Source organism: Strongylocentrotus purpuratus, unplaced genomic scaffold, assembly GCF_000002235.5.
Source record: "Strongylocentrotus purpuratus isolate Spur 01 unplaced genomic scaffold, Spur_5.0 spur5_scaffold_15, whole genome shotgun sequence".
Lineage (NCBI taxonomy): Eukaryota > Metazoa > Echinodermata > Echinoidea > Camarodonta > Strongylocentrotidae > Strongylocentrotus > Strongylocentrotus purpuratus.
In genome coordinates, this window is record NW_022145600.1 from 5,504,214 (window position 1) to 5,576,302 (window position 72,089).

Below are 72,089 nucleotides of genomic sequence, written 5' to 3' on the forward strand. Positions count from 1 at the left end.
GGTAGTCGTCCAGGGGGTAGGTGTCCGGATACGCCTGGAATGAAATAGAGTGTGAAAGTCAGGGAATATTCTTACAAGGGGTTGGACACAGAGAGAACAGAGAGAAGAAGTGCAAGAGGAGAACGGTAGAGGAAAGGGCGAAGGATGGATGTGTATGTATGTATGCGTGTGGGTGAAGTGGAGAAGTGCCATTTTCATCACTTAGAATTTGTTGTAAAGCTGAAGGAAATCTTTAATTCTGTTTTGAGGATGTTGTTAGTAACGTTTTGTTTTGTTTGTGATCGTTGGAGGATTTTTTAGACCCGGGGGCTGAGGGTGGGATGTGTAAGTGTGTATGTGTGTGTGTATATGTGTGTGTGTGTGTGTGTGCGTGCGTGTATGTGCGTAGTGTGGATGTACGTGAGTTTGTGTGCGCGCGGGTGTGTGTCATTTGCTTTCTATAATAATGCCGTAGAATCAAACAATTTTGTAAGTAAATTGTGGAGATAACAACGAAATTGATTTATTAAACAATTGTATAATTGTTTTATTTTAATACGTCACAAACCTCTTTGACAGTCAACGTGCACATCCATTGCCCCGTCTAAATATGAAATGATTATGAAAACATCAGCAATCTGGTTTCAATTATCAATAGCACTGATCAGCTTTTTATTAGTGTATGTTGCGTTGTGATTTGCTCGGAAGGCATATAAGGAGTCACATAGAAAAATCTCCATGTTGGCAAACGTGAATTTTGTGAGTTTTTGAAAATACGTTAAAAGTCTTCAAAATTGTGATTAAGCTATGACAGTAAATCAATAGGTAGTTTCGATGTGTTAGCTTCGTCGAAAAAAACGGACCCCACCCCACCAAAAGGTAGAGTTGCTGATATGTACACTACAACCTTTAATTACTTAATGAGTGAAACACATACATTTCAGTAATTTACTTAAATCAATTGATGAATTTATCATGTTTAAGTACTTGACTGGAAATACAAAGGTCGTTGGTTCGAGCCCCGGCACAACTTAATATGTCCTTGATCAAGATATTTGTATCTACATTGCTCCTCTCCACCAATGTGTTAAACGGCTACCCGCTTGGATGTGAACGTCATTGTGTTTGGATTAATACGTGCGTGCCCGTAAAAGACGCTAGCTGAAATACTCACCAGGGAGTGGAGAATGAAGACTGGAGGGTAGTAATTGAAACCAGAGACCGGGGTAAGAATGATACTGTAGGTGCATTAGTCAGTTAATGGAAAAGTGCTTCATAAGAAACATGTACTATTGTTATCAATATTATTACAAGCTAAATTGTTGTTTCTAAACGTTTTGTGTACATTCATGCATATCTTAAAATAACAAAATACTAATACTAGACATGCATAATAACAAGGTTGATTTAAAATACAATTTCAATTGTACGAAAAAAATTAAGCTTAACTGAAATCAAATAGTTATTGGCTATTATAACTGTCCCTTAACACCGTCAAAGTTCAATGTTAATTTTAAGTGCTCGATAATTATTAGAACATTTATATATTTAAATCTCGGTCAGGGCATACATAAGCGCTATAAAAGAATCCACTATCAGTATTAACATCATAATTTTTACCACCAGCATGCTTGAAGAAATAACTACACTAAAGAAAGCAGAAAGTTACATGAAATCTGACAAAAAGTAAGAAAGCTGTGCATTTTGTTGTAAGAAAAACTACAAATACACGAAAATACACCCAAAAAATGAACATCAACAACGTGAAAGTAAATCTACTGGAAAGCTGCTTTGAACAAATGAGTTTTGAGGGCATTTTTAAAGCAATCTACATTTGAAATATAACGAATATCTTGTGGCAACTGTTTCCATAGATAAGGTCAATCGTGTGCAAATGACCTACCCCCATGATTTCCTAGTTTTCGGAAGAACGAGCAATTTAGAATCGGATGATATTAACTGTCTGGGAGGATTATAAGGCATCAATAAATTAATATTGTACTCTGGGGCAGATCCATGTATACAGTGAAAAACAAGTTATATTAATTTGAATACAATATGGGATTCCACAGATATGTAGTTGAGACAAAATAGGAGTAATTTGATAAGTGCGTCTGGTAAGATAAACAATACGGGCTGCTGAATTTTAATTTTGTAATTTTTGTAACCGTGAAAGTTGAGACTGTGGCATCTGAAACAAAAATGCATTACCAAAGTACATCATTATTCCCTAAAATCGTTGCTCTACCTGCTTCATTCAAAGCTTTAAAGGTAATGCAAAGTTTGGGGAGATTTTGAAAAATTAAAGCTATAGTAATATCAGCCTTTGGAGAGAGCTATACATCATAAAAAGTTTATTATTTACATTTTCATCACTTTAGACTCGATTTTAACCGCGACAACGATCATTGAATATTGTAAAATTAAATATGCTTTCAATATGATGATTTGAACCACGTTCATGACCCCATACCAAAACTTTGTATTACACACTTAATAACACAATTTCACACTACATTATTAACTCCCATAAATTATCACAGTTAAAAGAAAGAGGGAAAAAGGGGCGCGTTAAATTGTAACCATATTTGGTAAAAATGGAAACATGTATGTTTTTTTGATAAAACTCGTCAAATGTTGTGCAAAACTTTATTAACATCTGAACATGCATGTATTTTATATACCTAACATAGGTTATATATGATTCTTTAAAGTGTACCTATAATGTAAAGTACCCCCTCTCTGTTCAACAAAAACTGTCTGACCCCTATTCCCAACTCTTGCCACCATCATTAGACTTTGATTTTTGATGGTTTTCGAATGGTTTTCGAATGATCACAACTTTTCCTGTTCCACGTAATTTAGGCCCTATATTCTCGATAGTTTGTTACATTGTACTTTCAGTCAAGTGTACTCGATTGACCATTCTAAGAGCTTATCATGAACAATCAATCTCGCATGATACCTATCCTTACGGGACGACAGCATATAATTTTCATGAAGACCTCTTGAAAGTTGGGGTGCTTAAGCCCGTAGATGATCGGATTGACTACGCTGTTCGCTAGCGATATCATAGAACCGTAGAGAGTAAAGACGCTGGTACCAGGGATGATGAAATTCACAATGGTGGCTAGGAAACAGAGCATGAAAACACAAACGACCATGAAGAGATTCTTAGTGATCTCGATCTCTTTTCGGTCGATGGCCGTGATCATGGGTGGACGAGAACCTGAAGAAACGGACGAAGAAGCATTGTTATGATGTGCCTCTCGAAACTGTTTATTATGTCGGAAGACATGGCGTAAGATACGAATGTAAAATATGAGGGTAAGCAGAAGTGCAATGGCGATCAGACTCCCTTGAAGTAAGATAAAATAGCTATCTAGTTCGTTAGTATCTGTCACAGAACATAGACTGTAATATTCGGAATAACCGAGTGTTCCAATGCCAAGAACAGGAGGTACGACCATGAATGAGATTGAGATTATCCAGATGATCACAACCATGATGGCGATTTTCTTCGGGGTATGAAGACCTCGATGACCACGAATAGATCTAGTGATGACGTACCAGCGGATGAATGCGATAGCGACTAGGGTGTATACACTGCAGCACACGCTGATGTATCCTACTGCGGCAACGGTTGCGCACACCGCCTCGTGCAGAGGGTACCTTCCTGTTTGACTTAGGAGACCAGCGCTTTGGAACGGTAAGTAGGTACATGCTATGAAGTCGGCAAAAGCCAGATTGACCACCAGGACATTGGTGATCGTTCGAAGCTTTCTGCAAACGATGACTAAAATGATGACGAGGGCGTTACCAAATAGACCAACCAATGCTAACACGAGCAAAATGGCTGCAACGATTGCTCGATGTTTAAAAGCAACGACATTAACTGTTGATGTCACACTTGGAATTATCGTGATCATGTCCAAACTTGTTGAATCAACCTGTGTAACGACCTTTGATCCATAAAGAAAATAAATATCTGTTGCGTTTTCCATTATAAAAAAAACATAAAGGCTACCGTTCCGCTGTAAAGTATGGTCACTTTCTAATGCTGGAAAAAGTCAACTCCTAAGACCACACTTTAAAAGCGTCCTAGCACGCGAAGTTACGAATTGGAAGTTCTTGAAGCTAAATGGCAAAAACACGATTTGTTCTTATATCAGCATAAGCATGCAATGGCAATATTGCAGGCAATACAAGGAAGACCTCCATGAAATTAACAAGAGCCTGTTGGTTTGACCAATACGCAATATCCATTTGGATTGCCGTCTGTTAATATGACATCAGAATAATATGAGTTCAGAAATATTAGCCAGAGTTAATACGTGTGCAATTGCACAATAGCCTGTGTTAAGACCTCTTTATATCTTCATTGAATCTGTGACCGATTTATTGCCTTTGGGCAAAATGTGCCTTTGTTCAATGATTACTATATTCATGAAACCATTAGTGTCGCCTCTCTGTTAGGCGCACGTAATTTGATCCACGATTTGATGTCAATAACCGGTTCTGCGTTTTAAGCAATTTGGTTGAAGTTCATCTTTAGAAAGCAGCTTTGATTGTCATTAGGACAAGTAACACGAACCGCTACAAAGAATATCGGATTTAATGCACCATCAATAAAATAAAAAATACTCCTTATTATCATCATTTTTTTTAATTACCAGCACGCTTAAAGAAATATTCAATCTTAATAGTTACTGATACTAAAGATAGCAGAAATAATCAGAGAAGCGGACTAGTGAAAAGGGCATAAAATGGACAAACAATAAGAAAGCAGTGCATTTTTTTGGTAAAGTTGTAATCACTTTTCGTATGGGCACTTCAGCACTCAAAATTAGCTAATGTCGATGTGATAAAGTGCCGGACAACGTTACCATTTAATTGCTATTACAATTCAAGATGTATCACTCAGGTGCATGTTTTCTTTTAAGTGGACCTGCAATAACATGCTATTCGTGATATATTTTGAGTAGTGCCACAATGGAGGTAAACAAAAATTAATGATATTTTGTGTACACGACGAACAGAAGAGTTGTCCCTAAATTACGTCGATGTGGACTAAAATCTAATTCGAGATTCGCATAGATTTGGTGATCTCATTATATTTCCAACATTCACGACCCTATTATTATTGCTCCAATTTATTTCAAGCTTTCGCCATTCTGTTTCAATTTGTTCTGCTTTTACACAAATGAACCTGATTACAAACGTTAAATTACCCCTTTAAAGTACATGTCAAGTCGCGTTCACATTTATCGGCAAAATCTAGTGTTTTATTTTTAAAGATTTGTTTGTGTGTTTGTTTATTTTATTTTAGCACGGTGGCCTACTTCAGCATGGCTGTGCATATAAAAAGCAAACACAATGTTACAAAGAATCATACATTATAGATAAACATGGTTTACATACAAAGCTAAATAAAACATACACACATATATATTTACAAATAGGTTAGAAGGCTACAAATCCAAACAAGCCCTAATTTAGAAAAAGAAAACGTACAGAAAAAAATATAAGAAACAAAAATCTGTTGTTTTTCTTTGCTATAAAGAGTCAAACATGATAATACAAATATTATAAACTCTTTTTAAAAGTATAAGTTGGTTTATATTTAGTTTCTACCGGCAGTTCATTCCATAGTTTTGCATCATAATAACTTTAACTTTTCCTTTTGAAGCACGTTTGAATTCTTGGTAAAGTAAACATACGAGGAGCATTTCTTAAGCTTTCGGAAGTGTATTTAAAATTAGATTAACTTAAAAGATAATCGGGGGTTGATTGGTCTGCAATTGTATACATTATGAATAGAACATATTTCTTACGTCTCCCAACTAAGGTATCCAAACACAATTTTCATACAAAAGTCTAGTTGAGTATCTATTTCCACTCTTATAACTGTTTTAAGTAATCTATTTTGTAAAATTAGTAGTTTTTGAATATTTTGTTTCTTTGTATTGTTCCGAAAAACATCACAATAATCTAATTTACTTTGAGCAATTGACTTCTTAAGAAGTAATGCAGTTTTTTCGATAAAATACAAATTCTTCAAAGTACTTTTTCACAAATGTTTCACATGTTCATTCCAATCTAACGAGTTATGAATATATACCCCAATGTATTTACACACAATAACCTGATTCAGTTTTATGTTATCAAAAAAGATCTAGATTATTTCCACAAATTCTTTTTCTAGATCCGATTAGCATTGTTTCATATTTCTTTGTATTTAATGCGAGCCGATTACATGAAAGCCAATCAGATATTCCGTAAGTCTTGATTCAAATGTTTTTTCAATATCTTTTATAATATTGCTAGCATAAATAAATGCGGTAATCATCGGAATATAGTGAAACAGCACAATTTTTAAGACAGTTTGGTAAGTCGTTAATAAAGATCAAAAATAATAATGGTCCTAAATTCGACCCTTGTGGTACTCGGCATTTAATTGTCTGTGGTGATGAATGAACACCATTTGCGACAGTGAATTTCGCTCGATCGTTCAAGTTACTAAGAAACCATTTACATGCATGCTGGTCTAATCCATTTAAACGCAGTTTATTTAACAGTACCGAGTGGTCTACGGTATCGAAAGCTTTCTGTAAATTAATTGTTACCATTCCAATCACCTCCCCTTTATCCATACTATGTAACCAATCTTTCTTGACGTTCAAAAGTGCACTTAACGTAGAATGATGGGGTCTGAACCCTGATTGATTAACATTAAGGATATTATTGTCATTCAAAAATGTATACAACTGATTAAAAACTAGTTTTTCTACAATTTTTTCTACAAAAAGCTGACATGGATGCAAGATTTGTAAGATTTTCTTGACTCTATCGACCCTATTTTAATATGAGAGTACAAACATATTTACAACATAGTATCAATATAACAATAGATAACAATGATACACAAATGATAATATGAACAAAGACAAACATGTGATAATATGAACAATAATAAACATGTAATAATATGAACAATAATAAACACATGATAGTATGAATAAATAAACATATTTACAAATGAAGGCGAACTCGGCAATTCACCCTCCTACCGCTACGAGTGTGCCCAACAACATTGCTTACTTGTGAGCTACAATTTACAGCATTACCACCTACCCTTGGCCCTTTTGAAAAATGTGAACGAAATACACTTCTGCATTTCACTATTCAGTATTAAATATTAAATCTATAGTTAAGTGGGTAAAGCGGAGGACCTTTGTTGGGCGATGTTGTTGCCATTTATTTACACGTTTAAAAACCCGGCAGTGGTTTAAAGCGGTTTAATACCGCGTCATACAAATAAATACAATGGAAATCCTACAACCAGATACACACTTAATCGATGACAAGTTGTTCAATCGCAGTTTCTAATTTCAAACATTTATTTCCAACAATATTTGCCCCACCTGTTTCATTCAAAATTGTTCACAACACAATTTCACATTACTAGGACAAAAAAGAAACCCTTATGCACCATCGCAGTCCAAAAAAGAGAGACTCGTAAAATTTTAACCACGTTTGGTAAAAAAAGAAACAGGCATATATTTTGTCGGGTAAAATTTGTACCAATATCCGATAAATGCCAGGACTGTGCTGTAGTATCAAAATCATTTCTCATAGCCGGCGCAAGGAGTGTAATGTAATGTAAACCTTTATAAACATCTGGAAATGCATGTATCTTACACCTGTAATTTTGAGAGTAAGAGTGTAGCTTAAGTATCAATACTTGTGTATGTAGCTGTTCCATACGATTTAGGCCCTTTTTTGATAAATTTTGTTCCACTGTTCTTTCAGTCAATTGTTCTCAATTCGCCAGTCGAAGAGCCTGCTATAAACGTTCTCGCATGATGCCTATCATACGGGACGACAGCAAAGAATTTTGTTGAAGACCTCTTGAAAGTTGGGGTGCTTGAGCCCGTAGATGATCGGATTGACTATGCTGTTCACTAACAATATCATGGTACTGTAGATAGTTAAGACGCTGCTACCAGGGATGATGAAATTCACACTGGTGCCTAGGAAACAGAGCATGAAAACACAAACGACCATGAAGAGATTCTTAGTGATCTCAATCTCTTTCCGGTTGATGGCCTTGATCATAGGTGGACGAGAACCTGCAGCAATGGACGAAGAAGCCGTGTTCTGGTATGCCTCTGTTGAGCTTGAACCGGTTCCTTCATCAACCGCATACTTGTCTCGAAACTGCTTATTATGTCGCAAGACATGGCATAAGATACGAACGTAAAATACAAGGGTGAGCAGAAGTGCAATGGCGATCAGAGCCCCTAGAAGAAATACATAATACTCATCTAGTTCGTTTGTATCTGTCGATGAACATAGGCTTGAATATTTTGAATAACCGAGTGTTCCAATGCCAAGAACAGGAGGTACGACCATGAATGAGATTGAGAATATCCATATAATCACAACCATGATGGCGATTTTCTTCGTGGTGTGAAACCCTTGATGACCACGAATAGATCTGGTGATGACGTACCAACGGACAAATGCGATAGCGACTAGGGTGTACACACTGCAGCATACGCCGGTGTATTGTACTGCGACAACGGCTGCACACACCGCCTCGTGCAGAGGGTACCTTCCTGTTTGACTTAGGAGACCAGCAATTTGGAACAGTAAGACGGTACATGCCATGAAATCAGGGAAAGCCAGATTGACCACCAGAACATTGGTGATCGTCCGAAGCTTTCTGCCAACGATGAATGAAATGATGACGAGGGCGTTACCAAATAGACCGACCAAGGCAAATACGAGCAAAATGGCTGCCACGATTGCTCGATGTTTGACGACATTAATTTCTGATGTCGCACTCGGAATCACCGCCATCATGTCCAAACTTTTTAAGTCAACCTTTGCAATGACCACTGATACATAAATAAAATAAGTATCTGTTGCATTTTCCATTTTAAAAAAGCAAAAAGGCTACCGTTCCGCTGTAGAGTATGGTTGATTCTTAATGATGGAAAAAGTCAACGACTAAGACCACACTTTAAAAAGGTGGTAGCAAGCAATGATAATATTGCAGGCAACACAAGGTAGACCTTCATGTAACTTAAATTATCCTTCACTCTGATCAATACGCAATATCCATTACCCTTGGCCACGGTTAAAATGACAGTTTCTTTCCTGAAGATGTTTATTTTTAAAAATCCTGAATTATTAGCCAGAGTTTATACGAGTGCAACTGCACAAAAGCCTGTTTCAAGTCCTCTTGATATCGTAACTGAGTCTGTGATCGATTTATTGCCTCGGGTGAAATGTGCCGTTGTTCAAAGATTGCAATATCCGTACATTCGCCCATTAGTGTCGCCTCTCCGTCAAGCGCATGGGATTAGATTCACAATTTGCTATCAATAACCGTTGCTGCTTCTTAGGCAATTTGGTAAAAGTTTAACTTTAAAGCTCAGCTTTGACTGTCATATTAAGACAAGTCATCAGGCACCTATACATGGATTGTCGGCAATAATGCACCATCAATCAAAGAAAATTTAGGTAAAAAACACAAATCATATCATTTGGAAAGAAAACCGTTAAAGTGGCCTTTAAAGAAAATACATAAAATAGACAGGACAACATCAGAAGAGGTAGTTCAAGGTGTCGAGAAACAGAGCTTGGAGCAAGAAAGAGGACTATATCTTGATTTTGGTATCATTGCCAGATTTTATTTATTGATTTGTCCAGTCATCGTTCCGGTTTCAAACTACATTTAATAGATCTAAAAAGAGCATGATTTTGTTTTTCAAGAGTACAAGTGCATAATTTCGAAGATTGTATATTCTATACTAATACACACAATTTGCAAATCAATAAGGAATTATTCGCTAAAGTATTTAGGTTTAGAGTGCTGAAGAGACTTGTACTTAGTTTATGAAAAGTGGTCATAAAGTGATGCAATTAAATGATTAGATACAATTTATGCAATAAACGTACGCTCAGAAAGCGTAATAAGAAATACAGTCTCATTTCCTTGAAAGGATTCCTACCCCCAGGACATCCACCCCCGGATAACCACCCCCAGTCAACTACCCCCTAGGACAACTACCTCCTAGGACAATTACTCCCTAGGACACATATTGCTCCGGTTGTCTCAAACAAAGCTAGTTCGGCGTCACTACCAAACTACGTTGCAGGGTGTATATGCCATTGGGTATGATGTGTGAACCGGGTGTGCGAAAATGATGTGTTGGGGAGAGGAAGTGAGAGTGTTCATGTGTGGAGTAATTGTATGTGTGTCAACAATTAAAGACTAATACTAGGTTTAGCACACCAAAAATAAGTACAACAAACACATGTTTTTTGACGATTGCAAATGATCAAGCTTTATAAAAGCTTCGAAAAACGAAAAACAGAATTGAAATCTGTCAAACCGTTGTGATTTTGTACCATTTTTTTGATATCGCAAAATTACCGAAAAACCTGCCAGAAATGGTCAAATTGGCAAAAATGGCAAAATTCGACAAAGTTGACAGCTTATTTCATCACTATCTCGGACACAAAAAAAAAAAAAAAAATTATCAGACACTAAAATATCATCTTTGTGGTAAAAAATACAAAAAAGAAAATTCATATATCTATTACCGTTTTGAAAACAGAAGCAAACAAAATAAGTCATTTTTGCCATTTTTGCGAATCTGCAGATATGAAAAAGTTGTGAAAATAACTAAGTCCGCCTAATTAATATGCGCATATGTAATCAAATCAAAACTGAACACGATACATCAATGAAACCTTCGTATATCAGACAGGTATGGAAATATATACTTTTTGAAGAAAAGAAAAATTATGAATATTCATCAAATATGCAAATTAGGTAATTTCAGCTAATTATATATTTAGGAAAGTCAAACTGTTCATTTTGTTGGCATTTGTTGAATTATATATTTCTAGATCATTATTTACACCAAATATTAACATTAAATTCCAAATATTTTTGCAATGCCAATAAAAAATGTCGATGGAAATTACTTGGATCACCGTTACAGCTATTTCCTCATATGTTTCACAAATTATTCAGAAAAACCGACCAAATGATAAGAGTTTGCAGATTATCAGCTACGTCACAGTATAGTTTTATTTTTTTAAATGTCAGATTTGAGAATTTATGACGATTTTCCGAGAAACCATTCAACAGGCCAAAACATTCCACAAGGACTGAATTTCAGAAAAAATTTTGGTGACCCCAATACTGTTGTGGCTACCTTGAGTGTAAACAACAAATTGATTTAATGAGTGAAAGACATGAGAATATTGCATTTTTGTAGGGGAGTTTTATACATTGAGGTGCATTTTCATGTTCAGCGGGCCATGTCACACATGGCTGAAAAGACAATATTCTAATTAATAATTTAACATATTTTCCACATGCCTATAACATTGAAACTACACAGAATTGTAGTTAAAGGTATGCTTGAAAGATATGTGAAATAAAAAAAATTAAAATATTGTTCAGTTTTGTTTAACTCTTATCCTGCCACAGGGCTGATCCCCCCAGTGCCAGATTTATAACGAGATAAACGGATTAACGCGATGGTACTACCAAAAGGGCGTGCAAAACACTAGGCACAGTCCAATGAGCATGAACAATAACTGCTATTACGAATGCGTGCTAGCTTGCAAGAAGCAGAGTAACAATAGCGTGCATGCAGCCTTATAGCAGGCTATGAGTTAAATAAATTTACGAAAATTGCTATTTCTACCAACTGACTGCTGTTGTGTTTGTGTGTGTGCATAGGACAGACTGTGTGCACAGGCAGTGTGATCACCCTACTAATACATGGCAGATAGCTAATCATAAATCTACAATGACGAGTAAAATGTGTACATCACACTCCACATTTAAATGTGCCTTGAACGTATATAGCAGACACCAATCGGCGAATCAGACGACACTTGATAGTGATTTTGTATGTGAAATTGCTTTGCTAAATATAAAATACAAGAACCTTTTCTAAATCTTTAAACTATCACTGATATCTGATAATTAAACAGTTAGTAAAATAAACCTACCGAACTACATAATACAATGAAATACTTGACTGAAAGTAGGGGAGTTTGATGTACTGCGCAATTGCACCCCTCTGTAAATAATCTAATAGTCCATGGCGTTCATGAATATTCATGTTTTTGCTTACCTCGGCAAAATGCTTGCCTGTACTAAATGGAAACATTATGGTAGGGGTTGGCTGAAATGGACATAATGAAAAAATCAGAACTGATCTATGATAATTCATGCTTGTTATCATTCGTGTGCTTGACCTATAACCTTACAATAGCGTGGCAAATTGAGTCCAAAGTTAGACTTGTTGCACATGAGTTATATATGTTAATCGCAATGGCGAGCTTGCGACCTATTTTGATTAAATAAAGTCAATGGGACATGAGGGTTCCAATAAATGAGCTAGTCATAACGTACGTCGGGGTGGATGTGCTTTTCGTTTAAACTAAAAATGATTTTTAACGATTTGGGGGGGGGGGTAAAAGTCCAAAGGCTAACATGTTAGGCTGCTGGACTCTGACGATAGGCGGCGTTTTTAAATGAGACTAAACGGAGCTATATGACTACCCCCTAGGGCAACCACCCTCCAGGACGACTACCCCCGGGGCAACTACCCCCGGACAACTACCCCCAGACATCTACCCCTGGACATCTAACCCCAGACAACTACCTCATACGACAACCATCCTCTAGGACGACTACCCCGCGGACAACTATCAAAGAGGGTAGTTGTCCTGGGGTGGTTGCCCTAGGGGGTAGTTGTCCTAGGGGGTAGTTGACTGGGGTGGTAATCCGGGGGTGGATGTCCAGGGGGTAGGTGCCCGGATACGAATGGAATGAAATAGGGTGTGAAAGTCAGGGAATATTCTTACAAGGGGTTGGAAACAGGGAGAATAGAGAGAAGAGAAGAGGAGAACGGTAGAGGAAAATGTGAAGGATGGATGTGTATGTATGCATGCGTGTGGGTGAAGTGGAGAAGTGCCATTTTCTTTCACTCAGAATTTATTGTAAAGCTGAAGGAAATCTTTTATTCTGTTTTGAGGGATGTTGTTAGTAACGTTTTGTTTTGTGATCGTTGGAGGATTTTGTTTTTAACTTAGGGGCTGGGGTGGGATGTGTGAGTGCGTGTGTGTATGTGTGTGCGCGTGTGTGTGTGCGTGTGTGCGTGTGTATGCACGTGTGTGGATGTGCATGAGTTTGAGTGCGCGGGTGTGTGTCATTTGCTTTCTATGATAATGCCCTATAATCAAACAATTTTGTAAGTAAATTGTGGAGATGACAACAAAATTAATTCATTAAACGATTGTATCAAGTCCGATTGGTTCATTAAGCGATTGTATAAAGTCCGATTAAACGATTTAGAGAAAGTCCACATGAATGGACGAAAGCTTGCATAACAAATTTAAGGTTGGTAGAAGCTTAAAAACTACATGTTATGATTGTTTAATTGTTTTATTTTAATAGTTCGGCTTTTCAAAAGTCAAATACTCCAACGACAGTCTACGTGCACATCCATAGCCCAGTCTGAATATTAAATGATTATGAAAACATCAGAAAACCGGAACCAATTATCGATAGCAATGATCAATTTTTGTTTTTTTATGTTTTAGTATCTCTTTGGTGTATGTTATGGTGTGTTGCGATTGGCTCGGAAACCATTTTGCGAGTCATACAGAATAATTGGGATGTTGGCAAACGGGACTTTTATGGGTTTTTGAAGAAGAAAATGTATTTGTTAACATTGTGATTAAGTTGAGACAGTAAATCAACAGGTAATTTTGTATGTGCGTGCTACATTGAAAATAACGGATCACTCAACCCATCAAAAGGTACAGTTTCTAATATGAACAGTACAGCATTTAATTATTTGATATTTAGACGAATCGATTTCAGTAATTTACTTAAAATAATTGATGAATTAATAATGTTTAAGTTCTTCACTGGAAATGCCGAGGCCGTAGGTTTGAGCCCCGGCACGGCACATTATGTCCTTTAAAAAAAAAAAAAAAAATTCCCCTTCCACAGGGTTCTTTATTTTCAAAACAAGTTCCATCATATACAGTATATCCATATATCATATACAAATAATTAAATCAATAATTTCCATACATAACGGCTTAACACAGATAATAATCATCACGACCGAAAACTTTTGTGGCAGATAAAAAACAAACATTTATGACAAAATTATTACTTTAAATATATAATTTAAAAAAAGAAAAAACCAAACATAAAATACATGATCATGTTTATGTTAGCACATTTCCAACACTCTCAAAACATTTTCTAAAGTGAAACCATTTCTTTTTCAATTTATTCTCTCTGAGATTTGTTTGGTATATATATTTTTCCATTTCATAATAACGTTTTACAGCTGATAAAATTATATCAAATGATGGTATTTGATTTCGTAATTTAGCTGAAAATATTTCTTGTCTTACGACCATCAGAACACAGTTGAGTGCATTATTATTGCTACCGCAAAAATCCAAGTAAGTTGTAAGTTTGATCCTTTCCCCCGTATTACGAAATATCCAGAACTCTAACTTCGACTATACTTCATTAGAACAGTTACAAAAGCAAAAAACATGTATGATAGTTTCATCACTGTTACTACAAAAAGTACACTTCTTGTCAGCCACTACACCAAATCTTAACAAACTGTCCTTCATATGTAATATTCTATTTAAAATCTTGATTTGAAACCACCTCATGTTGATATCTATTGTTGACTGAAATGGAATTTGACAGTACGAACCCCAAAGTACATCTTGAAAATCTAAAAAACTTTTCCACTTTGTAAGGGCTTTACATTCTTTTACTTTGTTTTTTTAGCAAAGACTGATAAATATGTGAACAACCAACATTTGTTTTCACCGCAAGGTGCACGGCTTCGGGAATGATAGGTTCTAAGGCCTTACTAAGAGCTACATGTGTAGTCATTTTAAAACCTGACCGAATTGCATTACAAGGACCATAGTACTGGAGGAAATCTGTTTGTATGTCAAATATCCGCTGAAACTCAAAATATGAAGAAAAAAGGAACCATCTATTTTTAGGATGTCGTTCACAAAAAGTATTCCTCGTAAATTCCAAGCCCCAAAACATACCACTTTGTCATTCATTTTAATGTGGGGGTTATTCCAGAGAGGTTGACTTGCAATGTCGCCAATGAGAAGTTCGACCAAATCTGACCAAGCGAAAAGTACCTCTTTCCAAAATGGATTTGGAGTCAAGTCTGCTTATTTGATAAAATAATGTTAGCCCATATACAGGTGAAAAAATAGGTTTGGGGCAAGAATGAATTGAACATGTGAAAAGTGAAACTTTCTATCTGAGAATCAGTTACAAATCTTCTAATCCATGATATTTTCAGGGATTTAGCATGAATGTAAATATCAATCATCTTAACCCCACCTTTATTATACATTTGACACATTTGTTCTCTATTGATTTTATCAGGTTTGTTACTCCATAATGCATAAAAAGAACGATTTATAAAAGAACATTATGTCCTTGATTAAGACAGTTTATCTATATTGCCCCTCTCCACCAAGGTGTTAAACGGGTCAGGCGCGGATCCAGGGGGGGCGAGCGTGCCTTGCCCCCCCCCCCCCCCGCAAAAAAAAAAAAAAAAAAAAGGAGAGAGAGAGAAGGAAAAGAAGGGAAAGAGGAGAGAAAGGGAAAAAAAGAAGAGGAAGAAGAAAAGAAAAGAGGGAAGAAGGAGATCGGGGGGAAGGACTTGCCTCCCCCCTTCCCCCCCCCCCTCAATAAAAAAATAAAAGAGAAGGAAGGAAAGGGAAAGAAAAAAGATAAAGAGGAGATAAAGGGAAGGACAAAATAGGAAGAAAAAAAAGAAAAGAAGGGGGATATCAGTTGCAATTTTCCTGCCAACAAGTTGTGGATCGAGGGGGGGGGGGCAAAAGACCCTAGCCTCCCCCCCCCCCTTCCCCGCTAAAAAAGAGAGAAGGAAGGAAAATGAAAAGAGGAGAGCTAAAAGGGAACTAAAAGAGGAAGAAAAAAAGAAAAGGGAAAAAAGAAGCGGAGATGAGTTGCGGTTAATCCCGCCAACAATGCGTGGAGCGGGTTGGGGACCAAAATAACCGTGCCCCTTCCCCCCCCCCCCCAGCAAACCTAAAAGAGAGATAAGGAAGGGAAGGGAAAGTGAAAGAGGAGAGAAAGGGAAAGGAAAAAAAAGAGAATGAAGAAAGGTAAGGGATATCAGTTGCAATTTTCCCGCCAACAAGTTGTGGATCGAGGGGGGGGGGAAGACCCTAGCCTCCCCCCCCCCGTCCCCCCTAAAAAAAGAGAGAAGGAAGGAAAAGGAAAAGAGGAGAGCTAAAAGGGAACTAAAAGAGGAAGAAAAAAAGAAAAGGGAAAAAAGAAGCGGAGATGAGTTGCGGTTAATCCCGCCAACAATGCGTGGAGCGGGTTGGGGACCAAAATAACCGTGCCCCTCCCCCCCCCCAGCAAACCTAAAAGAGAGATAAGGAAGGGAAGGGAAAGTGAAAGAGGAGAGAAAGGGAAAGGAAAAAAAAGAGAATGAAGAAAGGTAAGGGATATCAGTTGCAATTTTCCCGCCAACAAGTTGTGGATCGAGGGGGGGGAAGACCCTAGCCTCCCCCCCCCCCCCCCGTCCCCCCTAAAAAAGAGAGAAGGAAGGAAAAGGAAAAGAGGAGAGCTAAAAGGGAACTAAAAGAGGAAGAAAAAAAGAAAAGGGAAAAAAGAAGCGGAGATCAGTTGCGGTTAATCCCGCCAACAATATGTGAAGCGGGTTGGGGACCAAAATGACCGTGCCCCTCCCCCCCCCCCCCCCAGCAAACCTAAAAGAGAGATAAGGAAGGGAAGGGAAAGTGAAAGAGGAGAGAAAGGGAAAGGAAAAAAAAGAGAATGAAGAAAGGTAAGGGATATCAGTTGCAATTTTCCCGCCAACAAGGTGTAGATCGAAGGGGGGGGGGCACTGGCATATACTGATAGGGCAGGGGGGTGGAGAAATAGAATTCAAACGTGGTTTATTTATAATTCCATAACGGTGGTTAACAAATAATGCTGAAATGAGATAATTTTCCTCACTTCATGCGTTTGTTGGGAAATGACAAATTCCTAAATTTACAGCCAGGCAAGAAAATGCTTCTTAAGATGCCTACATATCAGGGCCCGTGGAACGGCGGGGATCGGGATCCTCGAGCCCCTCCCCCACACTTTCTTTGAAAAAGTATATTAAAGAGAAATAGAAAGAAAGAGAGCGAGAAAGAAAAAAATAGTTAACTGCCAGTGTCACATTATAATGGGGTATCAAAATATGCTCATCTGACCATGATTAAAATTAATGCCTAAAATCCTAAGGGCTCTGCCCCCTGGATTCCACCTAGGGCCCTAAGGCGGGCCCTTAGATGCTCATATGACGGTCAATTAATGCCTAAAACCCCTGATTTCTGGGGGCTCTGCCCCCTGGACCCCACGCCAAATAGTGTCCTGCTAGTGTCACAAATAATAAGGTATCAAAAATGCTCATCTGATCGTAATTAAACGCCTAAAACCCCTGAGCTTCTGGGGGCTCTGCCCCCTGGACCCAACCAAGAGCCCTAAGGCGGGCCCCTCGATACTCATCTGACCGTAATTGAGTGCCTAAAACCCTTGAGATTCCAGGGCTCCGCCCCTTGAACCCCAAGCCAATTAGTGACCTGCCATTGTAACAATTAGGTATCAAAATAATGCTCATCTGACCGTTATTAAATGCCTAAACTCCTGAACTTCCGGGGCTCTGTCCCCTGGACCCCGTCTAGGGCGCTAAGGCGGACCCCTGAATGCTAATCTGACCGTAAATTAAAACCTTAAACCCCAGAGCTTCCGGGGCGGACAAGGTATCAACATATCTGACAGCAGGCGCGTAGCCAGGGGGCGGTGGGGAGTTGAAATTCAGACAAGGATTAAGAGTCGAGAACGGTACAACGAATCGTCTTCTTTCTCTAATGAATTAATGAAACGTCAAAGCTTCCGCGCTACGCGCGGGGGAGGGCAGGGGGAACTTAATTCAGACGAGGATAATTTTCGGGAACGGTACAACGAATTGTCTTCTTTCTATAATAATTTAATGAAACGTCGAAGCTTCCGCGCTTCGCGCGGAAGGGGAGGGGGGGAACTAAATTATTTTCGATAGCGGAACAACGAATCGTCTTCATTCTCTAAAAAATTAATGAAACGTCGTAGCGGGGGGGAAACTGAATTTAGACAAGGATTAAGAGTCGAAAACAGTACAACGAATCGTCTTCTTTCTTTAATGATTATTTTAATGAAACGTAAAAGCTTCCGCGCTTCGAGTGGGAGGGGGGAAACTTAATTAGACAAGGATTAAAAGTCATAGCGGTACAACGAATCGTCTTATTTCGCTAATGATTTAATGAAACGTAAAAGCTGTATTCAGACGAGGATTATTTTCGAGGACGGTACAACGAATCGTCTTCTTTCTCTAGTGATTTAATGAAACGTACAAGCTTCCGCGCTTCGCGCAGGGGAGAGGAGGGGAAAACTGAATTCAGATGAGGATTAAGAGTCGAGAACGGTACAACGAATCGTTTTCTTTCTCTAATGATTTAATGAAACGTAAAAGCTTCCGAGGTTTGCGCGGGAGAGGGGGATGAATTAAGACGAGGATTAAGAGTAAAAACTGTACAACGAATCGTCTTCTTTTTCTAATGATTTAATGAAACGTAAAAGCTTCCGCGCTTCGCGCGGGTGGGGAAAATTATTTTCAGACGAGTAGGCACGTACAGAAGGGGGGGGGAAAGGGGGTTAGGGGGTTGACCCACCCCCTTCGGTTTTTTATGTGTGTATTTTGGAGCAACCCCCCCCCCCCTTTTCTGTGATTTTTTTTTTTTTTTTTTTAAATTAAAAAAAAAAAAAGTGGGCCCCCCCCTAAGAAATCCTGGATCCGCGCCTGAAACGGGTACCTGCTTGGATGCAAACATCACTGTGTTTGGATTAAAATGTGCATGCCCATGAAAAGATGCGACTAGCTAAAATACTCACCAGGGAGTGGAGAATGAATACTGCAGGATAGTAATTAAATCCAGAGACCGGGGTAAAAATGATACTGCAGGCACTTTAGTTAGTTAATGGAATATTGATTTATAAGAAACATGTACTATTGTTATAAATATTATTACAAGCTCAATTGTTGTTTCTAAACGTTTTGTGTACATTCATGTTTATTCCAAAATTAATACTATACTCTTTAAGATGACTACACATGCATAATAAAAACATTGAATTAAAATGCAATTTCAATTTTACGAAAAGAATAAAGCTAAGCTGACATCAAAATAGTTCTTAGCTATTATAACTGTCCATTAGCAAGTGCAGTGTTTACTTTACGTACTCAACAATTATTAGAACATTTTTATTTAAACCTCAGTCAGACCATACATAAGCGCTATACAAGAATCCAATGTCATTATTAACATCATTATTTTTTTATCACCAGCACGCTTAAAGAAACGTTCAACCTAAAAAGACAACTACACTAACAAAATAAAAATAATTAAAGAAGCAGACTGGTGAAAGTTGCATGAAATCGGACAAAACTTAAGAAAGTTGTGCATTTTCTTGTAAAGTTGTAATCACTATACGTATGGGCAATTCAGCACTCAAAATTAGATTATGCCACTGTGATGAAGTACCGCACCACTTTACCATTTAATTGCTAACACAGTATAGATTAAGTGTCAATTTTTCAAGATGTATCACCCAGGAGGTTCTTTGCTTAAGAGGACCGGTATTAATATGCTATTCATGATATATTTTGAGTAGTGCCACGAAAGAGGTAAACACAAATTAATGATATTTTTTGTACACGACAGACAGAAGCGTTGTCCCTAGATTACGTCAAAATCCAGTGACCAAAATCCAATTCTAGATTAGCATAGATTTTGTGATCTCACAATATTTCCGACATTCATAACCCTCTTCATTTCTGCTTTCACACAAATAAAAGGTACTATTATAAACGTTAGATTGCCCCTTTAAATCACATGTAAAGCCTCGTTCATATATGATGCGGCAAAACCTGTTTTGTTATGATGACATGATTGTAATCCTCATGCGCATGAGAGATAATATGTCGAGATAATTGGTATTCTGAAAGTTGTTGTATCTTTTATCTTATCTTATCTTGCATGGTATGTACAACAATATTTACAACAGGTAGGGGATTGTTGTTTCTTTCATGGTGATATGATAGCGGCAATCTGTCTTGCCCAGAACCCCGGCCCCTCCACTCAGTGTTATTTAGGGTACGCATATGCTCGTACCCTCTTTTTGAAAGCACCCCCTATCTGAGGACTGCCAACATTTCCGAACCCCCCTTTCGCGGGCTTTTTGCGGGCTTTTCCTGCCTTGGAGACCCCCCTTAATCAGGAAAAATGCTCAATGTACCCCCCTAAATTCGGAATTATTTCTCAGGATTCCAAAGAGATGAGAGAAAAAAAGAAAAACACCCCCTTTTTAAAGAAATCTCCGGGTGAAAAGTCAAATACACCCCTTTTTTTACAAATCTCGGGCCGGACTTTGTCGCACGAAAAGTACCCCTTTACCGGACATTTTGGCAACACGCATGCGGTCATTCCGACCTCTGAGTGGGGGGGGGGGGGGGCCGGGCCCAGAACCAACTTAGTGCCAATAGACGAGTTAAAAGAAGGTTGTGTGTTGACTGGAGACATCACAGATGAGAAATTTCGATGATATTACATGCTAGGATATGACGATTTTAATGCTCTCATCTGTGATGTGATGTGATGTGATGTTTCTTGAAAGCGTGACTTGTGTTCATGATCCATGTGCCACATGCACAGCGCATATGATGACGCGCATATATAATAAGCGCTCAATTAACTAATTACGCCACAGATTAGTATGCGCTGGGCGCATCTTCAGTATGGCAATATGGCACTCCTATTGGTTGACCTACTTATCATGCTTATATAAAACCAATCTTGATTGGTAGGGCCGATACAAATGGGTGTGTCAAAGATAAGATAGAGGCGGTCCTTCAAGAGATAACACAGGGATAAAACAATGTTCAGAATATCAACTTACAACAATATTAGCGCTGTATTATCTCCGGAAGATTCAACAGAAGATAACACAAAACTTACAACAATGTTCAGAATACCGCCCCAGGGCGCTGTTGTCATTCATTTACATATCTAAAAAATGCAGCGGTAGTTTAAAGCGGTAGTTTACCGCGTCATACTTGGTACTTGGTTGTTGTTCCTCCAAAAGATTCCTAGTGGAATTTAAACTGGAGGTCGTGGTGGCATATGTGAACGAATTTGAGTGCCTGGGTTTCTCAAGAACCGTCAACCATATTATTTTGGTCTAATGTTTTTCCAGTTCAAAATGTGTACAATTAGAGATAACAGGATAATTTAATTTAATTTAAAATTTCTGAACAATATTTTACCATCAGAACAAAATTTGCTTGAATGTTGTGTTCTTAATGACAGCAAATGTAGTCATTGTGAGGAAGTTGAAACATCCTTTCATTTTGTATTACACTGTAAACTCGTACGAACATTTTGAAATATCCTTCAAAGGCTTTTATATCACCTTTTGAAGATAAATATATGTATAATTGAAGAACTTCTAGTGATAGGCTACATAAAGTGGACGATAGCACATTATACAGTCTATCAAAATTAAATAAAATATTCATTCAAAGGTAAAAATACAACGCAAATTCTTTATGGGTCGATTTTAAGTTTATGGTGAAATCATACTTGGAAAATGCAAATATCTATAAATTTGTAAAACCTTAAATAAATACCTCGAAAGAGGATTAGAGGGAAGATACTATGTCCCTTTTTGCAGCCAACATCAAATTATGTAGAACTTTGCAGGAATGTCATATCTGTGAAATGTAAACGTTAGCAGTGTCCTAATATTCAAATTATGCAAGGAAACTCGTTTACTTCTAGTGTCTACTGTCAAACACAATTAAGTGACTGACTGGACTTTTCTTCTTTGGTAATAACATACATACAAAGAGCTGTAAAGGGTACATGAGCATTTGTCTTCATCAATAACCCACTTCTTGTAATGACCAAAATTAAACTGATTGAATCTTTGTGCAGCACAAGACGTACGGTCATTCGGTACAATTGTTACTCACCTACTTACTGACTGGGTAGCACTTAAGTCGATTTGACAACTAATAGTCGCTATTTTTCCACTTAATGACATTTTCAAGCGCCTTTTTTAAAAGGAAGTTCTAAATTAGTATTATCTTTCAAATGCCGTTGGAATTAACCTTTTCATTTTTATTGTCCTGCAAATGGGACATAGTACCTTTAAGGAATAGCGAATAAATACAATTTAAATCCCAATGCCAGATTCAAGCTTAAACGATGAGAAGTTGTTCAATCGCAGTTTTTAATGTCGAACATTATTTCCAACAATCTTTGCTCTACCTGCTCCATTCAAAATTGTTCATAACAGAATTTTAAATTACATAGGACAGAAAAGAAACCCCTCCATACCATCGCAGTCTATACAAAAAAAGAGAGACTCGTAAAATTGTAACCATTTCAGGTAAAAATGGAAAGATGCATGTTCTGTTGGGTAAAATTTAAACCAATATCCGGTGAATGCCAAGACGGTACTGTAGTATCCATATCATTTCTAATAACCTGCGCCAGGAGTGTCAAGTTGACAGATAGGGTGCGTTACAAATGGCCACTTATCATTATTATACATTTAATGTTATCCATATCATTTCTAATAACCTGCGCCAGGAGTGTCAAGTTGACAGATAGGGTGCGTTACAAATGGCCACTTATCATTATTATACATTTAATGTTATCCATATCATTTCTAATAACCTGCGCCAGGAGTGTCAAGTTGACAGATAGTGTGCGTTACAAATGGCCACTTATCATTATTATACATTTAATGTTATCCATATCATTTCTAATAACCTGCGCCAGGAGTGTCAAGTTGACAGATAGGGTGCGTTACAAATGGCCACTTATCATTATTATACAATTAATGTTGTGTAATCCTTTATAAACATCTGGACACGCATGTATCTTATTTACCATACATAGGTTTTATTGGACCTATAATTCTTTTAGAGTCTACCTAAAGTATCAATAATTCAACATGTTCTGAAGCAGCCACTGTTTGTGCAATAAAAACTGTTTGACTACCATTTCGAACTTTTAGAGCTACCATCATTAGACTTTAAATTTCGTAGGTTTTTCGAATGTAGCTGTTCGATACGATTTAGGCCTTTTTTTGTTATTTTGTTAAAAAATTATTTCAGTCAACAGTTCTCAATTCGCCAGTCGAAGAGCCTGCCATGAATGTTCAGATCGGTCTCGCATGATGTCTATCCTACGGGACGCCAGCAAAGAATTTTTATGAAGACCTCTTGACAGTTGGGGTGCTTGAGCCCGTAGATTATCGGATTGACTATGCTGTTCACTAACACTATCATGGTACTGTAGAGAGTAAAGACGCTTGTACCAGGGATGATGAAATTCACAATGGTGGGTAGGAAACAGAGCATGAAAACACAAACGACCATGAAGAGATTCTTAATGATCTCGATCTCTTTCCGGTTGATGGCCTTGATCATTGGTGGACGAGAACCTACAGAAATGGACGAAGAAGCCTTGTGCTGATGCGCCTTGTTCTGATGCGCTTCTGTTGAGCTTGAACCGGCATCTTCATCAACCGCGAACTTGTCTCGAAACTGCTTATTATGTCGCAAGATATAGCATAAGATACGAATGTAAAATATAAGAGTGAGCAGAAGGGCAATGGCAACCAGAGTCCCCTGAAAAACGACATAATAGTCATCTAGTTCGTTTGTATCTGTCAAGGAACATATGCTGTAATATTCGGAATAACCGAGTGTTCCAATGCCAAGAAGAGGAGGTACGACCATGAAGGAGATTGAGAATATCCAGATGATCACAACCATGATGGCGATTTTCTTCGGAGTATGAAGACCTTGATGACCACGAATAGACCTGGTGATGACGTACCAACGGACGAATGCAATAGCCACTAGGGTGTATACACTGCAACATGCGCTGATGTATTGTACTGCGGCAACGGCTGCGCACACCTTCTCGTGCAGAGGGTACCGTCCTGTTTGACTTAGGAGACCAGCGCTTTGGAACGGTAAAAAGGTACATGCCATGAAATCAGCAAAAGCAAGATTGACCACCAGGACATTGGTAATCGTCCGAAGCTTTCTGCCAACGATGACTGAAATGATGACGAGGGCGTTACCAAATAGACCGACCAATGCGAATACGATCAAAATGGCTGCAACGATTGCTCGATGGTTGAAAGCAACGACATTCAATTCTGATGTCTCACTTGGAATATTCGTGATCATGTCCAAACTCATTGAGTCAACCTGTGTAACGACCATTGATACATAAAGAAAATAAATATCTGTTGCGTTTTCCATTATAAAAAAGCAAGAAAGACTACCGTTCCGCTGTTGAGTATGGTTGATTCTTAATAATTGAGAAAGTCAACAACTAAGACCACACAAACCTTTCAAAGCGTCCTGATCACGAATATTCTAAGCGAAGCGAAGTTTAGAAATGAACGTTCTTGAAGGTAAATAGCAAAAAAAAAACGTTTTGTTCTAATATCTTAATTAGAATGCAATAGCAACATTGCAGGCAAAACAAGGTAGACCTCCTTGTAACTTATATTAGCCTTTTGCCCTGACAAATACGCAATATCTATTATGCTTTCCCACGTTTAACATTACAGTTTCTTTCCTGAAGATTTTTATTTAAAAAGTTCAGAATTATTAACCAGAGCTCAGGATGATCAGCCAGAGTTTATACGTGTGCAACTGCACAATAGCCTCTTTTTTAAGTCCTCTTTATATTTTCATTGAGTCTGTGATCGATTTATTGCCTCGGGCGAAATGTGCCCTTGTTAAAAGATTGCAATATCCGTAAACTCAGCCATTAGTGTCACCTCTCTGTCACGCGCTTGTAATTAGATTCACAATTTTCTATCCATAACCGTTGCCGATTTTTAGGCAAGTTGCTTAAAGTCCAACTTTGAAGCTCAGCTTTAATTGTCATATTTAGACAATTCATCACACACCAATACATGGATTGTCGGATTTAATGCACCATCAATCAAAGAATAGAGGTAAAAAACACAAATCATAGCATTGGCAAAGAAAAACGTCAAAATGGCCGTTAAAGAAAATACATTAAAGAGACAGGACAACATCAGAAGAGGTAGTTCAAGGTGTCGAGAAACAGTGCTTGGAACAAAAAAGAGCACCATATCTTGATTTTGTTATCATTGCCAAATGTTATTATTGATTTGTCCAGTCATCGTTCGGGTATCAAACTGCACTAAATAGATCTAAAAAGAGCACAATCAAGAGTACAAGTGCATAATTTCAAAGATTATATATTCTATGCTAATACAAACAAGTTGCAAATCAAAGGACAAATTCACTTAAGTATTTAGGTTTAAAATGCTAAAGAGAAATGTACTTAATTTATGACAAGTGGCCATAAAGTGATGTAATTAAACGAATGAATACAATTTATGCAATAAACGAGTCGTACGCTCAGAAAGACTAAAAGGAAATACAGTCTCACGACCTGGAATGAAATAGGGTGGGTGTGTATGAATGTATGCTTATGGGTGGGGGTGAAGATGTGCCATTTCATTCACTAATTTATTGAAAAGCTGAAGGAAATTTTTCGTCTCTTTTGAGGGATGTTGTTAGTAACGTTTTGTTTTGTTTGTGATCGTTGGGAGATTTTTTTAGACTTAGGGGTGGAGGATGGTATGTGTGTGTGTGTGTGTTTTTGTATTTGTGTGTGTGCGTGTGTGGGTGTGCGTGATTATGTGTGTGCGCCGTTTGCTTTCTATGATAATGCCGTATAGAATTAAACAATTTTGTAAGTCAATTGTGTAGATGACAACAAAATTGATTCATTAAACAATTGTATTTTTTTTTTAAATAGTTCAGCTTTCCAAAAGTCAAATACTCCAACGTGCACATCCATTGCCCCGTCTAAATATGAAATGATTATGAAAACATCAGCAATCTGGTTTCAATTATCAATAGCACTGATCAGCTTTTTATTAGTGAAAGTTGCGTTGTGATTTGCGCGGAAGGCATATTAGGGGTCACTTAGAAAAATCTGCATGTTGGCAAACGTGACTTTTGTGAGTTTTTGAAAATACGTTAAAAGTCTTCAAAATTGTGATTAAGCTAGGACAGTAAATCAATAGGTAGTTTTAAAGTGTTAGCTTCATCGAAAAAACGGACCCCACCCCACCAAAAGGTAGAGTTGCTGATATGTACACTACAGCCTTTAATTACTTAGTAAGTAAAACAAATAAATTTCAGTAATTTACTTCAATCAATTGATGAATTTATCATGTTTAAGTACGTGACTGGAAATACAAAGGTCGTTGGTTCGAGCCCCGGCACAACTTAATATGTCCTTGATCAAGACATTTGTATCTACATTGCTCCTCTCCACCCATGTGTTAAACGGCTACCCGCTTGGATGTGAACGTCATTGTGTTTGGATTAATACGTGCGTGCCCGTAAAAGACGCTAGCTGAAATACTCACCAGGGAGTGGAGAATGAAGACTGGAGGATATTAATTGAAACCAGAGACCGGGGTAAATATGATTCTGTAGGAGCTTTTGTCAGTTAACGGAATAGTGCTTTATAAGAAATATTTCCTATTATTATCAATATTATTACAAGCTAAATTGTTGTTTCTAAACGTTTTGTGTACATTCATGTTTATCCAAAAATCAAAACATACTATAATCTTTAAACTTACTAGGCATGCATAATATACAAAGTTGAATTAAAATACAATTTCAATTGTACGAAAAGAATAAAGCTAAACAGAAATCAAATAGTCCTTGGCTGTTATAACTGTCCCTTAGCAAGTTACTTTACGTACTCGACAATTATTAAAACATTTTGTATTTAAACCTCTGTCAGAGCCGATATGAGCGCCATACAAGAATCCACTCTCATTATTATCATCATTATTTGTTAACACCAGAACGCTTAAAAAACATTCAACCTTAATAGATTCCTATACTAAAGAAAGCAAAAATAATCAGAGAAGCAGACTGGTGAAAGTTGAATGAAATCGGACAAAAAATAAGAGTTGGACATTTGTTTTTAAGATTTAAAGATTTTGTGCATAGATTTAAAGCCGGATCTCATTATATTGGACACATAAGAAACCCCCATCACGGTCTTTAAACAAAGGGGAAAAGGGGATATCTATTAAAATGGAAACAAGTATGTATGTTGGATAAAATTCGTAAAATGTTATTTAAAACTTTATTAACATCTGTACATCCATGTATTCTTTACCTAACATGTAGGTTATATCGGACCTATAATTATTTAAAGTGTACCTAAAGTATGAACAGTGCAATGTTTTCGGGAAATACCCCCACTTTGGTCAGGCCAACAAACACCATTTGACTCCCGTTTCCAACTCTTGCCACCATCATAAGACTTCATTTTTCGATGGTTCTCAAATGGTAGTTTGTGAATGATTACAAGTTTTCCTGTTCCACTTGATATAGGCCCTTTATTTTCAACATTTTGTAGAATTGTAATTTCAGTCAAGTGTACTCGATTCGCCAGTTGAAGGGCTTGTCATGATCAATCAGTCTTGCATGATGCCTATTCTTACGGGACGACAGCATATCAATTTTATGAAGACCTCGTGAAAGTTGGGGTGCTTAAGCCCGTAGATAATCGGATTGACTACGCTGTTCGCAAACAATATCATGGTACCGTAGAGAGTATAGACGCTCTTACCAGGGATGATGAAATTCACAATGGTGGCTAGGAAACAGAGCATGAAAACACAAACGACCATGAAGAGATTCTTAATGATCTCGATCTCCTTTCGGTTGATGGTTTTGTTCATGCGCGGACAAGGACCTGCAGAAACAGCCGAAGGGGTCTTGTTCTTATGTGCCTCTCGAAGCTGCTTATTATGTCCCAAGACATGGCGTAAGATACGAATGTAAAATACAAGGGTGAGCAGAAGGACAATGGCGATCAGTGTCCCTTGAAAAATGACAAAATAGCCACCTAGTTCGTTTGTATCTGTCAAAGAACATATGCTGTAATATTCGGAATAACCGAGTGTTCCAATGCCAAGAACAGGAGGTACGACCATGAAGGAGATTGAGATTATCCAGATGATCATAACCATGATGGCGATCTTCCTCGGGGTATGGAGACCTTGATGACCACGAATAGACTTGGTGATGACGTACCAGCGGACGAATGCGATAGCGACTAGGGTGTATACACTGCAGCACACGCTAATGTACCCTACTGCGGCAATGGCTGCGCACACCGCCTCGTGCATACGGTACTTTCCCTTTTGACTTAGGAGACCAGCGCTTTGGAACGGTAAGTAGGTACATGCCATGAAATCAGCGAAAGCCAGATTGACCACCAGGACATTGGTGATCGTCCGAAGCTTTCTGCCAACGATGACTGAAATGATGACGAGGGCGTTACCAAATAGACCGACCAATGCGAATACGATCAAAATGGCTGCAACGATTGCTCGATGGTTGAAAGCAACGACATTCAATTCTGATGTCGCACTTGGAATATTCGTGATCATATCCAAACTCGTTGAGTCAACCTGTGTAACGACCATTGATACATTAATGTAATGCATATCTGTTGCGTTTTCCATCATAACGAAGCAATACAGGCTACCGTTCCGCTGTTAAGTATATTGTCGCTTCTCAATGATGGAAAAACGTCAACGACTAAAAACACACTTTAAAAGCGTCCTAGTTTGCGAAGTTTCGAATTTAAAGTACTTGAAGCCAAAAAGCCAAAATGAAAAAAAAAAAAACATTTTGTTCTTATATGTTAATTAGCATGCAATGGAAATATTGCAGGCAACAAAAGGTTTATATCAATGCAATTTACTACAGCATGTTCCTCTGACCAATACGTGGTATCCATTAGACTTGCCCATTGTTAACATGAGAGTTTCTTTCCAGAAGATTTTTATTTTATAAATCCAGGATTATTTACCAGAGTTTAGGAATTATCAGAGTTAATACGTGTGCAACCGCACAATAGCCAGTTTCTTCATTGAATCTGAGACCGATTTATTGCCTTTGTTCAATAATTGCAATAATCATGAAACCATTAGTGTCGCCTCTCTGTCAGGCGCATGTAATTAGATCGACAATTTGCTGTCAATAACCGTTACTGCGTTTTAAGCAATTTGGTTGAAAGTTCATCTTTTAATAAAAAGCAGCTTTGATTGTAATTTGGACAAGTCATCACGAACCAATACAAAGATTGTCGGATTTAATGCACCATCAATCAAAAAAGTTCCTCATTATTATCATTATTATTTTTAATAACCAGCACGCTTTAAAAAAAGTTCAGCCTTTTTTAATAATAGAAAACTACACTAAAGAATCCAGAAATCATCAGAGAAGAGACTAGTGAAAGTTGCATAAACTATGGCAAGAATTAAGAAAGCTGTGCATATTGGAGTAAAGTTGTAGTTACTTTACGTATGTGAAATTCAGCACTCAAAATTACCTAAAGTCACTGTGATGAAGTGCCGGACAACTTTAATATTTCCATGCTATATTTTGAGTAGTGCCCTTAAGGGAGATTAACAAAAAATTAATGATATTTTGTATATAAGACAAACAGGAGAGTTGTCCCTAAATTCCGTCGATGTGGACTAAATTCGAGATTCGTATAGATTTAGTGATCTCATTATATTTCCAACATTCACGACCCTATTAAAAATAAATTTACTTAAAAGATAATCCGGGGTTGATTGGTCTGCAATTTTATACATTATGAATAGGACATATTTGTTAGGTCTCTCAACTAAACTACCAAATAAAAAAATTAAACAAAAGTCTAGTTGAGTATCTATTTTCCACTCTTATTACTGTTTTAAGTAATCTATTCTGTAAAAGAAGTAGTTTTGGAATATTTTGTTTCTTTGTATTATTCCAAAAAACATCTCAATAATCTAATTTACTTTGAGCAATTGACTTCTAAAGAAGTAATGCAGTTTTTGGCGATGAAATACAAATTCTTCAAAGTACTTTTACACAAATGTTTCACATGTTCATCCCAATCTAGCGAGTTATCAATATATACCCCAAGGTATTAACACACAGTAACCTGATTCAGTTTTATGTTATCAATAAAAAGATCTAGATTTTTTCCACGAATTCTTTTTCTAGATCCGATTAGTATTGTTTCACATTTCGATGTATTTAATGGCAGCCGATTACATGAAAGCCAATCAGATATTCCGTAAGTCTTGATTCAAATGTTTTTCAATATCTTTTAGAATATTGCTAGCATAATAAATGCAGGTATCATCGGCATATAATGAAACTGCACAATTGTTAAGACAGTTTGGTAAGTCGTTAATAAAGATCAAAAATAATAATGGTCCTAAATTTGACCCTCGTGGTACTCGACATTTAATTGTCTGTGGATATGACTGAACACCATTTACGACAGTGAATTGTGCTTAATCGCTCAAGTTACTAAGAAACCATTTACATGCATGCTGGTCTTATCCATTTAAACGCAGTTTATTTAACAATACCGAGTGGTCTACGGTATCGAAAGCTTTCTGTAAATTAATTGTTACCATTCCAATCACCTCCCCTTCATCCATACAAGGTAAACAATCTTCCGTGACGTTCAAAAGTGCACTTAACGAAGAATGATGGGGTCTGAACCCTGATTGATTCACATTAATGATATTATTGTCATTAAAAAAATGTATACAACTGTTTAAAAACTAGTTTTTCTACAATTTTCGATAAAAACTGACATGAATGTAAGATTTGTAAGATTTCTTGACTCTATCGACCCCTTCTTGGGTATGAGAGTACAAATATATTTACAACATAGTGTCAATATAACAACAGATAACAATAATTCACAAATGATAATGTGAACAATGATAAACATAAGATATTATACACAAAGACAAACATGTGATAATATGAACAATAATAAACATGTGATAATATGAACAATAATAAACATGATAATATGAATAAATAAACATATTTACAAATGAAGGCGAACTGGGCAATTTACCCTCCTCCCGCTACGATTGTGCCTACAACATTGCTTACTTGTGAGCTATAAATTACAGTATTACCATCTACCCTTGGCTCTTTTGAAAAATGTGAATGAAATACACTTCCGCATTTCAGTATTCAAGATTTTATATTAAACGTATAGTTAAGTGGGTAAAGCGGAGGACCTTTGTTGGGCGATGTTGTTGCGTTTCATTTACTCGTTTAAAAAATCCGGCGGTGGTTTAAAGCGGTTTAATACCGCGTCATACAAATAAATACAATGGAAATCCCACTACCAGATACAAACTTAATCAATGAGAAGTTGTTCAATTGCCATTTCATATGTCCAACAATATTCCCAACAGTTTTTTCTCTACCTGCTCCATTCAAAATGTGTAATTAAACAGTTTCACACTTCATTGGACAAATACGAAACCCCCATAAATCATCACAGTCTTTTTTTTTAAAGGGGGCGCGTAAGAATGTACCAATATTTGTTAAATATGGAAACATTCATGTTTGTCGGGTTAAAATTCACCAAATGTTGTGTAAAACGTAATTAACATTTGAACATGCACGTATCTTATTTACCTAACATACGTAATACTGGATCTATAAATATTTTTGATAGCTACTAGTGTATCAAGAACACAACTCGTTCTGCAGTACCCCCCTCTTTGTACAACAAAAACTGTTTGACTCCCATTCCCAACTCTTGCCACCATCATTAGACTTCGATTGTCGATGGTTTTCGAATGGTAGTTTGTGAATGATCACAATTTTTCGTGTTCCATGTGATTTAGGCCCTTTATTTTTGTTATTTCGTTAATACCATACTTTCAGTCAAGTGTACTAAATTCGCCGATCGAAGAGTCTGCCATGAACGTTCAGATCGGTCTGGCATGATGCCTATCGTACGCGACGACAACATAGAATTTGGTTGAAGACCTCCTGAAAGTTGGGGTGCTTGAGCCCGTAGATGATCGGATTGACTACGCTGTTCGCAAACGTTATCATGGTACTGTAGAGAGTAAAGACGCTGGAACCAGGGATGAAGAAATTTACAATTGTTGCTAGGAAACAGAGCATGAAAACACAAACGACCATGAAGAGATTCTTAGTGATCTCGATCTCCTTCCGGTTGATGGCCTTGATCATGGGCGGACGAGAACCTGCAGAAACGGACGAAGAAGCCTCTGTTGAGTTTGAACCGGTATCTTCATCAACCGCGTACTTGTCTCGAAACTGCTTATTATGTCGCAAGACATGGCATAAGATACGAATGTAAAATACAAGGGTGAGCAGAAGGGCATTGGCAATCAGAGCCCCTTGAAGTAAGATAAAATATGTTTCTAGTTCGTTTGTATCTGTCAATGAACATAGGCTGTAATATTCGGAATAACCGAGTGTTCCAATGCCAATAACAGGAGGTATGACCATGAATGAGATTGAGATTATCCAGATGATCACAACCATGATGGCGATTTTCTTCGGGGTATGAAGACCTTGATGACCACGAATAGATTTGGTGATGACGTACCAACGGACGAATGCGATAGCGACTAGGGAGTGTACACTGCAGCACACGCTGATGTATCCTACTGCGGCAACGGCTGCGCACATCGCCTCGTGCAGAGGGTACCTTCTTGTTTGACTTAGGAGACCAGCACTTTGGAACGGTAAGAAGGTACATGCCATGAAATCAGCGAAAGCCAGATTGACCACCAGGACATTGGTGATCGTCCGAAGCTTTCTGCCAACGATGACTGAAATGATGACGAGGGCGTTACCAAGAAGACCGACCAATGCGAATACGAGCAAAATGGCTGCAACGATTGCTCGGTGATTGAAAGCAACGACATTCGTTCCTGATGTCGCACTTGGAATCATGGTGATCATGTTCAAATTTGTTGAGTCAACCTGTGTAACGACCAATGATCCATTAATGTAATAAATATCTGTTGCGTTTTCCATTATAACAAAGCAATAAAGGCTACCGTTCCGCTGTAAAGTATGGTCGCTTTCTAATGCTGGAAAAAGTCAACTACTAAGACCACACTTTAGAAGCGTCCTAGCACGCGAAGTTTCGAATTGAAAGTTATTAAAGCTAAATGGCAAAACACACGTTTTGTTCTTATATCATCATAAGCATGCGATGGCAATATTGCAGGCAATACAAGGAAGACCTCCATGAAATTTACAACAGCCTGTTGGTTTCAATACGCAATATCCATTTGGATTGCCCACTGTTTACATGACACTTTCTTTTCTGAAGAATTTTTTTCTGCAAAAATAATAACCGGTTCTGCGTTTTAAGCGATTTGGTTGAAGTTCATCTTTAGAAAGCAGCTTTGATTGTCATTAGGACAAGTAACACGAACCGCTACAAAGAATATCGGATTCAATGCACCATCAATCAAAAAAAAAATTCCTCATTATTATCATCATTATTTTTAATCACCAGCACGCTTAAGGAAATATTCAACCTTAAAAGATAACGACACTAAAGATAGCGGAAATAATCAGAGAAGCAGACTACTGAAAGTTGCATGAAATATAAAGAGAAATAAGAAAGCTGTGCATTTTGTAGTAAAGTTGTAAATACTTTTCGTATGTTCAGCACTCAAAATTAGGTAAAGTCACTGTAATGAGGTGCCGCACAACTTTAATATTTAATTGCTAACACAAAAATATGGCTAAACTGTCAATTTTACAAGATGTATCACTCAGAAGGGTCTTTTGGGGGGACCTGCAGTTGTATGCTATCCATGCTATATTTTGAGTAGTGCCCTTAAAGGTACTATGTCCCTTTTGCAGCCAACCTCAAATGCTGTAGAACTTTGCAGGAATTATGAATATGTCATGTATGTCCTATCTGTGAAATTTAAACGTTAGCAGTGTCCTCATATTCAAATTACGCAAGGAAAACCGTTTACTTGCTAGACTTCACTGTCAGACACTATTGAGTGACTGACTGGCTTTTTTTCTTCTTTGGTAATAACATAGATCCTACATGAAAAGAGTTGTAAAGGGTACATGAGCGTTTGTCTACATCAATAACCCACTTCTTGTGATGGCCAAGATTAAACTGATTGAATCTTTGCGCAGCATAAAACGTATGACCATTCGGTACAATTGTCTGAAAATCAAGACTATTACTTTTGGGCTCTATAGCCCTAAAGTCGATTTGACAACTAATAGTCGTTATTTTCCCACTTGAAGACATTTTCAAGCCCCACCTTTTTTAGGGAAGTTCTAAATTAGTATTATCTTTCAAATGCAGTGGGAATTTAACTTTTTCATTTTTTTGGGGCTTGCAAATGGGACATAGTCCCTTTAAGGGAGATAAACAAAAATTAATGATATTTTGTGTACACGACAAACAGGAGAGATGTCCCTAAATTCCGTCGATGTGGATTAAAATCTAATTCGAGATTCTCATAGATTTAGTGATCTCATTATATTTCCAACATTCACGACCCTATTATTATTGCTCCAATTTGTTTCAAGCTTTCGCCATTTTGTTTCAATTTGTTCTGCTTTTACACAAATGAACCTATTACAAACGTTAGATTGCCCCTTTAAAATACATGTCAACTCTCGTTCATGTTTATCGCGGCAATATCTCTTTTTCTTAAATATTTGTTTGTTTGTTTATTTTTATTTTAGCACGGTGGCATACTTCAACCAATGGCTGTTCTTCATCATGGCCGTGCATATAAAAAACAATCACAATTTTACAAAGAAACATACATTATAGAGTAACATGGTTTACATACAAAGTTTAAAAAAACATACATATATATATATATATATATATATATACAAATAGGTTAGAAGGCGAGAAATCCAAACAAGCCCTAATTTAGAAAAAGAAAACGTACAGAAAAAAAAATCAGTTGTTTTTTATTGCTATTAGGAGTCGAACATGATGCTACAAATATCATAAACTCCTTTTGAAAGTATAAGTTGGTTTATATTTAGTTGCTACCGGCAATTTATTCCATAGTTTTACACCTTAATAACTTTAACTTTTCTTTTTGAAGCACGTTTTAATTCGTGGTAAAGTAAACATACGGGGAGCATTTCTTAAGCTATAGGAAGTGTATTCAAAATCAAATTTACTTAAAGATAATCCGGGTTGACTGGTCTGCAATTTTATACATTATGAATAGAACATGTTTGTTTATACGTCTCTCAACGAAGGTATCAACAAAAGATTGATACACAAGTCTAGTAAAGTATTTATTTCCACTCTTATTTCTGTTTTAAGTAATCTACTTTGAAAAATTGGTAGTTTTTGAATATTTTTCTTTCTTTGTATTATTCCAAAAAACATCACAATAATCTAAATTACTTTGAGAAATTGACTTCTAAAAAAAAAAATGCATTTTTTTGGCGATAAAATACAAATTCTTCGTAGTACTTTAACACAAATGTTTTACATTTTCTTCCCAATCTAGCTAGTTATCAATATATACTCCAAGGTATTTACACACAGTAACCTGATTCAGTTTTATGTTATCAATAAAAAGATCTAGATTTTTTTCCACGAATTCTTTTTCTAGATCCGATTAGTATTGTTTCACATTTCGATGTATTTAATGCCAGCCGATTACATGAAAGCCAATCAGATATTCCGTAAGTCTTGATTCAAATGTTTTTCAATATCTTTTAGAATATTGCAAGCATAATAAATGCAGGTATCATCGGCATATAATGAAACAGCACAACTGTTAAGACAGTTTGGTAAGTCGTTAATAAAGATCAAAAATAATAATGGTCCTAAATTTGACCCTTGTGTTACTCGACCTTTAATTGTCTGTGGATATGACTGAACACCATTTACGACAGTGAATTGTGCTTGATCGCTCAAGGAACTAAGAAACCATTTATATGCATGCTGATCTTATCCATTTAAACGCAGCTTATTTAACAATACCGAGTGGTCTACGGTATCGAAAGCTTTCTGTAAATTAATTTTTACCATTCCAATCACCTCCCTTCATCCATACAAGGTAAACAATCTTCCGTGACGTTCAAAAGTGCACTTAACGTAGAATGATGTGGTCTGAACCCTGATTGATTCACATTAATGATATTATTGTCATTAAAAAATGTATACAACTGATTAAAAACTGGTTTTTCTACAATTTTCGATAAAAGCTGACATGAATGCAAGATTTGTAAGATTTTCTTGACTCTATCGACCCCTTCTTGGGTATGAGAGTACAAATATATTTACAACATAGTATCAATATAACAATAGATAACAATAATTCACAAATGATAATATGAACAATGATAAACATAAGATATTATAAACAAAGACAAACATGTGATAATATGAACAATAATAAACATGTGATAATATGAACAATGATAAACATGATAATATGAATAAATAAACATATTTACAAATGAAGGCGAACTGGGCAATTTACCCTTCTACCGCTACGATTGTGCCTAACAACATTGCTTACTTGTGAGCTATAATTTACAGTATTACCATCTACCCTTGGCTCTTTTGAGAAATTTGAATGAAATACACTTCCGCATTTCAGTATTCAATATTTTATATCAAACGTATAGTTAAGTAGGTAAAGCGGAGGACCTTTGTTGGGCATTGTTGTTGCGTTTCATTCACTCGTTTAAAAAATCCGGCGGTGGTTTAAAGCGGTTTAATACCGCGTCATACAAATAAATACAATGGAAATCCCACTACCAGATACAAACGTAATCAATGAGAAGTTGTTCAATTGCCATGCCATATGTCCAACAATATTCCCAATAGTTTTTTCTCTACCTGCTCCATTCAAAATGTGTAATTAAACAGTTCCACACTACATTGGACAAATACGAAACCCCCATAAATCATCACAGCCTTTCTTTTTTAAAGGGGGCGCGTAAGAATGTACCAATATTTGTTAAATATGGAAACATTCATGTTTGTCGGGTTAAAATTCACCAAATGTTGTGTAAAACGTAATTAACATTTGAACATGCACGTATCTTATTTACCTAACATACGTAATACTGGATCTATTAATATTTTTGATAGCTACTAGTGTATCAAGAACACAACTCGTTTCTGCAGTACCCCCCTCTATGTACAACAAAAACTGTTTGACTCCCATTCCCAACTCTTGCCACCATCATGAGACTTCGATTGTCGATGGTTTTCGAATGGTAGTTTGTGAATGATCACAATTTTTCGTGTTCCATGTGATTTAGGCCCTTTATTTTTTTGTTATTTCGTTAATACCATACTTTCAGTCAAGTGTACTAAATTCGCCGATCGAAGAGTCTGCCATGAACGTTCAGATCGGTCTGGCATGATGCCTATCGTACGGGACGACAACATAGAATTTGGTTGAAGACCTCCTGAAAGTTGGGGTGCTTGAGCCCGTAGATGATCGGATTGACTACGCTGTTCGCAAACGTTATCATGGTACTGTAGAGAGTAAAGACGCTGGAACCAGGGATGAAGAAATTTACAGTTGTTGCTAGGAAACAGAGCATGAAAACACAAACGACCATGAAGAGATTCTTAGTGATCTCGATCTCCTTCCGGTTGATGGCCTTGATCATGGGCAGACGAGAACCTGCAGAAACGGACGAAGAAGCCTCTGTTGAGTTTGAACCGGTATCTTCATCAACCGCGTACTTGTCTCGAAACTGCTTATTATGTCGCAAGACATGGCATAAGATACGAATGTAAAATACAAGGGTGAGCAGAAGGGCATTGGCGATCAGAGCCCCTTGAAGTAAGATAAAATATGTTTCTAGTTCGTTTGTATCTGTCAATGAACATAGGCTGTAATATTCGGAATAACCGAGTGTTCCAATGCCAATAACAGGAGGTACGACCATGAATGAGATTGAGATTATCCAGATGATCACAACCATGATGGCGATTTTCTTCGGGGTATGAAGACCTTGATGACCACGAATAGATTTGGTGATGACGTACCAACGGACGAATGCAATAGCCACTAGGGAGTGTACACTGCAGCACACGCTGATGTATCCTACTGCGGCAACGGCTGCGCACACCGCCTCGTGCAGAGGGTACCTTCTTGTTTGACTTAGGAGACCAGCACTTTGGAACGGTAAGAAGGTACATGCCATGAAATCAGCGAAAGCCAGATTGACCACCAGGACATTGGTGATCGTCCGAAGCTTTCTGCAAACGATGACTGAAATGATGACGAGGGCGTTACCAAGAAGACCGACCAATGCGAATACGAGCAAAATGGCTGCAACAATTGCTCGATGTTTGAAAGCAACCACATTCATTTCTGATGTCACACTTGGAATTATCGTGATCATGTCCAAACTTGTTAACTCAACCTGTGTAACGACCAATGATCCACTAAGAAAATAAATATCTGTTGCGTTTTCCATTATAAAAAAAGCAATAAAGGCTACCGTTCCGCTATAGAGTATGGTCGCTTCCTAATGATGAAAAACGTTAACAACTGAGACCACACTTTGAAAGCGTTGTAGCATGCACTGGCAATATTGCAGACAACACAAGGTAGACCGTCATGTAACTTACATTAGCCTTTTGCTCTGACCAATACGCAATATCCATTAGGCTTCCCTACGGTTAAAATGCCAGTTCTTTCCAGAAGATATTTATTTTTTAAAATCCAGAATTATCAGCCAGAATTTATACGTGTGCAACTGCACAATAGCTTGCTTCAAGTCCTCGAATCTGTGATCGATTTATTGCCTCGGGCGAAATGTGCCGTTGTTCAATGATTGCAATATCCATACACTCGCACATTAATAAGCCTCTCTATCCACAAACTGCTTTTAATAACCGTTGCTGCTTCTTAGGCAATAAGGATAAAGTTTAACTTTAAAATTCAGCTTTGATTGTCATATTTAGACAAGTCATCAGGCACCAATACATGGATTGTCGGCAATAATGCACCGTCAATCAAAGAAAAATTAGGTAAAAAACTCTTTTCATTCGGAAAGAAAAACGTTAAAGTGGTCTTTAAAGAAAATACATAAAATAGACAGGACAACATCAGGAGTGGTAGTTCAAGGTGTCGGGAAACAGTGCTTGGAGCCAAAACAGAGCACTATATATTGATTTTGGTATCAATGCCAGATTTTATTTATTGATTTGTCCAGTTATCGTTCCGGTTTCAAACTGCATTAAATAGATCTAAAAACGAACATGATTTTGTTCTTCAAGAGTATAAGTGCATATATCCAAAGATTTTATATTCTATACAAATCAATATGGAAATATTCACCAAAGTTTTAAGGTTAAGAGTGCTGAAGAGATTTGTACTTAATTCATGAAAAGTGTGTATGTGTGTGGGTGAAGTGGAGAAGTGCCATTTTCATTCACTTAGAATTTATTGTAAAGCTGAAGGAAATCTTTAAGTCTGTTTTGAGGGATGTTGTTAATAACGTTTTGTTTTGTTTGTGATCTTTGGAGGATGTTTTAGACTTAGGGGCTGAGGGTGGGATGTGTAAGTGTGTGTGTGTGTGTGTGTTTGAGTGTGCATGCGTGCGCGCAGGTGTGTGTCATTTGCTTTCTATAATATTGCCGTAGAATCAAACAATTTTGTAAGTATATTGTGGAGATAACAATAAAATTTATTCATTAAACAATTATACAATTATTTTATTCTAATACGTCAAAAAACTCTTTGACAGTCAACGTGCACATCCATTGCCCCGTCTAAATATGAAATGATTATGAAAGCATCAGCAATCCGGTTTCAATTATCAATAGCACTGATCAGCTTTTTATTAGTGTATGTTGCGTTGTGATTTGCTCGGAAGGCATATTAGGAGTCACATTGTAAAATCTAAATGTTGGCAAACGTGAATTTTGTGAGTTTTTGAAAATACGTTAAAAGTCTTTAAAGTTTTAATTAAGCTAGGACAGTAAATCAATAGGTAGTTTCGATGTGTTAGCTACATCGAAAAGAACGGATCCCACCCCACCAAAAGGTAGTATTGCTGATATGTACACAACAGCCTTTAGTTACTTAATGAGTGAAACAAATACATTTCAGTAATTTACTTAAATCAATTGATGAATTTATCATGTTTAAGTACTTGACTGGAAATACAAAGGTCGTTGGTTCGAGCCCCGGCACAACTTAATATGTCCTTGATCAAGATATTTGTATCTACATTGCTCCTCTCCACCAATGTGTTAAACGGCTACCCGCTTGGATGTGAACGTCATTGTGTTTTGATTAATACGTGCGTGCCCGTAAAAGACGCTAGCTGAAATACTCACCAGGGAGTGGAGAATGAACACTGCATGATAGTAATTGAAACCAGAGACCGGGGTAAGAATGATACTGTAAGTGCATTTATAAGTCATTTAATGTAAAAGTGCTTCATAAGAAACATGTACTATTGTTATCAATATTATTACAAGCTAAATTGTTGTTTCTAAACGATTTGTGTAAATTCATGTATATCCTAAAATAAGAAAATACTAATACTAGACATGCATAATAACAAGGTTGATTTAAAATACAATTTCAATTGTACGAAAAAAGTTAAGCTTAACTGATATCAAATAGTTATGGGCTATTATAACTGTCCCTTTACACCGTCAAATTTCAATGTTAACTTTACGTGCTCGATAATTATTAGAACATTTATATATTCAAATCTCGGTCAGAGCATACATAAGCGCTATAAAAGAATCCACTATCATTATTAACATCATAATTTTTACCACCAGCACGCTTGAAGAAATAACAAACTAAAGAAAGCAGAAATAATCAGAGAAGTGGACTAGTGAAAGTTGCATGAAATCTGACAAAAAGTAAGAAAGCTGTGCATTTTGTTGTAAGAAAAACTACAAGTACACGAAAATACACCCAAAAAATGAACATCAACGACGTGAAAGTAAATCTACTGGAAAGCCGCTTTGAACAAATGAGTTTTGAGGGCATTTTGGAAGCAATCTAAATTTGAAATATAACGAATATCTTGTGGCAACTGATTCCATAGATAAGGTCAATCGTGTGCAAATGGCCTACCCCCATGATTTCGGAAAAACGAGCAACTTAGAATCGGATGATCTTAACTGTCTGGGAGGATTAAAGGCATCAACAAATTAATATTGTTCTCTGGGGCAGATCCATGTATACAGTGAAAAACAAGCAATAATAATTTGAATACAATATGGGATTCCACAGGTATGTAGTTGAGAAAAAATAGGAGTAATGTGAGAAGTACGTCTAGTAAAAGAAACAATACGGGCTGCTGAATTTAAATTTTGTAATTGTTGTAACCGTGAAAGTTGAGACTGTGGCATCTGAAACCAAAATGCATTACCAAAGTACATCATTATTCCCTAAAATCTTTGCTCTACCTGCTCCATTCAAAACTTTAAAGGTAATGCAAAGTTTGGGGAGATTTTGAAAAATGATAATAATGTTTTTTTAATGTTGATATTTTTAGATGCCACTATGGATATATTATATAAAATCACTGGAAAAGTTAGTCTGTAAAACACTTCTGCTTTCGAGAAATCGAATATTCATATTGACTGTTGCTCTTGTTAAATTTCAATATTTCAAATAGTGCATAAGACCATTCCATGGTAGCTGAGACCATGAAAATCTCAGAATATGCAGTTCTGATATATAATTTCCAAACAAAAATAGCAAATTGTACTCCAGAAACATTGTTTTAAAGCTATAGTAATATCAGCCTTTGGAGGGAGCTATACATCATAAAAAGTTTATTATTTACATTTTCATCACTTTAGACTCGATTTTAACCCCGCTCTCATCACCGGTCTCTGAACTTGACTGCTATATTCGTCCCTATTTTCACGAAGTGACGGTAGTGAGGAAAATCGTAACGCAAAGTGAATGCAATTTTTTTTTCACTACCGTCACTTCGTGAAAACAGCGACGATATTATGTATCTACAGGATAAGGGTTCTCTGCATCTGTAGGCTGATCATGACTAGCCGCAGCTGTCTCTCCAACAAGGTCCTTAACTCTGACCTGCAACCTCAGGAATACTTTCTGACATTCGTCTATTTACTTCTCCTCTTCCTCAAATACAGCATCTTCGATGAATTCGGAGAGAGCTTCATGTTTAACCTGGATATCTGTGTAGGCCTGTTCATAGTCCTTCTCTGCCTTGGTTATCTCATCACGTGGACGACTCTCCTGTACCAAGAACTCTAAGGCATTCCTAAACCGTGTAAACCTGGCCTTAGCACCTCTCCGTTTCAGCTTTAGGCTCTTTTCTTTAACGCAGATATACAAACGCCCTTCTGGCTCCAAACAGACGTATAAATAATAAAGAAATAAAGAAGTATGAAAAAGAAGTATTTGCATTTATAAAATATATCTAGTATTTTTTTTTTTTTTTTTTTAAAGCTTTTTTGCCTTTATTCAGATCTTCATAATTATACAAAATGATGAATAGGAACACAATTGTTCTTACAGTATAAACGTACATGTAGTACATTGTCTCATACATTGTAAACACAGACATCTTTCAAAAATATTTTCCATGAGTATCCAAACTAATAAAGTACACATTCAAAACAAGTGTACAGAATATGCTCCAATTCCTTTAAAAAGGAAAAGGTGACGGTAATACTTGGATACCACAATATACAAAGGAACAATTTTTACAACATAATAAGCAAATTAATTAATTCAATATACATTAAGCAATCTGAACAAAGATTTTCTTATATAAACAAAAAGTATAAGGTGAAGGTGCTGCTTCATAAACCATGATAACAAAATTTGTTATATTTACATATAATGTTATGGTGCATTTTTTATTATAACTATATAAAGGTCTTGTATCAGTAGAGGTCTTTAACTATACCGTTATTTAAAAAAATAAAAATATGAAATATAAACAACAAAGATAGCAGGTAAGTGTCCGGATCGATGAGAAAGTGAGGGAGTGAACAGGAAAAAGGAATTACAATATAATACAATCAGTTCCCCTGCCTTAAGGGGTAAAATTTTCCCATTTTTGATAATGTATTGGCAGTTTGTCCTTTAATTTTGCTTTTTCATGTTCAACTTTTTTTGAGTTCTCTACAGCCTTACATATTTCTTTACTAGATGGGAACTTTCCTTTTTTACGATTACTGTAAATCATATATTTGACCAAAATCAATACATGATTTAACAATATATTATCTTTCATATTTTTTCTGAAACCAAGCAAAACATCAATCCATTGCATATTAAGAAACTGAAACATCTTTAAACTGTTTCCCATCTCATTCCATATTCTGGACCCTTCAGAACATTCAAAGAAAATATGACGATAGGTTTCTACTTCTTTTCTACAAAAGGAACATAAATTTGACTGTGTTAATCCAAAAAGATACAATTTATCATTACAAAAGATGATGTTATGTAAAAGTTTATACTGAAATTCCCTTAACTTCCCATCCAGAGTGGAAAATCTAGGGATTGAGAAACATGTTGTAGTTTCCGACTTATCTAAATTTAAAGCTATTACCTCTGGATGTTTAAAAGCAAATGCATCTTGTATTATAGCAATAAAAATGTTATAGAGCATTTTGGAAGAGACAGACTCAAAAGAATACACTGTTTTGTTAATGATAAAGTTAATGTTTGAAAGATCAACAGTGTCATTTAGAGTATCATCTCTCCCTCTGCAAATTCTCTTAATCTTCCAGGCAGCTGGCAATTTGGTGTATAGATCATTAAGAAAAAACAGATCGTCTACATTAAGACCTTTCCTTATGAAATAGTCCCCTGATCTCATATCACCTTCAGCGTCCGTCAAATGTTTAACTTGAAAAATGTTCACATGAAACAATTTTGCATTAAAAGGAATTATCCTACCTTCAATAAAAATATTGTTAAAGATAATTTGATTTTCATTATGTGTTTCTTTTACAATATATTCCTTCTCCTTTAGATAATTCCAGATGTTCAAAAAATCCAAGTATATATTGGGTGCCTTAATGTTGATTGTTTTGGGATTATAATTGCAAAGAAATATTAACTTTCCTCCTACCGTTCTGAATATATATTCGAAAAATTGTTTCCATTTCATGTCATTATTGCCACCAAGCAGTTTCTTAATCCACACTACACGCTGCGCATAGATCATGTACTTGAAATTCAACATTTTCAAACCCCCTTTATCATAGTTCAAATATAAAATATTCCTTTTTATCTTATCCTGTCCATTCCATATAAAATTAAAACATATCTTTTCAACTTCCTTGAAAACACTTGGTGGTACCGAAATTATAGAAGACACATATAGTAATTTAGAGATTGCAAAAACTTTAACCAACTGAATTTTCCCAAAAAGTGTTAAATCCCGTTGCTTCCACCACCCTAACAATCTTTTTATTTTGCTCAATATTTCCTTATAATTCATTTCTTCTTTAACATTAATATCCAAAGAAAAGTATATTCCAAGAACTTTTACCAGAGAAACCATCTTACCTATTGTTATACCGGTCAAATTGTCATTACTGTGACCAGAAGAACCAAGCTTCATAATTTGTGTTTTGTCCCTATTAATTTTTAAACCAGATACCTGAGAGAAGGAATCTAATATTTTTTCTAAGATTTTCATGTCTTCTGTGTCTTTCAAAAAAATTGAACAGTCGTCCGCATACATTACTATCTTCGTCTGTATATTGCCTATCAAAATACCTTTTAATTTTTGTTCATTGCGAATAACCACTGCTAATGTTTCTATGATTAACAAGAATAAATATGGACTTAAGGGATCTCCTTGTCTTACTCCCCTGCCTATTTCAAAATAGCCTGTGGAAAAGCCCCCATTCATGACACAGCTAACTACATTTTTGTACAATACTTCTATCCATCTACAAAAATATGGGCCGAAACCATATTTTTTCAGTAAGAAATTCATATATGAGTGTGAGACAGTGTCAAAAGCTTTCTCGAAATCAACTGTTACTAGAAAACCCTGTACCTTGTATACCTGTGTGAAAAATATGACATCGTCAATAATTCTCACCGCTTCTCCTATATTCCTACCAGGCAAAAAACCAACTTGATCTACATGTATCACCTCTTCCAATACATTCTTTATTTTTTCCGCCAACACTTTAGACAAAAGTTTATAATCCACATTAAGGAGGGTAATTGGTCTGTAATTGCGAATATATAAAGGGTTTTTATCTTCTTTTTTTATTACCGTTATTACACCCTGTTTCTGTGTGGTGGACAATTCACCCTTCTCAAAGGAGGCATTGAAGGAGTCCAAAACAAGGTTCCCTATATCAGGCCAAAAAATGCGATAAAATTCCACTGACAAACCGTCATTCCCAGGCGATTTGTTTAAAGACATTTTATTTAACATTGAAGTACATTCCCCAAATGTAATTTTCTCATCACACGACTTCTTACTAGCTTCACTTATATTTAAGTGAGACATATTAAAAAAGAGATCATCTGTCCTATCCATCTTTTCATTTTCTGAGTATAGTTTATGATAAAAATGTTTAATTTCTTTTAAAATTTGTTTTGGATTAGACGTTTCTTCATTCCTACCATCTAATTGTAATTTGTCTATAAATGTTTTTTTCTGATTGGATGCCAACAGTTGTTTAAAATAATTTTCATTGATTTCACTTTCTTCAAACCATTTTGCACGCGATCTAACTTTTAACCCGACTACTTTCTGATCATATAACACTTTGAGTTCCTTTCTCTTTGACTCTAAATTTTGTAAGGTATCATTATCTGGAGAAATAACCAATGAAAGTTCAAGCTTCTGAATATCTCTCTGTATTTTGCGTAGGTTTTCCTTCGTTTCTTGTGCCCTACCTTTGGAATATTTCTTTGTTTTTTCATGAACTTTCATTTTAACGAAATCCCACAGGACTCTGGCGTCTGTAATATCTTTCTTCCCCTGATCTACGACAGATTTAATTTCTGCTCTCATATATTGAACATATTCTACATCTAAACACAGACTATTATTGAACTTCCAGTAAGATGGACCTATATTCTGAAAAAAATTATCACCCAAAGACAAACCTAGATGGATGGCAGAGTGATCGGGAGCTATGGAGGGTATTATATTACACTCGGCAATTTGTTTCTCCAGTTCGTTTGAAACTATCCAATAGTCTAACCTACTTTGAATTAAAGGGTTATTTTGTCTGTAAGTAAATTGAATCGTATCTAGGTTTCTTTTCCTCCATATATCCAGCATATCAAACCTTCCAAGGAAATCCTCGAATTCTAAATTAAACTTGTGACCTCTAATACTCCCTTTACTTGAAATATCCAATTCAAAATTCCGAATCATATTTAAGTCGCCACCAATTATCATAAGGGATTTGTTTAAATTGAATTTATTTAGTCGAACACTTAAATGATTTAAAAAATCTATTTGTTCCTGCTTTTTTTCTCGAACTGGAAAATAAACATTACAAATAATGTATCTTATGTTTTGTACCTCAATTTCTAAAATAATGTACCTCCCGTCTGAATCACACTCACTTCTCAATACCTTCAACTTCAGTTTTTGTGAAATCAGAATACCAACTCCTCGACTGTGGTTGCTCCCGTGACTAAAAAAACATTCCCCACTCCATTCCCTCTCCCATCGATCCTCAACATCGTTTGTACTAAAAGTTTCCTGAAAAAAAATTATATCTCCTCTCTGTCTACTCCACTTTACTATAGCATTCCTTTTGGTAACGTCTCTAAGACCCTTAACATTCAATGAAACAAAATTCAACAGATCGTTCTTCCTATCCATCATGCATTATTACATTTTCTAATATACGTATATATACGATCAACACCTCATTTGTCCTTAGATCATTAAATTGAACATTAAATATCGACAAGTGTACCAATGATAGCATTTTTGCACCTTTCACCTTAACATAAAAAGACACAACACTAATACAAAGACAAAACATCACAACACACACACACAAACAAAAACTAACCAAAAACACACAAAAACGTGGGCGCATCATAGCGCACCGAAAGGAACCGAGGGCCCGCCGCAAGAAGCTAAAACCCCCTTTTCCGGACCATTTTAACTAACTTTTTGTTAACTTGCTGTACTCCATCCCCCTACTCTATAAAGTACATACCACTTCTAACATATTCTCTCTATATATTTAGGTTCTAATAAATTAATTTCAATGGGTAGCTTATAAGTATCCTGAAACAAAACAAGTTGTATGGACAATAACAGCTTTCTTGTGAAAAAAAGGAAAAAAAGAAAGAAAAAAGGAAAGAAAAAGAGGACGACTGCTAATAAAATTCTTCTTCTGAAATATGGAGATCTTTTCCATAACAATTACTTTTTTTTAAAAATAATTTCACAGTCATACAATTCTCTATAGTACAACTTTTTTAAGTACATAGAAATTGTAAGTTAACAATAACACGAATATCAATTGAGAGCGCAATGAACCACATTCCAGACAATATCATATGAGAAAATTTGGACACCATTCATTTCTTTATGACCACGTTTTGATCCATTTCATTCAGAAGTATGAAAATGAATCATTCGATTGACCTAAATACATACTTTATTTCCTCTAAATAAACATTATAAGAGGTGGTCATAAATTAGGTATGAAATGAAATCTTTCCCAACTGTCTCATCTCTAACCTGATTCATTTCACCTGTCTCTTTTCATCTTAAGCAACGAGAGTCGTAATATATTCAATGTAAACGATTTTCAAAAACATTTCATATACTGTACAATTTATGTACTTTGAGATGAGGTTAAAATCAATGAGTTTACATCTTGAACTAATTGAACTCATAGGCCCGTATTCTGAAGTCAGGTTTAGTTAAACCTAGGTTTAACTTTAAACCCGGGTTTAACTAAGCCAGACTTCAGGTCTAAGTATCATTTCAGTTTCTGAAAGCCAGGTTTAGTTAAACCCAGGTTTAAGTCTAAAACCCAGGTTTAAAGTTAAGCCAAGGTTTAACTACCATGGAGATGTAGTCTGCTTCTACTGCACATGCTCAGTACAGCTCATCCATCTTCAAGGGTAGCTGATATAGGCTTTTTTATAGCTGGATTTCGTGCTGCAAATTTAATAACTTCAATTTAAACTAGACTTTAATTCGTCACTTAGACGAATTAGGTGATACGTATGATAATGGTTTACATAACGAATAATGCATTACACGATATATTATTTTATAAAATGCTTCTCCCATTTATATGCTTCTCCCATTATGATCTATCCATATGTCAAGATTAAATTGTGTCTCCTTGATCATCATGGATCTAGGGAAGATAGATTGAAACAAGATATGACCTTTGACCCTGTGCAGTAACCAGTTACACATTTGACTCTAATTTACATCATGAAGAACACCTTTTGACGATTTTATCTTATTCAAAGAAATGAAAATGTAATTGATAAATGATTATCATCATTATGATAATGATCATGATCATGACCGCGATCTTGACATCTTATTGAAAAAATAAGGATTGATTTAGATAGCATATAGTCTAAGCTACAACATACTTAAAAATCAACAAAATCCAAGCAGAACTAATGGCGATATTGCTCGCAAAAGACAGGAATGTAGAATCCAGATTTGAGAAAAAGTCATCTCCCATAGGGATTACACGCAAAAAGTAATGGATTAAGCGATTCTACGTGTTTAAATAATCAAAGGAGAAGGTACAGTGATAGGTCAAAAAGAAAATAGTGAAGAAAAAAATTGTTGTAGACACCCGGAATCGAACCAGGGATCTCGAGGTTGAAAGTCAAGTGCGTTACTGATATACCAAAACATCTCCCATAGCGATTACACGTAAACGGGAAATGGAATTCTGAAGTCTTACATTGCAAGTGAAATATGAGCATAATCCCGGCATATGATCGAAAAATAAAGTGCACACTGGAGATAGCCTTTTGTCTCCGCTACAACATACTTGAAGTTCAGCGTAAACAAAGATAAAACAACAGAGATATTGCTCGCGAAAGACGGAAATGTAGAATCCAGTTTTGAGAAAAAGTCATGTCCCATAGACAATACACGCAAAATGTGAAAAACTTACATGCCTCCTTTAATCGCAAAAATACGCCATGATACCTTTGTCAAACTGGAAAGGTGTGGTCACTGCATTTGTAGAAAATTATCTCAGCTAGAACATATCAAAATTTTAAACAAAATCAATCAATATTTACAGAGATACAATCAATTTTCCAAAAATATGCAAACGTCAAAATATGCAAATTGAAATTTTGAGTTTGGAGGCCATTATGATGACGTCATTAGTTAATTGAGGGTCAAATGAGACATGAAATCATATCTCCGACTCATAATCTATCTCAATATGACAAAATATTGGGAGTTCATATCTTTTCCGAAGAGTTAAAAAGATTTTTGTATAGGCATGTTTTTGCTCATGTATTGTGGATAAAGATAACGCAGGTCCGCGCGCGCTGTCAACTTTGACGGACGCTCATTGCGTTATTAAAGGGTTAACAAGTTATCAAAATGCTTGGAAAAATGTGCCAAATATGATGATAGAAAAATTTCGGCGATTCTATGTTGGAAAACGCTAGTACGCGCAAAAAACAGGCGCGCATGCGCGTGAGCATAATTTTTTTATCAAATGCTCCATATGGCCTGAAACGTATGCAAAAAAAATTTGGGATGATTTAGAGCATTTTAAATTTTTGCGCGCGCGTAAACGCGCGGGCGAACGCGCACGCGCGCATTTGCGCACGTTTATTGACCTGAAATTGACCGGACGGATATTGATCTTAATCGTGATAATTATGAATGAGAAATACTTTTCCGTTATGAAGATATGATCATAAGTTGATTTTCACAAAATGGCGCCTGGATGACGTCACGATGAGTTTGAGTTTTTGAAAAGTCACGCAGTTCTAAGTTAGGCTAAGATCTATCATCATGGCAAGTTTCATGATAATGGCTTTAGCCATTCTTGAGATATCCTGCGAACAAAATTGAGGAAGAATAATAATAATTTCTTCTATACAGACACAAAATAAATACTAGACTTTAATTCGTCACTTAGACGAATTAGGTGATACGTATGATAATGGTCTACATAACGAATAATGCATTACACGATATATTATTTTGCTTCTCCCATTCATATGCTTCTCCCATTATGATCTATTCATATGTCAAGATTAAATTGTGTCTCCTTGATCATCATGGATCTAGGGAAGATAGATTGAAACAATATATGACCTTTGACCCTGTGCAGTAACCAGTTACACATTTGACTCTAATTTACATCATGAAGAACACCTTTTGACGATTTTATCTTATTCAAAGAAATGAAAAAGTAATTGATAAATGATTAGCATCATTATGATAATGATGATCGTGATGATCATGATCATGATCATGAGCGCGATCATGACATCTTATTGAAAAAATGAGGGTTGATTTAGATAGCATATAGTCTCAGCTACAACATACTCAAAAATCAACAAAATCCAAGCCGGAATAATGGCGATATTGCTCGCAAAAGACAGGAATGTAGACTCCAGATTTGAGAAAAAGTCATCTCCCTTAGGGATTACACGCAAAAAGTAATGGATTAAGTGAAAATAGGGTAATAATAAAGTAAAAAGGGTTATTTATGACATTATTTGCGAATCTACGTGTTTAAATAATCAAAGGAGATGGTACAGTGAAGGTCAAAAGGAAAACAAAGTGAAAAAAAAAAGTGTTGGAGACACCCGGACTCGAACCAGGGATCTCGAGGTTGGAAGTCAAGTGCGTTACCGATATACCAAAACATCTCACATAGCGATTACACGTAAACGGGAAATGGAATTCAGAAATCCTACTTTGCAAGTGAAAAATGAGCATGATCCCGGCATCTAATCGAAAAATAAAGTGTACTTTTTTGATAGCTCATTGTTTCAGCTACAACATATCCAAAGCTCAGCGAAAACAAAGCTAAAACAACGGAGATTTTGCTCGCGAAAGACAGGAGTGTAGAATCCAGTTTTGAGAAGAAGTCATGTCCCATAGAGAATACACGCAAAATGCGAAAAATTGACATGACTCCTTTAATCGCAAAAATACACCATGATACTTTTGTCAAAAATAAAAATTGTGAGTACTTCATTTGTAGAAAATTGTCTCAGCTAGAACATATCAAAATTAAAAAGAAAATTGATCCATATTTACAGAGATACAATCAATTTTCCAAAAATATGCTGACGTCATAATATGCAAATTAAAATTTTGAGTTTGGAGGCCATTATGATGACGTCATGAGTTAATTGAGGATCAAATGAGACATGAAATCATATCTCCGACTCATAATCCATCCAAATATGAAAAAATATTAGGAGTTTCTATCTATTCTAAAGAGTTACAATGAATTTTATATAGGCATGTTTTTGCCCATGTATTGTGGATAAAGATAACGCAAATCCGCGCGTGCTGTCAACTTTGACGGACGCTCATTGCGTTAATAAAAGGTGAACAAATTATCAAAATGCTTGGAAAAATGTACCGAATATGATGACAGAAAAAAATCGGCGATTCTATGTTGCAAAATGCCAGTACGCGCGAAAACGCGCGCGCATGCGCGTGTGCGTAATTTTTTTTATCAAATGCTCCATATGGCCTGAAACGTATGCAAAAAAAATTTGGGATGATTTGGAGCCTTTTAAATTTTTGCGCGCGCGTAAACGCGCGGACGAACGCGCACGCGCGCATTTGCGCACTTTTTTTGACCTCAACTTGACTGGACCGATATTTATCTTAATCGTGATTATTATGAATGAGAAATACTTTTCCGTTATGAAGATATGATCATTAGTTGATTTTCACAAAATGGCGCCTGGATGACGTCACGATAATTTTGACTCTCTAAAAAGTCACGCAGTTCTAAGTTAGACTAAGATCTATCATCATGGCAAGTTTCATGATAATGGCTTTATTCAGTCTTGAGATATCCTGCGAACAAATTCGAGGAAGAATAATAATAAATAATAATAAATAAATAAATAATAAAAATCTTGACGAAATCAAAAGGTGATACGTCTACGTACGTATCACCTAACTAGACTTTAATTCGTCACTTAGACGAATTAGGTGATACGTATGATAATGGCTTACATAACGAATAATGCATTACACGATATATTATTTTATAAAATCCTTCACCCATTTATATGCTTCTCCCATTATGATCTATCCATATGTCAAGATTAAATTGTGTCTCCTTGATCATCATGGATCTAGGGAAGATAGATTGAAACACTATATGACCTTTAACCCTGTGCAGTAACCAGTTACACATTTGACTCTAATTTACATCATGAAGAACACCTTTTGACGATTTTTATCTTATTCAAAGAAATGAAAATGTAATTGATAATTGATTATCATCATTATGATTATGATGATCATGATGATAATGATCATGATCATGAGCGCGATCCTGACATCTTATTGAAAAAATAAGGATTGATTTAGATAGCATATAGTCTAAGCTACAACATACTCAAAAATCAACAAAATCCAAGCAGAACTAATGGCGATATTGCTCGCAAAAGACAGGAATGTAGAATCCAGATTTGAGAAAAAGTCATCTCCCTTAGGGATTACACGCAAAAAGTAATGGATTAAGTGATAATAGGGTAATAATAAAGTAAAAAGGGTTGTTTATGACATTATTTGCGATTCCACGTGTTTAAATAATCAAAGGAGATGGTACAGTGAAAGGTCAAAAGGAAAAAAAAGTGAAGAAAAAAATTGTTGAAGACACCCGGACTCGAACCAGGGATCTCAAGGTTAGAAGTCAAGTGCGTTACTGATATACCAAAACATCTCCCATAGCGATAACACGTAAACGGGAAATGGAATTCTGAAGTCCTACTTTGCACGTGAAATATGAGCATGATCCCGGCATATGATCGAAAAATAAAGTGCACACTGGAGATAGCTCATTGTTTCAGCTACAACATACCCAAAGCTCAGCAAAAACAAAGCTAAAACAACGGAGATATTGCTCGCAAAAGAGGGAAATGTAGAATCCAGTTTTGAGAAATAGTCATGTCCCTTAGACAATACACGCAAAATGTGAAAAATTGACATGCCTCCTTTAATCGCAAAAATACGACATGATACCTTTGTCAAAATGAAAAATTGTGGTCACTGCATTTGTAGAAAATTATCTCAGCTAGAACATATCAAAATTTGCAAGAAAGAAAATCAATATTTACAGAGATACAATCAATTGTCCAAAAATATGCAAACGTCATACTATCAAAATTTAAATTTTGAGTTCGGAGGCCATTATGATGACGTCTTTAGTTAATTGAGGGTCAAATGAGACATCAAATCATATCTCCACCCCTTAATCTATCTAAATATGAAAAAATATTGGGAGTTCCTATCTATTCTGAAGAGTAACAAAGAATTTTGTATAGGCATGTTTTTGCTCATGTATTGTGGATAAAGAAAACGCAGGTCCGCGCGCGCTGTCAACTTTGACGGACGCTCGTTGCGTTATTAAAAGGTTAACAAGTTATCAAACTGCTTGGAAAAATGTGCCAAATATGATGATAGAGAAAATTCGGCGATTCTATGTTGCAAAATGCTAGTACGCGCAAAAAACACGCGCGCATGCGCGTGAGCATAATTTTTTGTCAAATGCTTTAAATGGCCTAAAACGTATGCAAATTTTTTTTTGGATGATTTAGAGCATTTTTAATTTTTGCGCGCGCGTAAACGCGCGGATGAACGCGCACGCGCGCATTTACGCACGTTTATTGACCTGGAATTGACGGGACGGATATTGATCTTAATCATGATAATTATGAATGAGAAATACTTTTCCGTTATGAAGATATGATCATAAGTTGACTTATACAAAATGGCGTCTGGATGACGTCACGATGACTTTGAGTTTTTGAAAAGTCACGCAGTTCTAAGTTAGACTAAGATCTATCATCATGGCAAGTTTCATGATAATGGCTTTAGCCATTCTTGAGATATCCTGCGAACAAAATTGAGGAAGAATAATAATAATTTCTTCTATACAGACACAAAATAAATACTAGACTTTAATTCGTCACTTAGACGAATTAGGTGATACGTATGAAAATGGTCTACATAACGAATAATGCATTACACGATATATTATTTTGTAAAATGCTTCTCCCATTCATATGCTTCTCCCATTATGATCTATTCATATGTCAAGATTAAATTGTGTCTCCTTGATCATCATGGATCTAGGGAAGATAGATTGAAACAATATATGACCTTTGACCCTGTGCAGTAACCAGTTACACATTTGACTCTAATTTACATCATGAAGAACACCTTTTGACGATTTTTATCTTATTCAAAGAAATGAAAATGTAATTGATAAATGATTATCATCATTATGATAATGATGATCATGATGATCATGATCATGATCATGAGCGCGATCATGACATCTTATTGAAAAAATGAGGGTTGATTTAGATAGCATATAGTCTCAGCTACAACATACTCAAAAATCAACAAAATCCAAGCCAAAATAACGGCGATATTGCTCGCAAAAGACAGGAATGTAGACTCCAGATTTGAGAAAAAGTCATCTCCCATAGGGATTACACGCAAAAAGTAATGGATTAAGTGAAAATAGGGTAATAATAAAGTAAAAAGGGTTATTTATGACATTATTTGCGAATCTACGTGTTTAAATAATCAAAGGAGATGGTACAGTGAAGGTCAAAAGGAAAAAAAAGTGGAAAAAAAAGTGTTGGAGACACCCGGACTCGAACCAGGGATCTCGAGGTTGGAAGTCAAGTGCGTTACCGATATACCAAAACATCTCCCATAGCGATTACACGTAAACGGGAAATGGAATTCAGAAATCCTACTTTGCAAGTGAAATTTGAGCATGATCCCGGCATCAAATCGAAAAAAAAGTGCACACTTTTGATAGCTCATTGTCTCAGCTACAACATATTCGAAGCTCAGCGAAAACAAAGCTAAAACAATGGAGATTTTGCTCGCGAAAGACAGGAGTGTAGAATCGAGTTTTGAGAAAAAGTCATGTCCCATAGAGAATACACGCAAAATGCGAAAAATTGACATGCCTCCTTTAATCTCAAAAATACACCATGATACTTTTGTCAAAAATAAAAATTGTGAATACTACATTTGTAGAAAATTGTCTTAGCTAGAACATATCAAAATTAAAAAGAAAATTGATCAATATTTTCAGAGATACAATCAATTTTCCAAAAATATGCTGACGTCATAATATGCAAATTAAAATTTTGAGTTTGGAGGCCATTATGATGACGTCATGAGTTAATTGAGGATAAAATGAGACATGAAATCATATTTCCGACTCATAATCTATCATAATATGAAAAAATATTAGGAGTTTCTATCTATTCTTAAGAGTTACAATGAATTTTATATAGGCATGTTTTTGCCCATGTATTGTGGATAAAGATAACGCAAATCCGCGCGTGCTGTCAACTTTGACGGACGCTCATTGCGTTAATAAAAGGTGAACAAATTATCAAAATGCTTGGAAAAATGTACCAAATATGATGACAGAAAAAAATCGGCGATTCTATGTTGCAAAATGCCAGTACGCGCGAAAACGCGCGCGCATGCGCGTGCGCGTAATTTTTTTATCAAATGCTCCATATGGCCTGAAACGTATGCAAAAAAAATTTGGGATGATTTAGAGCATTTTAATTTTTTGCGCGCGCGTAAACGCACTGACGAGCGCGCACGCGCGCATTTACGAACGTTTATTGACCTAAAATTGATCGGACGGATATTGATCTTAATTATGATAAATATGAATGAAAAATTACTATTCGTTATGAAGATATGATCATTAGTTGATTTTCACAAAATGGCGCCTGGATGACGTCACGATGACTTTGAGTCTTTGAAAATTCACGCAGTTCTAAGTTAGACTAAGATCTATCATCGTTGAAAGATTTTTAACAATGGCTTTATTCAGTCTTGAGATATCCTGCGAACAAATTCGAGGAAGAATAATAATAATAAACTAGACTTTAATTCGTCACTTAGACGAATTAGGTGATACGTATGATAATGGTCTACATAACGAATAATGCATTACACGATATATTATTTTGTAAAATGCTTCTCCAATTCATATGCTTCTCCCATTATGATCTAGTCATATGTCAAGATTAAATTGTGTCTCCTTGATCATCATGGATCTAGGGAAGATAGACTGAAACAATATATGACCTTTGACCCTGTGCAGTAACCAGTTACACATTTGACTCTAATTTACATCATGAAGAACACCTTTTGACGATTTTTATCTTATTCAAAGAAATGAAAATGTAACTGATAAATGATTATCATCATTATGATAATGATGATCATGATGATCATGATCATGATCATGAGCGCGATCATGACATCTTATTGAAAAAATGAGGGTTGATTTAGATAGCATATAGTCTCAGCTACAACATACTCAAAAATCAACAAAATCCAAGCCGAAATAACGGCGATATTGCTCGCAAAAGACAGGAATGTAGACTCCAGATTTTAGAAAAAGTCATCTCCCATAGGGATTACACGCAAAAAGTAATGGATTAAGTAAAAATAGGGTAATAATAAAGTAAAAAGCGTTATTTATTACATTATTTGCGAATCTACGTGTTTAAATAATCAAAGGAGATGGTACAGTGAAGGTCAAAAGGAAAAAAAAGTGAGAAAAAAAAAGTGTTGGAGACACCCGGACTCGAACCAGGGATCTCGAGGTTGGAAGTCAAGTGCGTTACCGATATACCAAAACATCTCCCATAGCGATTAAACGTAAACGGGAAATGGAATTCAGAAATCCTACTTTGCAAGTGAAATATGAGCATAATTCTGGCATCTAATCGAAAAATAAGGGGCACACTTTTGATAGCTCATTGTCTCAGCTACAACATATCCAAAGCTCAGCGAAAACAAAGCTAAAACAACGGAGATTTTGCTCGCGAAAGACAGGAGTGTAGAATCCAGTTTTGAGAAAAAGTCATGTCCCATAGAGAATACACGCAAAATGCGAAAAATTGACATGCCTCATTTAATCGCAAAAATACACCATGATACTTTTGTCAAAAATAAAAATTGTGAATACTACATTTGTAGAAAATTGTCTCAGCTAGAACATATCATAATTAAAAAGAAAATTGATCCATATTTACAGAGATACAATCAATTTTCCAAAAATATGCTGACGTCATAATATGCAAATTAAAATTTTGAGTTTGGAGGCCATTATGATGACGTCATGAGTTAATTGAGGATAAAATGAGACATGAAATCATATCTCCGACTCATAATCTATATAAATATGAAAAAATATTAGGAGTTTCTATCTATTCTAAAGAGTTACAATGAATTTTATATAGGCATGTTTTTGCCCATGTATTGTGGATAAAGATAACGCAAATCCGCGCGTGCTGTCAACTTTGACGGACGCTCATTGCGTTAATAAAAGGTGAACAAATTATCAAAATGCTTGGAAAAATGTACCGAATATGATGACAGAAAAAAATCGGCGATTCTATGTTGCAAAATGCCAGTACGCGCGAAAACGCGCGCGCATGCGCGTGTGCGTAATTTTTTTATCAAATGCTCCATATGGACTGAAACGTATGCAAAAAAAATTGGGATGATTTGGAGCATTTTAAATTTTTGCGCGCGCGTAAACGCGCGGACGAACGCGCACGCGCGCATTTGCGCACTTTTATTGACCTCAACTTGACCGGACGGATATTTATCTTAATCGTGATAATTATGAATGAGAAATACTTTTCCGTTATGAAGATATGATCATTAGTTGATTTTCACAAAATGGCGCCTGGATGACGTCACGATCATTTTGACTCTCCAAAAAGTCACGCAGTTCTAAGTTAGACTAAGATCTATCATCATGGCAAGTTTCATGATAATGGCTTTATTCAGTCTTGAGATATCTTGCGAACAAATTCGAGGAAGAATAATAAAAATAAATAATAATAATAAAGAAAAATCTTGACGAAATCAAAAGGTGATACGTAGACTTCGTTACGTATCACCTAATAATAATAAATAACAATCTTGACGAAATCAATAGGTGATACGTAGACTTCGTTACGTATCACCTAATAAAAATCTTGACGAAATCAATAGGTGATACGTAGACTTCGTTACGTATCACCTAATGATACGTACCACCTAATGATTTCGTCAAAATTTGCAATTTCAACTTTCGATTGAAAATTCCGACATGATCCCAACATCCGATGAAAAAACAAAGTACACCGTTTTTATAGCCCATGGTCTCAGCTATAACATACCCCAATTTGGGAGAAAACAGAGCACACATAAGATAGATAGTGCTCATAGATGAATGCCATGTAGATTCACGATGTGAACGAAATTCACCTTCCATAGACATAACACGCAAATGACGAAAATTCTGACATGTGGCCTTTAATTGAATTTTGTACTATGATGACCTCATTAAAATGAAACTTAGTGAAAAGTGATCTTGTAGAGAATTGCCTTATCTACAACATATCGACATTTCAAAGAGAATCGATGAATATTGAGAGAAATACACTACATTTTCCATAAATACAATGACGTCATAATATGCAATTTTGTATTTTTGACTTCCAAGGCCATTATGATGACGTTAAGATGTACTTAATGGCCAAATGAGATATGAAATCATACCTCCGACTCATACTCTATCTAAATATGAAAAAAAAATTGGCAATCCCTATTCATCCCAATGGACTTTTCATAGGCATGTTTTTGCCCATATATGCAATGTATTACAAAAATCGCGCGTACGGACGGTTATCTTGAACGGACGCTCATTCCGTTTTTAATAGTGATAAAGAGCTAAACATGGTATCAAATTGTTCGGAAAAATATGAGGAATATTCTGTCAAAAGTTTTTGCGGAGGAATTATTTTTCATTCGGCCGTGACGAACGAAAACGTGCAAAAATGCGTGTTTTGCGTGATTTTTTATGAAATGCTTATAATGGCCTGAAACGTATGCAAAAAAAATTAAAGACGATTTTGAGCAATTTTAAATTTTACGCGCGCATTAACGCGCGCACCTTCGCGTACGCGCATTTTTGCGCGCATTTATTGACCTGAAATTGACCCGACACATATTGACCTTGATCATGACAAATATGAATGAGAAATGGCTTTCTTTTATGAAGATATGATCATAAGTTGATTTTCACAAAATGGCGCCTGGATGACGTCACGATGATTTTGAGTCTTTGAAAAGTCACGCAGTTCTAAGTTAGACTAAGATCTATCATCATTGAAAGTTTCATGACAATGGCTTTATTCAATTTTGAGATATCCTGCGAACAAAATCGAGGAAGAATAATAAGAATAATAGGAATAGGAATAAAAATCTTGACGAAATCAATAGGTGATACGTAGACTTCGTTACGTATCACCTAATGATACGTACCACCTAATGATTTCGTCAAAATTTGCAATTTCAACTTTCGATTGAAAATTCCGACATGATCCCAACATCCGATGAAAAAACAAAGTACACCGTTTTTATAGCCCATGGTCTCAGCTATAACATACCCCAATTTGGGAGAAAACAGAGCACACATAAGATAGATAGTGCTCATAGATGAATGCCATGTAGATTCACGATGTGAACGAAATTCACCTTCCATAGACATAACACGCAAATGACGAAAATTCTGACATGTGGCCTTTAATTGAATTTTGTACTATGATGACCTCATTAAAATGAAACTTAGTGAAAAGTGATCTTGTAGAGAATTGCCTTATCTACAACATATCGACATTTCAAAGAGAATCGATGAATATTGAGAGAAATACACTACATTTTCCATAAATACAATGACGTCATAATATGCAATTTTGTATTTTTGACTTCCAAGGCCATTATGATGACGTTAAGATGTACTTAATGGCCAAATGAGATATGAAATCATACCTCCGACTCATACTCTATCTAAATATGAAAAAAAAATTGGCAATCCCTATTCATCCCAATGGACTTTTCATAGGCATGTTTTTGCCCATATATGCAATGTATTACAAAAATCGCGCGTACGGACGGTTATCTTGAACGGACGCTCATTCCGTTTTTAATAGTGATAAAGAGCTAAACATGGTATCAAATTGTTCGGAAAAATATGAGGAATATTCTGTCAAAAGTTTTTGCGGAGGAATTATTTTTCATTCGGCCGTGACGAACGAAAACGTGCAAAAATGCGTGTTTTGCGTGATTTTTTATGAAATGCTTATAATGGCCTGAAACGTATGCAAAAAAAATTAAAGACGATTTTGAGCAATTTTAAATTTTACGCGCGCATTAACGCGCGCACCTTCGCGTACGCGCATTTTTGCGCGCATTTATTGACCTGAAATTGACCCGACACATATTGACCTTGATCATGACAAATATGAATGAGAAATGGCTTTCTTTTATGAAGATATGATCATAAGTTGATTTTCACAAAATGGCGCCTGGATGACGTCACGATGATTTTGAGTCTTTGAAAAGTCACGCAGTTCTAAGTTAGACTAAGATCTATCATCATTGAAAGTTTCATGACAATGGCTTTATTCAATTTTGAGATATCCTGCGAACAAAATCGAGGAAGAATAATAAGAACTAGAATTTAATTCGTCACGAAGACGAATAAGGTGGTCTGTCTAAGTCTTATGATAGATTTGAGAATGGGACAAGTGATATAGACATTTAACTCTTATCGTGCCAAGAACACTGTTCTGTGCATGCGCTGGCGTGCCACGCACACATAATCGGGTTTCTGTTGACTTGCCATGCACACATAAACTCTCATCCGCTCGCGTGCCACGGACACATTTTCGTGCATAAGTACACAAGCTAATTGTTTATGCCTATTGTGCGATGCGCATTGCGTGCACGCATGAATGCTTACTGTATTTGTGGAGGGGGTTTATTGTTGTTTTGATTTTGTGTGCTTCACATATACCGTTACATTGGATTTTCCTGAGAAAATTGCGATATTTTATCATCAAATTTGTCAGTTTTGATCATGGCCCCTCAGATTGTGTGCGGGAAATGAGACAACGGATTGGCTTGACAACTCAATGATAGTGCTTATTTACTTTACCAAAATTACAGATTCATGAAATGATATTGGTATCAACAGAAAGAGGGTTAAATTTCCTACAACTTTAACGTACAATTCTTTTTTATACAATATACAGATGAGATGTTATAGTGGATCAAACATAGTAACAATTTAAACTACACGCACTTGAACCAACCCTAAATTAACTTGGCACACAGGAGATTAGTAGCGGGCACAATAGGGATTAGCACTGTGGCACTGGGTGCATTGTATGGGTGGCAGCTTAAGAGTTAAACAATGATGATCATGATGAACATGGTGATGATCATGATAGTAAAGGGGATGATGATAATGATAATGTTATATGACGATAAAAACGATAATGTTAATGATGATCATGAGCATAAGCATAATCCTGACAACTGATTTAAAAAAATGAGGAAATATTTAGATAGTTAATAGCCTCAGCTACAACATACTAAAATTTGTGAGAAAACTGTTGAATAACAACCGAGATACTGGTCAAAACACCTAGTCATGCAGATTCATGTTTTGAAAAAAGTGACCTCCCATAGACATAACACGCAAATATAACAAATTATGCATTGTCGTCTTTAATCGAATATTTAAGTATGATGACGTCATTTAAATAAAAAAAATTAATTAATATTTGTGATAGAGAATTATCTCAGCTACAACATATCAAAATCTGGAAGAAAATCGATCACCGATAAGTGAGATAATCTCAATTAAACAAAGACAAAAATGACGTCATCAACAAAATACATTTTTTTGAGTTTAGATGCCAATATTAAGACTTTGTTTCACTTTGTACGAGTCAGGGTGGTATGAAATCATATCTCCAACTCATGCTTTTTCCAACCATGATATAAAAATTGGGGGTCAATGGACTATCTGAAGAGCTATTTCGTTTTTGAAAATGGCATGTTTTTGATCAAATTTGCATTATATTGCCCATAGCAGCACGCGCGGATTTTGAACTTTGACGCGCGCTCACGGCCTTATGAAAGGTCAAGGGTGACTGAAATCAATGTAAATTGTCATTTACGGTAAGAGGAATCTAAATCATGTAAACATTTTGAATTAGACCCTTTTCCGCGCGCTGTGAGCGCGCGCAGCGCGCGCGGGGACACGTACGGACGGAAAATTTTGAAATGCTTAAAATGACCTGATTCGTACTCTCGTTTAATAGTTAGGTGATTTTGAGCATATTAAAATTTTGACGCACGCGTACGCGCGCGTCATGACCTTTATGTGACCTTTGATGACATGACCTGTTGACCCTTGACCTGAAGTATATGTGATATGAATATGAATGACCTTTGCTTATGCATCATGAAGATATGATGGATAACGTGATTTCACAAAATGGCGTCTGGATGACGTCACGATGACTTGATGACCTTGAAAATGTTCCTGTCACGTGTCATGACAATGACCTATGAATGTGCCAAAATTAAAAGAAATTGATTAAACTGATCTTCAGTTATCCTCTGAACAAAAAAGGGGGAGAAATAAAAATAAAGAATAAATAAATAATAATAAAGAAGAAAGAAAATTCTGACGAAAACAATAGGTGATCTGTTTTCAACAGACCACCTAATAATAGGAATAGGAATAAAAATCTTGACGAAATCAATAGGTGATACGTAGACTTCGTTACGTATCACCTAATGATACGTACCACCTAATGATTTCGTCAAAATTTGCAATTTCAACTTTCGATTGAAAATTCCGACATGATCCCAACATCCGATGAAAAAACAAAGTACACCGTTTTTATAGCCCATGGTCTCAGCTATAACATACCCCAATTTGGGAGAAAACAGAGCACACATAAGATAGATAGTGCTCATAGATGAATGCCATGTAGATTCACGATGTGAACGAAATTCACCTTCCATAGACATAACACGCAAATGACGAAAATTCTGACATGTGGCCTTTAATTGAATTTTGTACTATGATGACCTCATTAAAATGAAACTTAGTGAAAAGTGATCTTGTAGAGAATTGCCTTATCTACAACATATCGACATTTCAAAGAGAATCGATGAATATTGAGAGAAATACACTACATTTTCCATAAATACAATGACGTCATAATATGCAATTTTGTATTTTTGACTTCCAAGGCCATTATGATGACGTTAAGATGTACTTAATGGCCAAATGAGATATGAAATCATACCTCCGACTCATACTCTATCTAAATATGAAAAAAAAATTGGCAATCCCTATTCATCCCAATGGACTTTTCATAGGCATGTTTTTGCCCATATATGCAATGTATTACAAAAATCGCGCGTACGGACGGTTATCTTGAACGGACGCTCATTCCGTTTTTAATAGTGATAAAGAGCTAAACATGGTATCAAATTGTTCGGAAAAATATGAGGAATATTCTGTCAAAAGTTTTTGCGGAGGAATTATTTTTCATTCGGCCGTGACGAACGAAAACGTGCAAAAATGCGTGTTTTGCGTGATTTTTTATGAAATGCTTATAATGGCCTGAAACGTATGCAAAAAAAATTAAAGACGATTTTGAGCAATTTTAAATTTTACGCGCGCATTAACGCGCGCACCTTCGCGTACGCGCATTTTTGCGCGCATTTATTGACCTGAAATTGACCCGACACATATTGACCTTGATCATGACAAATATGAATGAGAAATGGCTTTCTTTTATGAAGATATGATCATAAGTTGATTTTCACAAAATGGCGCCTGGATGACGTCACGATGATTTTGAGTCTTTGAAAAGTCACGCAGTTCTAAGTTAGACTAAGATCTATCATCATTGAAAGTTTCATGACAATGGCTTTATTCAATTTTGAGATATCCTGCGAACAAAATCGAGGAAGAATAATAAGAATAATAGGAATAGGAATAAAAATCTTGACGAAATCAATAGGTGATACGTAGACTTCGTTACGTATCACCTAATGATACGTACCACCTAATGATTTCGTCAAAATTTGCAATTTCAACTTTCGATTGAAAATTCCGACATGATCCCAACATCCGATGAAAAAACAAAGTACACCGTTTTTATAGCCCATGGTCTCAGCTATAACATACCCCAATTTGGGAGAAAACAGAGCACACATAAGATAGATAGTGCTCATAGATGAATGCCATGTAGATTCACGATGTGAACGAAATTCACCTTCCATAGACATAACACGCAAATGACGAAAATTCTGACATGTGGCCTTTAATTGAATTTTGTACTATGATGACCTCATTAAAATGAAACTTAGTGAAAAGTGATCTTGTAGAGAATTGCCTTATCTACAACATATCGACATTTCAAAGAGAATCGATGAATATTGAGAGAAATACACTACATTTTCCATAAATACAATGACGTCATAATATGCAATTTTGTATTTTTGACTTCCAAGGCCATTATGATGACGTTAAGATGTACTTAATGGCCAAATGAGATATGAAATCATACCTCCGACTCATACTCTATCTAAATATGAAAAAAAAATTGGCAATCCCTATTCATCCCAATGGACTTTTCATAGGCATGTTTTTGCCCATATATGCAATGTATTACAAAAATCGCGCGTACGGACGGTTATCTTGAACGGACGCTCATTCCGTTTTTAATAGTGATAAAGAGCTAAACATGGTATCAAATTGTTCGGAAAAATATGAGGAATATTCTGTCAAAAGTTTTTGCGGAGGAATTATTTTTCATTCGGCCGTGACGAACGAAAACGTGCAAAAATGCGTGTTTTGCGTGATTTTTTATGAAATGCTTATAATGGCCTGAAACGTATGCAAAAAAAATTAAAGACGATTTTGAGCAATTTTAAATTTTACGCGCGCATTAACGCGCGCACCTTCGCGTACGCGCATTTTTGCGCGCATTTATTGACCTGAAATTGACCCGACACATATTGACCTTGATCATGACAAATATGAATGAGAAATGGCTTTCTTTTATGAAGATATGATCATAAGTTGATTTTCACAAAATGGCGCCTGGATGACGTCACGATGATTTTGAGTCTTTGAAAAGTCACGCAGTTCTAAGTTAGACTAAGATCTATCATCATTGAAAGTTTCATGACAATGGCTTTATTCAATTTTGAGATATCCTGCGAACAAAATCGAGGAAGAATAATAAGAATAATAGGAATAGGAATAAAAATCTTGACGAAATCAATAGGTGATACGTAGACTTCGTTACGTATCACCTAATGATACGTACCACCTAATGATTTCGTCAAAATTTGCAATTTCAACTTTCGATTGAAAATTCCGACATGATCCCAACATCCGATGAAAAAACAAAGTACACCGTTTTTATAGCCCATGGTCTCAGCTATAACATACCCCAATTTGGGAGAAAACAGAGCACACATAAGATAGATAGTGCTCATAGATGAATGCCATGTAGATTCACGATGTGAACGAAATTCACCTTCCATAGACATAACACGCAAATGACGAAAATTCTGACATGTGGCCTTTAATTGAATTTTGTACTATGATGACCTCATTAAAATGAAACTTAGTGAAAAGTGATCTTGTAGAGAATTGCCTTATCTACAACATATCGACATTTCAAAGAGAATCGATGAATATTGAGAGAAATACACTACATTTTCCATAAATACAATGACGTCATAATATGCAATTTTGTATTTTTGACTTCCAAGGCCATTATGATGACGTTAAGATGTACTTAATGGCCAAATGAGATATGAAATCATACCTCCGACTCATACTCTATCTAAATATGAAAAAAAAATTGGCAATCCCTATTCATCCCAATGGACTTTTCATAGGCATGTTTTTGCCCATATATGCAATGTATTACAAAAATCGCGCGTACGGACGGTTATCTTGAACGGACGCTCATTCCGTTTTTAATAGTGATAAAGAGCTAAACATGGTATCAAATTGTTCGGAAAAATATGAGGAATATTCTGTCAAAAGTTTTTGCGGAGGAATTATTTTTCATTCGGCCGTGACGAACGAAAACGTGCAAAAATGCGTGTTTTGCGTGATTTTTTATGAAATGCTTATAATGGCCTGAAACGTATGCAAAAAAAATTAAAGACGATTTTGAGCAATTTTAAATTTTACGCGCGCATTAACGCGCGCACCTTCGCGTACGCGCATTTTTGCGCGCATTTATTGACCTGAAATTGACCCGACACATATTGACCTTGATCATGACAAATATGAATGAGAAATGGCTTTCTTTTATGAAGATATGATCATAAGTTGATTTTCACAAAATGGCGCCTGGATGACGTCACGATGATTTTGAGTCTTTGAAAAGTCACGCAGTTCTAAGTTAGACTAAGATCTATCATCATTGAAAGTTTCATGACAATGGCTTTATTCAATTTTGAGATATCCTGCGAACAAAATCGAGGAAGAATAATAAGAATAATAGGAATAGGAATAAAAATCTTGACGAAATCAATAGGTGATACGTAGACTTCGTTACGTATCACCTAATGATACGTACCACCTAATGATTTCGTCAAAATTTGCAATTTCAACTTTCGATTGAAAATTCCGACATGATCCCAACATCCGATGAAAAAACAAAGTACACCGTTTTTATAGCCCATGGTCTCAGCTATAACATACCCCAATTTGGGAGAAAACAGAGCACACATAAGATAGATAGTGCTCATAGATGAATGCCATGTAGATTCACGATGTGAACGAAATTCACCTTCCATAGACATAACACGCAAATGACGAAAATTCTGACATGTGGCCTTTAATTGAATTTTGTACTATGATGACCTCATTAAAATGAAACTTAGTGAAAAGTGATCTTGTAGAGAATTGCCTTATCTACAACATATCGACATTTCAAAGAGAATCGATGAATATTGAGAGAAATACACTACATTTTCCATAAATACAATGACGTCATAATATGCAATTTTGTATTTTTGACTTCCAAGGCCATTATGATGACGTTAAGATGTACTTAATGGCCAAATGAGATATGAAATCATACCTCCGACTCATACTCTATCTAAATATGAAAAAAAAATTGGCAATCCCTATTCATCCCAATGGACTTTTCATAGGCATGTTTTTGCCCATATATGCAATGTATTACAAAAATCGCGCGTACGGACGGTTATCTTGAACGGACGCTCATTCCGTTTTTAATAGTGATAAAGAGCTAAACATGGTATCAAATTGTTCGGAAAAATATGAGGAATATTCTGTCAAAAGTTTTTGCGGAGGAATTATTTTTCATTCGGCCGTGACGAACGAAAACGTGCAAAAATGCGTGTTTTGCGTGATTTTTTATGAAATGCTTATAATGGCCTGAAACGTATGCAAAAAAAATTAAAGACGATTTTGAGCAATTTTAAATTTTACGCGCGCATTAACGCGCGCACCTTCGCGTACGCGCATTTTTGCGCGCATTTATTGACCTGAAATTGACCCGACACATATTGACCTTGATCATGACAAATATGAATGAGAAATGGCTTTCTTTTATGAAGATATGATCATAAGTTGATTTTCACAAAATGGCGCCTGGATGACGTCACGATGATTTTGAGTCTTTGAAAAGTCACGCAGTTCTAAGTTAGACTAAGATCTATCATCATTGAAAGTTTCATGACAATGGCTTTATTCAATTTTGAGATATCCTGCGAACAAAATCGAGGAAGAATAATAAGAATAATAGGAATAGGAATAAAAATCTTGACGAAATCAATAGGTGATACGTAGACTTCGTTACGTATCACCTAATGATACGTACCACCTAATGATTTCGTCAAAATTTGCAATTTCAACTTTCGATTGAAAATTCCGACATGATCCCAACATCCGATGAAAAAACAAAGTACACCGTTTTTATAGCCCATGGTCTCAGCTATAACATACCCCAATTTGGGAGAAAACAGAGCACACATAAGATAGATAGTGCTCATAGATGAATGCCATGTAGATTCACGATGTGAACGAAATTCACCTTCCATAGACATAACACGCAAATGACGAAAATTCTGACATGTGGCCTTTAATTGAATTTTGTACTATGATGACCTCATTAAAATGAAACTTAGTGAAAAGTGATCTTGTAGAGAATTGCCTTATCTACAACATATCGACATTTCAAAGAGAATCGATGAATATTGAGAGAAATACACTACATTTTCCATAAATACAATGACGTCATAATATGCAATTTTGTATTTTTGACTTCCAAGGCCATTATGATGACGTTAAGATGTACTTAATGGCCAAATGAGATATGAAATCATACCTCCGACTCATACTCTATCTAAATATGAAAAAAAAATTGGCAATCCCTATTCATCCCAATGGACTTTTCATAGGCATGTTTTTGCCCATATATGCAATGTATTACAAAAATCGCGCGTACGGACGGTTATCTTGAACGGACGCTCATTCCGTTTTTAATAGTGATAAAGAGCTAAACATGGTATCAAATTGTTCGGAAAAATATGAGGAATATTCTGTCAAAAGTTTTTGCGGAGGAATTATTTTTCATTCGGCCGTGACGAACGAAAACGTGCAAAAATGCGTGTTTTGCGTGATTTTTTATGAAATGCTTATAATGGCCTGAAACGTATGCAAAAAAAATTAAAGACGATTTTGAGCAATTTTAAATTTTACGCGCGCATTAACGCGCGCACCTTCGCGTACGCGCATTTTTGCGCGCATTTATTGACCTGAAATTGACCCGACACATATTGACCTTGATCATGACAAATATGAATGAGAAATGGCTTTCTTTTATGAAGATATGATCATAAGTTGATTTTCACAAAATGGCGCCTGGATGACGTCACGATGATTTTGAGTCTTTGAAAAGTCACGCAGTTCTAAGTTAGACTAAGATCTATCATCATTGAAAGTTTCATGACAATGGCTTTATTCAATTTTGAGATATCCTGCGAACAAAATCGAGGAAGAATAATAAGAATAATAGGAATAGGAATAAAAATCTTGACGAAATCAATAGGTGATACGTAGACTTCGTTACGTATCACCTAATGATACGTACCACCTAATGATTTCGTCAAAATTTGCAATTTCAACTTTCGATTGAAAATTCCGACATGATCCCAACATCCGATGAAAAAACAAAGTACACCGTTTTTATAGCCCATGGTCTCAGCTATAACATACCCCAATTTGGGAGAAAACAGAGCACACATAAGATAGATAGTGCTCATAGATGAATGCCATGTAGATTCACGATGTGAACGAAATTCACCTTCCATAGACATAACACGCAAATGACGAAAATTCTGACATGTGGCCTTTAATTGAATTTTGTACTATGATGACCTCATTAAAATGAAACTTAGTGAAAAGTGATCTTGTAGAGAATTGCCTTATCTACAACATATCGACATTTCAAAGAGAATCGATGAATATTGAGAGAAATACACTACATTTTCCATAAATACAATGACGTCATAATATGCAATTTTGTATTTTTGACTTCCAAGGCCATTATGATGACGTTAAGATGTACTTAATGGCCAAATGAGATATGAAATCATACCTCCGACTCATACTCTATCTAAATATGAAAAAAAAATTGGCAATCCCTATTCATCCCAATGGACTTTTCATAGGCATGTTTTTGCCCATATATGCAATGTATTACAAAAATCGCGCGTACGGACGGTTATCTTGAACGGACGCTCATTCCGTTTTTAATAGTGATAAAGAGCTAAACATGGTATCAAATTGTTCGGAAAAATATGAGGAATATTCTGTCAAAAGTTTTTGCGGAGGAATTATTTTTCATTCGGCCGTGACGAACGAAAACGTGCAAAAATGCGTGTTTTGCGTGATTTTTTATGAAATGCTTATAATGGCCTGAAACGTATGCAAAAAAAATTAAAGACGATTTTGAGCAATTTTAAATTTTACGCGCGCATTAACGCGCGCACCTTCGCGTACGCGCATTTTTGCGCGCATTTATTGACCTGAAATTGACCCGACACATATTGACCTTGATCATGACAAATATGAATGAGAAATGGCTTTCTTTTATGAAGATATGATCATAAGTTGATTTTCACAAAATGGCGCCTGGATGACGTCACGATGATTTTGAGTCTTTGAAAAGTCACGCAGTTCTAAGTTAGACTAAGATCTATCATCATTGAAAGTTTCATGACAATGGCTTTATTCAATTTTGAGATATCCTGCGAACAAAATCGAGGAAGAATAATAAGAATAATAGGAATAGGAATAAAAATCTTGACGAAATCAATAGGTGATACGTAGACTTCGTTACGTATCACCTAATGATACGTACCACCTAATGATTTCGTCAAAATTTGCAATTTCAACTTTCGATTGAAAATTCCGACATGATCCCAACATCCGATGAAAAAACAAAGTACACCGTTTTTATAGCCCATGGTCTCAGCTATAACATACCCCAATTTGGGAGAAAACAGAGCACACATAAGATAGATAGTGCTCATAGATGAATGCCATGTAGATTCACGATGTGAACGAAATTCACCTTCCATAGACATAACACGCAAATGACGAAAATTCTGACATGTGGCCTTTAATTGAATTTTGTACTATGATGACCTCATTAAAATGAAACTTAGTGAAAAGTGATCTTGTAGAGAATTGCCTTATCTACAACATATCGACATTTCAAAGAGAATCGATGAATATTGAGAGAAATACACTACATTTTCCATAAATACAATGACGTCATAATATGCAATTTTGTATTTTTGACTTCCAAGGCCATTATGATGACGTTAAGATGTACTTAATGGCCAAATGAGATATGAAATCATACCTCCGACTCATACTCTATCTAAATATGAAAAAAAAATTGGCAATCCCTATTCATCCCAATGGACTTTTCATAGGCATGTTTTTGCCCATATATGCAATGTATTACAAAAATCGCGCGTACGGACGGTTATCTTGAACGGACGCTCATTCCGTTTTTAATAGTGATAAAGAGCTAAACATGGTATCAAATTGTTCGGAAAAATATGAGGAATATTCTGTCAAAAGTTTTTGCGGAGGAATTATTTTTCATTCGGCCGTGACGAACGAAAACGTGCAAAAATGCGTGTTTTGCGTGATTTTTTATGAAATGCTTATAATGGCCTGAAACGTATGCAAAAAAAATTAAAGACGATTTTGAGCAATTTTAAATTTTACGCGCGCATTAACGCGCGCACCTTCGCGTACGCGCATTTTTGCGCGCATTTATTGACCTGAAATTGACCCGACACATATTGACCTTGATCATGACAAATATGAATGAGAAATGGCTTTCTTTTATGAAGATATGATCATAAGTTGATTTTCACAAAATGGCGCCTGGATGACGTCACGATGATTTTGAGTCTTTGAAAAGTCACGCAGTTCTAAGTTAGACTAAGATCTATCATCATTGAAAGTTTCATGACAATGGCTTTATTCAATTTTGAGATATCCTGCGAACAAAATCGAGGAAGAATAATAAGAATAATAGGAATAGGAACTAGACTTTAATTCGTCATTTAGACGAATTAGGTGATACGTATGATAATGGTCTACATAACGAATAATGCATTACACGATATATTATTTTGTAAAATTCTTCTCCCATTCATATGCTTCTCCCATTATGATCTATTCATATGTCAAGATTAAATTGTGTCTCCTTGATCATCATGGATCTAGGGAAGATAGATTGAAAAAATATATGACCTTTGACCCTGTGCAGTAACCAGTTA

At 36.0% G+C, this 72,089-nt stretch overlaps 3 protein-coding genes across 3 annotated transcripts; all 3 read right to left on the bottom strand.

Moving 5' to 3' along the window:
- Positions 1 to 7,851: 7,851 nt before the first annotated feature.
- LOC581968 (5-hydroxytryptamine receptor 1B-like) lies at positions 7,852 to 8,844 on the bottom strand. Its single transcript, XM_781945.2, has one exon. It carries the CDS (start codon positions 8,842 to 8,844, stop codon positions 7,852 to 7,854), a length of 993 nt encoding a protein of 330 aa, XP_787038.2.
- A 23,246-nt stretch (positions 8,845 to 32,090) lies between these two features.
- LOC115924312 (rhodopsin, GQ-coupled-like) lies at positions 32,091 to 33,071 on the bottom strand. The gene has a single exon (XM_030986427.1). The coding sequence runs from the start codon at positions 33,069 to 33,071 to the stop codon at positions 32,091 to 32,093; it is 981 nt and encodes a 326-aa protein (XP_030842287.1).
- A 4,452-nt stretch (positions 33,072 to 37,523) lies between these two features.
- On the bottom strand, positions 37,524 to 38,480 carry LOC115924313 (rhodopsin, GQ-coupled-like). The gene has a single exon (XM_030986428.1). The coding sequence runs from the start codon at positions 38,478 to 38,480 to the stop codon at positions 37,524 to 37,526; it is 957 nt and encodes a 318-aa protein (XP_030842288.1).
- Positions 38,481 to 72,089: the final 33,609 nt, after the last annotated feature.

Excerpts from the sequence above, each read along its gene's own strand:
- LOC581968 (XM_781945.2), bottom strand. The coding sequence starts at position 8,844 with ATGGCGGTGATTCCGAGTGCGACATCAGAAATTAATGTCGTCAAACAT.
- LOC115924312 (XM_030986427.1), bottom strand. The coding sequence starts at position 33,071 with ATGATTCCAAGTGCGACATCAGGAACGAATGTCGTTGCTTTCAATCAC.
- LOC115924313 (XM_030986428.1), bottom strand. The coding sequence starts at position 38,480 with ATGAATGTGGTTGCTTTCAAACATCGAGCAATTGTTGCAGCCATTTTG.